Here is a 72089-nt window from a genome sequence, read left to right as displayed (position 1 = left end):
TTCGAAATGCCAATGTTTTCAGAAATGAGAGGGCTAGTTTTTATAAATGGCATTCTGCTTTTAGGCATGATATCTCTTTGTTGCAATATAGGATTAAATCTGCCTACAAGGATGACCTTCTCAAGTGGATCTCCTTCCTCCCTCCTTAAGGCTTAGTGTAGTAAGGCTTTCCTGCCTCCTTCTTTTAGTTTAGTTACTCTTTGTAGATTACCCCTTGTAATCGGCGTTTGTATCCTGTTTCTTTGCTTTAATAAAGGTTTTGATCTGCTGTGGGGGTTTGCCCCACAGTTTCCCAGTCAAAAAAAATTATGAACCAAGTAGAGATACTACTTGTGCATCCAAAAACCATTAAACCCAAATCTTATTTTCAAGAGTCCACCATACCTACCTAAGGATTGATCAAGATCCTTCAAGTAAGTTGTCATCGGTGCAGTAAGGCAGTGAAAATTGCTTCTAAAAGTGTAAGAGAAAATTGAGCGTTGTACGAACTTGTGTTGGTAAAGCAATAAAAGCGACAAACTGCATAATAAAGGTTGCTATCACAAGGGGCAATATAACGTGACGTTCTTTTGCACTAAGGGATTGAGCATACAAACAAATAAGCGCATGGCAACCTCTACTTCCCTCTGGGAAGGGCCTATCTTTTACTTTTCAGTATTTACTTTTATGCAAAGAGTTGAAGTTTTTCTCTCTATTCCTTTTTATTTTTGTCTTTTGGCAAGCATCATGTGGTGAGGAAAGATCTAGGCACATATATCCAGTTGGATATGGGTAGCATGAGTTATTGTTGTTGACATCACCCTTGAGGTGAATACGTTGGGAGGCGAAATTATAAGCCCCTATCTTTCTATGGGTCCGGTTGAAATGTTTTGCTCATGTGTACAATGTGAGTGTTAGCAATCATAGAAGACTATATGATGGTTGAGTATGTGGAGCTCTTACTTAAACTCTGTTGAATAAGTTGAATTGCAATTTCTTGGTGACTGAGAACATAGGTTGTTGGGTTTCAAGAGAATTCATTGTTTGAACCTTAACATGTGAATAGGTTGCCACTATAACATGAGAAGTTTTATAAGAAAGAATTGCTATTACGATGCTAGGAAAAGTGATTGAAATTATCATTGATAAAACTTGTGCACTTTGCTAGCATTCACACTTCATAAATTATTTCTTTTATCATTTACCTACTCGAGGACGAGTAGGAATTAAGCTTGGGGATGCTGATACGTCTCCGACGTATCTATAATTTATGAAGTATTCATGCCAATATATTATCATTCTTGGATGTTTTACAATCATTTTATAGAAACTTTATATCATTTTTTGGGACTAACCTATTGACCCAGTGCCCAGTGCCAGTAGTTGTTTTTTGCTTGTTTTTTACATCGCAGAAAATCAATATTAAATGGAGTCCAAACACCACGAAACTTTTTGTGGATTTTTTATGGGCCAGAAGACTCCCGATGGGCCAAAGCGGCACCTGGGGGGTGCCCCGAGGGGGGACAACCCACCAGGTGCGCCAGGCCCCCCTGGCGCTCCCAGGTGGGTTGTGCCCATCTCGGTGGCCTCCTGTACCCCCTCTTTGCACTATAAATTCCCAAATATTCCGAAACCCCTCGGGGTTAACCTAGATCAGAAGTTCTGCCGCCGTAGGGCTCTGTAGCCACCAAAAACCAATCTAGACCCATTTCGGCACCCTGCCAGAGGGGGGAATCATCTCTGATGGCCATCTTCATCATCCCGGCGGCCACCACGATGAGGAGGGAGTAGTCCACCCTCGGGGCTGAGGGTTTGTACCAGTAGCTATGTGTTTAATCTCTCTCTCTCTCGTGTTCTTAAGATGTCACAATCTTGATGTATCGCGGGCTTTGTTAATATAGTCGGATCATATGGTGTTTTCCCCTCTCTATCTTGTGATGAATTGAGTTTTCCTTTTGAGATTTCGTTGTTATCGGATTGAATACTTTTATGGATTGGAGAACACTTGATATATGTCTTGCAATTGAATACTCATGGTGACAATGGGGTATCATATTGATTCACTTGATATGTGTTTTGGCATTCAACTCGCGGATTCCCGCGGTGACATTGGGGTAATCTATGCATGGGGGTTGATGCATGATCTCGTCTTTTGTTTCTCCGGTAGAAATCTTGGGGCACTCTTTGAGGTTCTTGTTGGGGAACGTAGTAATTTCAAAAATTTCCTACGCACATGCAAGATCATGGTGATGCATAGCAACGAGAGGGGAGAGTGTTGTCGACGAACCCTCATTGACCGAAAGCGGAAGCGTTAGCACAACGCGGTTGATGTAGTCGTACGTCTTCACGATCCGACCGATCAAGTACCGAACGCACGGCACCTCTGAGTTCTGCACACATTCAACTCGATGACGTCCCTCGAACTCCGATCCATCTGAGTGTTGAGGGAGAATTTCATCAGCACGACGGCGTGGTGACTATGATGATGTTCTACCGACGCAGGGCTTCGCGTAAGCACCGCTACGATATGATCGAGGTGGATTATGGTGGAGGGGGGCACCGCACACGGCTAAGAGATCAAGAGATCAATTGTTGTGTCTATGGGGTGCCCCCTGGCCACGTATATAAAGGAGTGGAGGAGGGGAGGGGCCAGCCCTCTCTATGGCGCACCCTAGGGGAGTCCTACTCCCACCGGGAGTAGGATTCCCCCTTTCCTAGTAGAACTAGGAGCCCTTCCAAGTAGTAGGAGTAGGAGGGAAGGAACGGGAAGGGAAAAGGAGAAGGAAGGAAGGGGGCGCCCCCCCTCCCTAGTCCAATTCGGACCAGCCCATGGGGAGAGGTGCGGCCACCCTTTGAGGCCTTTCTCTCCTTTCCCGTATGGCCCATTAAGGCCCAATACGAATTCCCGTAACTCCCGGGTACTTCGAAAATACCCGAATCACTCGGAACCTTTCTGATGTCCGAATATAGTTGTCCAATATATCGATATTTACGTCTCGACCATTTCGAGACTCCTCGTCATGTCCCCGATCTCATCCGGGACTCCGAACTCCTTTGGTACATCAGAACACATACACTCATAATATAACCGTCATCGAACTTTAAGGGTGCGGACCCTACGGGTTCGAGAACTCTGTAGACATGACCGAGACACGTCTCCGGTCAATAACCAATAGCAGAACCTGGATGCTCATATTGGCTCCTACATATTCTACGAAGATGTTTTATCGGTCAAACCACATAACAACATACGTTGTTCCCTTTGTCATCGGTATGTTACTTGCCCGAGATTCGATCATCGATATCTCAATACCTAGTTCAATATCGTTACCGGCAAGTCTCTTTACTCGTTCCGTAATACATCATCCTGCAACTAACTCATTAGTTGCAATGCTTGCAAGGCTTATAGTGATGTGCATTACCGAGTGGGCCCAGAGATACCTCTCCGACAATCGGACTAACAAATCCTAATCTCGAAATATGCTAACCCAACAAGTACCTTCAGAGACACCTGTAGAGCACCTTTATAATCACCCAGTTACATTGTGACGTTTGGTGGCACACAAAGTGTTCCTCCGGTAAACGGGAGTTGCATAATCTCATAGTAATAGGAACATGTATAAGTCATGAAGAAAGCAATAGCGACAAACTAAACGATCAAGTGCTAAGCTAACGGAATGGGTCAACTCAATCACATCATTCTCCTAATGATGTGATCCCGTTAATCAAATGACAATTCATGTCTATGGTTAGGAAACATAACCATCTTTGATCAACGAGCTAGTCAAGTAGAGGCATACTAGTGACACTCTGTTTGCCTATGTATTCACACATGTATTATGTTTCCGGTTAATACAATTCTAGCATGAATAATAAACATTTATCATGATATAAGGAAATAAATAATAACTTTATTATTGCCTCTAGGGCATATTTCCTTCAGTTCTTTGTGTTGGATTGAGTATTATGAATCTGAAATTATTTGGTGTTATTTTAGTACGAACTCTAGGATAGATCGAACGGAAAGAATAGCTTGTGTTATTTTACTACGGACTCTTGAATAGATCGAACAGAAAGAATAGCTTTGAGGTGGTTTCGTACCCTACAAACAATTTATTCTTATGTTCTCTGCTAGATAGGAACTTTGGAGTGATTCTTCATCGCACTTCGAGGGGTGGTTATATGATCCAATTATATTAGCATTGTTGAGAGATTGCACTAGCGAAAGTATGGACCCTAGGCCTTGTTTTTAAGCATTGCAATACCGTTTTTGTGCCCATTTACTATTTGCTACCTTGCTATTTTTATTTATTCAGATTATAAAATATATATTTCTACCATCAATATTACACTTTTATCACCATCTCTTCGCCAAACTAGTGCACCTATACAATTTGCCATTGTATGGGGTGTGTTGGGGACACAAGAGATTTCTTGTATTTGGTTGCAGGGTCATTTGAGAGAGACCATCTTCATCCTACACCTCTCACGGATTGATAAACCTTAGGTCATCCACTTGAGGGAAAATTGCTACTGTCCTAAAAACTCTGGGCTTGGAGGCCCAACACGTGTCTACAAGAATAAAGTTGCGTAGTAGACATCATGGATCTTCTAACTTGCACTCCAAGTCTCCTGGGTGTCTTATGGTACAAGAAAAATCATCGCCCAAGTTTTATTCCGTTTGGTATTCCTTTTCTGCAATACTCTAAAACAAGGAAAAAACAGGATCTGGCACTGGGCTCTAGGTTAATAGGTTAGTCCCAAAAACCATATAAAATAGCATATTAATGCATATAAAACATCCAAAACAGATAATATAATAGCATGGAACAATCAAAAATTATAGATTCATTGGAGACATGTCAGGGGCTTGTCTAAGGAAGCGCAACACCCAAGCACAGGTCCACCCACATATCAAATTATCAAAGTAACGAACGCAAATCATATGAGCATGATGAAAACTATCTTGACAGTAATTCCCATGTGTCCTCGGGAGCGCTTTGCTTTATATAAGAGTTTGTCCAGGCTTTTACTTTGCTACAAAAAGTATTGGGCCACCTTGCTACACCTTAGTTACTTTATTTACTTGTTACTCGTTACGATTTATCTTCTCACAAAACTATTTGTTACCGATAATTTCAGTGCTTGCAGAGAATAACTTGCTGAAAACCACTTGTCATTTCCTTCTACTCCTCGTTGGGTTCGACACTCTTACTTATCAAAAGGACTACGATAGATCCCCTATACTTGTGGGTCATCAAGACTCTTTTCTGGTGCCGTTGCCAGGGAGTGAAGCGCCTTTGCTAAGGAAACATTTACGTAGTGTGCTGAAATTTACTGTCACTTGTTACTATGGAAAATAATCCTTTGAGGGGCTTGTTCGGGGTATTTAAGCTTGTAGGTATGCCCGAGGATGTTGTCAAGAAGAAGGTCTTCCCTTTATCTTTGAAGGGAAAGGAATTGACATGGTATAGGCTATTATATGATATTGGATCATGGAACTACAACCGATTGAAATTGGAATTTCATCAGAAGTTTTATCCTATGCATCTGGTTCGTCATGGTCGGAATTATATATATAATTTTTGGCCTCGTGAAGGAGAAAGTATCGCTCAATATCAGGAGAGGCTTAAGTCAATGTTATATTTATGCCCCAATAATGAGCTCTCAAGAGAAATTACTATTCAAAAATTTTGTGCTTGGCTTTCTCATAATAATCGATCCATGCTCGATACTTCTTGTATTAGTTCCTATATGAAGAAGGGTATTGAATTCAAATGGGATTTATTGGGAAGAATTAAATGCAACTCTGAAGATTGGGATCTCGACGAAGGTAAAGTGTTTGGTATAAAACCTTAAGTGTGATTGTGTTAAATATTTTATGGATACTGATGCTTTTCATGATTTTAGCACTAAATATGGACTTGACTCTGAGATAGTAGCTTCTTTCTGTGAATCTTTTGCTACTCATGTTGATCTCCCTAAGGATAAGTGGTTTAAATATCATCCTCCCATTGAAGTTAAAGTAGTTGAACCCATTAGAGTTGAAGAAGAAACTTTTACTTATAATGTTGATCCTATTGTTCCTACTGCTTATATTGAGAAACCACCATTCCATGTTAGAATAAAGGACCATGCTAAAGCTTCAACTGTGGTTCGTAAGAGTTATACTAAAAACACCTACACCCTCTAAGAAAATTAAAGTTGAACCTACTATTCCTATGGTTAAAGATCTCTTGGTTGATAATATTGATGGGCATGTTATTTATTTCTGTGATGAGGCTGCTAGGATTGCTAGACCTGATATTAAAGGTAAACATAGACCTACTATTGGCATGCCTGTTGTTTATGTTAAATTGGAGATCATTGTTATCATGGCTTATGTGATGTGGGTGCTAGCGTGAGTGCAATTCCTTATACCTTATATAAAGAAATTATGAATGATATTGCACCTGCTGAGATAGAAGATATTGATGTTACTATTAAGCTTGCTAATAGAGATACTATATCACCAATTGGGATTGTTAGAGATGTTGAAGTCTTGTGTGGGAAGATAAAATATCCTACAGATTTTCTTGTTCTTGCTTTCCCACAAGATAATTTTTGTCCCATTATATTTGGTAGACCCTTCTTGAATACTGTTAATGCTAAGATAGACTGCGAGAAAGATATTGTTACTGTTGGTTTAGGGGATATGTCTCATGATTTTAATTTCTCTAAATTTCATAGACAACCCCATGATAAAGAATTGCCTAGTAAGGATGAAATTATTGATCTTGCTTCTATTGTTGTGCCTCCTAATGATCTCCTTTAGAACAATATTTACTTGACCATGAAAATGATATGTTTATGAATGAAAGAAGGGAAATAGATGAAGTATTCTTTAAACAAGGACCTATTTTGAAACACAATTTGCCTATTAAAATCCTTTGGGATCCTCCTCCACCTAAGGGTGATCTCGTGTTTGAGGTTAAACAATTACATGATACTCTAAAATATGATTATCTTGATGAAAAGAAGATATATCATGTTATTATTAGTGTAACCTTTCAGAGCGGGAAGAAAATAAATTATAGAAAACTCTGAAGAAGCACCGTGCCGCTATTGGATATACTCTTGATGATCTTAAGGGCATTAGTCCCACTCTATGTCAGCATAAAATTAAACTGGAGAAAGATGCTAAACCAGTTGTTGATCATCAATGATGGTTAAATCCGAAGATGAATGAAGTGGTAAGAAATGAAATACTAAAGCTTCTGGAGGCAGATATAATTTATCCTATTACTTATAGTCAATGGGTAAGTCATGTTAATTGTGTCCCTAAGAAGGGAGGTATTACTGTTGTTCCTAATGATAAGAATGAATTTTTTCCTCAAATAATTGTTACAGGTTATAGAATGGTAATTGATTTTTGCAAATTAAATAAAGCTACTAGAAAATATCATTACCCTCTACCTTTTATTAACCAAATGCTAGAAAGACTATCCAAACATACTCATTTTTGCTTTCTAGATGGTTATTCTGGTTTCTCTCAAATACCTATGTCAAAAGAGGATCAAGAGAAAACTACTTTTACTTGCCCTTTCGGTACCTTTGCTTATAGACGTATGCCTTTTGGTCTATGCAATGCACCTGCTACCTTTCAAAAATGTATGACTGCTATATTCTCTAACTTCTGTGAAAAGATTGTTGAGGTTTTCATGGATGATTTCTCTGTTTACGGAACTTATTTTGATGATTGCTTAAGCAACCTGGACCGAGTTTTGTAGAGATGTGAAGAAACTAATTTTGTCCTGAATTGGGAGAAGTGCCACTTTATGGTTAATGAAGGTATTGTTTTGGGGCATAAAATTTCTGAAAGAGGTACTGAAGTTGATAAAGCTAAAGTTGATGCTAGTGAAAAGATGTCATGTCCTAAAGATATCAAAGGTATAAGAAGTTTCCTTGGTCATGCTGGTTTCTATAGGAGGTTTTGTAAGTGCATCTAGTGCCAACCCTAGTTGGTTTCGGAGTATTGACGACAAACTTGGTTGAGAGACTAATGTGTTTGTGAGAATTGCAGGATAACACAGGTAGTAGTCCCTTATTGATTCGGTTTACCTACCAGAGATGACCCATAAAAATGTGTGAAGACATTGAAGACAATGGTGGTACGTGAAGACATTCACGATGAAGATTATGACATGAGAACACATTCATATGAAGACTATGGAGTGCGAATACATAGTTGTTTAGTAGTTTCCTTTTCTTCTTTGTTGAGTCATAGGAACCACCGTACTGTTAAGTGTGGTCCAAGTGAACAAAGTCATAGTGACTGAAGTGATTCTCAACCAAATCCTATGTCTTCGAGCGAAGAAAATGAGAGCAAATCTTATCCAGAGATGGATGAGTCAGCTTTACGTGTAGCCCAAGTCAAGCTGCCGCATGTGTTTGAAATCCGACCGTTGGACACATGTCAGTCCCTTAGTGACCCAGGGTCATTTCGGACAAATCAGGTCAGGTTGCCTCCTGGCTATAAATAGCCCACACCCAACACCATAAATTGGTGGCTGCTCAGAGTTAGTGCATGGCTTTTGTCGTTTGAGAGCAACCCACCTCCAAAGCATTGGAGAGAGAGATCCTTGCGAGGACAAAGCCCAAAACACCCAGAGCCAAAGAGTGTTAGGCATCACTGAAGTCTTTCTTTCTGCGTGACCTGAAGACTTGTTACACTTGAGGACTGTGAATCCTCTAGCTGGTTAGGCGTCGCGTTCTGAGCATCCAAGAGCCATTGTGGATTGCAAGTGAACGAAGTCTGTGAAGGTTTGGAAGTCTACCTTGAAGACTTACCAGAGTGATTGGGCAAGGACTGGGTGTCCTTAGCTCAAGGTGAATAAGGTGAAGACACGGTCTTCTGAGTTAAATCTCAGCCTCCCTAACCAGACGTACAGTTGTCACAGCAAGTGGAACTAGTCTACCAAATCCTTGTCTTCACCAAGCAACTGGTTCTATCCTTCACTTCCCTTTACTTTACAGTTTGTCTTTGTGAAGTCATTGTCTACCAGTCTGTTTTGATTGACTTCACTGAGTAAAGACTATTAACTGTTTGGCTTCATACTGTCTTCCATCCTGGTCCATACTAACTAGTTGTTGATAGTCTTCATGCTTTCACTTCATTGCTTAATTGACTATGGCCTATCTAGTGATACGTCTCCAACGTATCTATAATTTTTTATTGTTCCATGCTATTATATTATCTGTTTTGGATGTTTAATGGGCTTTAATTTACCTTTTTATATTATTTTTGGGACTAACCTACTAACCAAAGGCCCAGTGCAAATTGTTGTTTTTTGCCTATTTCAGTGTTTCGCAGAAAAGGAATATCAAATGGAATCCAAACGGAATGAAACCTTCGGGAGAGTTATTTTTGGAACAAATGTGATCCATGATACTTGGAGTGGCCATAAAGAAAGAAGCAAGGAGGCCTCGAGGTAGGGGGCGCGCCCCCCACCCTCTTGGGCCCCTCACAGCTCCACCAACGTACTTCTTCCTCCTATATATACCCATATACCCCGAAAACATCCAGGAGCGCCACGAACACTATTTCCACTGCCGCAACCTTCTGTACCCGAGAGATCCCATCTTGGGGCCTTTTTCGGAGCTCCGCCAGAGGGGGAATCAATCACGGAGGGCTTCTACATCTCTCTTTGGATATCAATAAGTTCTCCTCGATCTTCTTGGAGATCTATTCGATGTAATTCTTTTTGCAGTGTGTTTGTCGAGATCCGATGAATTGTGGGTTTATGATCAAGATTACCTATGAACAATATTTGATTATTCTCTGAAATCTTTTATGTATGATTTGTTATCTTTGCAAGTCTCTTCGAATTATCAGTTTGGTTTGGTCTACTAGATTGTTCTTTCTTGCAATGGGAGAAGTGCTTAGCTTTGGGTTCCATCTTGCGGCGTCCTTTCCCAGTGACAGCAGGGGGAGCAAGGCACGTATTGTATTGTTGCCATCGAGGATAAAAAGATGGGGTTTATATCATATTCCTTGAGTTTATCACTCTACATCATGTCCTCTAGCCTAATGCGTTACTCTGTTCTCATGAACTTAATACTCTAGATGCATGCTGGATAGCGGTCGATGTGTGGAGTAATAGTAGTAGATGCAGAATCGTTTCGGTCTACTTGTCATGGACGTGATGCCTATATACATGATCATGCCTAGATATTCTCATAATTATGCACTTTTCTATCAATTGCTCGATAGTAATTTGTTTACCCACCGTAATACTTATGCTATCTTGAGAGAAGCCACTAGTGAAACCTATGGCCCCGGGGTCTATTTTCCATTATATAAGTTTCCAATCTATTTTATTTTGCAATCTATATAATAAAAATACCAAAAATATTTATCTTGTTATCTCTGTCAGATCTCACTCTCGTAAGTGACCGTGAAGGGATTGACAACCCCTTTATCGCGTTGGTTGTGAGGTTCTTATTTGTTTGTGTAGGTGCGAGGTAGGTGCGAGGTGACTTGCGTGTAGTCTCCTACTAGATTGATACCTTGGTTCTCAAAAACTGAGGGAAATACTTACGCTACTTTGCTGCATCACCCTTCCTCTTCAAGGGAAAACCAACGCAGTGCTCAAGAGGTAGCATCTAGTGTAGTCTACCTTCCATTGCATATCAATAGGTTCATTTCTACTGTTTGTCTTCAAAGACCTCGTGTTTTGAAGACTTTCATAAAAATCACCTATTCACCCCCCTCTAGTCGATAACTAGCACTTTCAATTGGTATCAGAGCGAGGTGCTCCCTTGTTCTGTGTGATTCGGTTTAACCACCTGGAGTTTTAGCTATGTCGACTGTAGGGATAATCAAGGTCTCCGTTGCATACCCAGTCTTTGATGGCACTGATTATCCCTATTGGAAGAACAAGATGCGTATGCATCTCGAAGCCATTGAGGTCGGCCTTTGGTATGTCGTCAAGAATGGCATTCCCAAGGTCGGTGAAGGTGTCACCGTTGCTGATGTCAAGAGGTTCATTCAACTGGATTCAGTTGCCAATAACATCATCTATGGTCATCTGACCAAAGGACAGTACGGCCGTGTGAGTGCACTGGAAACTGCAAAGCTAGTCTGCGACTAGCTCTCCAAGGTCAACGAAGGCGTCTCAACTCAGAGAGATTCACAGATTGATGTTCTTCACAACCTCTTCAACCGCTTCAAGAGAAACGACAATGAGAATGTCCAGCTCACGTTTGATCGCCTCACTCATATCACAAATGAGCTTCGCACACTTGGCGCCACTGAGATCACCAAGCACGAAATCATCAAAGAAGCTCCTGAGATCTCTTGACAGCTCATTCGACACCCTGGCCCTGATGATTCAAGAACGTCTTGACTTCAAGACTATCGATCCGTCTGACATACTTAAAGAGCCTCAACACACATGAGTTCCAGTTATCTGAGAAGAGAGATATCTATGGCCCCAACTATGGCCGAACCCGGGCTTTGAAGGCAAAGGTTGTGTCCTCATCTGAAGAAGAATCTGACTGCATTTCTGGGGATCCTGAAGACATTGGAAAGGAGCTATCTATGCTCGTTAAGAAGTTCTCCAAGAAGAAAGGTTTCAGAAAGTCTTCAAGATCCAGCTCAAGAAATGATGAAGCTTCCTCTCGTGACCACAAGAAGAGAACATGCCACAAAAGCAAGAAACCTGGTTACTACATCTCTAAGTGTCCTCAATGGGACAATGAGACCAAGAATAGAAAAAGAGCAAGGAATATGATTCTGATGACAAGAAGAAGAAGAAATCCTCAAAGTCTTCTTCAAGGTCTTCATCAAAGCCTTCATCATATAAGAAGAGCTCATCAAGCAAGGCTCGTGCGTTTGTTGGCAAGGAGATGGATTCAGAGGAGGAGTCTGCTTCTGAGGAGGCGGAGGTGGATTCGGAGGAGGAATCCGATTCAGGCGTGGCAAGCCTGGCTCTAGCTTCTGCCTATGTCGCCAAGTCCATCTTCAACACCGAAGATAATGACATTGTTGCCAACGCGAATTCTGATGATGAGGATGACTCTGCTCCTACCTACTGCTTCATGGCACGTGGTGCCAAGGTAAACTCACGCGATGCTTACTTTCAAACATCCAGTGAAGATGACTCTGAATGTGAATCTAAACCTAGCTACAAAACACTTGCTAAAATTGCAACGGAACAATAAAATGCTATGGAACACATTCAAAAGTTGCTAGACAAAAGCGATGACCTGTTGGACGCGGAAATGACTCGAACTCAGTCCTTAATTGAAGACATTAAAAATCTTCATGTTATGTATGAAGAACTTGAAAGTCGTCATGAAACTCTCTCAGCTACTCATGAGAAGCTTTCCAATGATTATCTTCAAAGGAAGCGAGAACTTGAGAACCTGAGAGCGTCTCATGAAGATCTTCAAAAGGAGAACGAGTCACTACGTGCTCAACAGATCAGTACCACTCAGGAAGACTTTGAGCCACCATGTTTAAAATGTCTTGAGCGTGATAATGCCATCTCTGTTGCTGAATGTTCTACTTCTGCTACTGTTGCTATATCTTCAACTGCTGATGTGGTAACTAACCCCTCTTATGAGGATACCACTACCATTAATGATGAGAATGCTAGGTTGAAGACATTGCTTGAAACAGGGATGTACAAAAGCCTCAAAGGGCATCAGACTCTATGCGATGCCCTCAAGAAACAGATTCTGAACCGAAACCCTAGGAAAGAGGGTGTTGGGTTTGAGAGGAAAATGAACGTTGATGATTCATACTGGAAGCCTGAGCAGTACCCCAAAACCACATGGGTTGCTGCAAAGGGTCCTTCAGTGGATCCATCTACCTTGTCTGGCTTCACTTGTGCTAACCTGATTATCATTGATGAATCCTTTGATGCAAACTTCAAACTGTTTAAGAATCAGAATGTTGAAGTGTTTGCTAGGTATATTGGTACTAACTGCAGGAATGGATCACCCGTGAACAAGATCTGGGTGCCCAAAAGTTGTCTTGAGAAGCTTCCTGTGAATGTCATCATGACACCACATGGGAATAAGACAAACCCTGGACCTAAGGCCTCACATGGTCCAAAGGCTTCATACAGAAAGAGGACTCATAAGAGTCACCCTAACGCCAATGTTTTGCAGGGAAACTATACTCAAACATATGAATATGAGCGTGTTTCATCAAACCGCTATGTTCATAAGACCAAGAACTTTTCCGCCTATTCTTATGAGTATTATTCACCTCCTGCAAGACTATTTGCTAGGGCTCCAAAGCCAAAGTTCTCAGATGTGGCACTTAGACTCATTGGTTCTAAGCCACCCCTGAAGGTGTGGGTGGTTAAGAAGAATTAACTCTATTTTGCAGGGAAAGGTCTCCAGCCGGAAATCAAAATCTTCTGATGCTTATGTTGGGGACCTAAAACATATTGTGGGACGCAAGATAAAATGCTAGCATGGTCTTACTATGTATTTCGTCCCAGGATTTCTAGACAAATATCCTATCTACCCTAACAAGGATCTAAACTTTGATAATATGCTTGTTCGTCAAATGTTTATGCTTCACATTTCCCTTGGTGAAGCCTATCCCCCAAACTGCACTGTAGGGTACGACACCAAAGGCTTCTAAGTGGATTATGGATAGTGGATGCACTAACCACATGACTGGTGATCAAAGTCTTCTTATGGATTCAACCCTACACCCATCTGACAAAAGTCACATCACATTTGCTGACATTGGTAAAAGCAAGTTATTGGGCCTAGGTAGAGTTGCAATCTCAAAGGATTAGCACATGGATAAAGTGATGCTTGTTGAATCCCTTGGTTTCAACTTAATGTCTGTCTCAATGCTTTGTGATCTGAACATGATTGTGATATTTGGAAAATACTGTTGCCTTGTGCTTATGGAATCTGAAAAATCTCTAGTCTTCGAAGGGTATCGAAAGGATGATCTGTACATGGTAGATTTCTCAGCAGGACCACAGTTGGCCGTATGTCTTCTAGCAAAAGCTTCAGAGTGCTAGCTCTGGCATCGGAGGCTAGGGCATGTGTGCATGAGGAACTTGCACACTCTCGCGAAGAAGAAGCATGTCATAGGCATCGAGGGCGTCAAGTTCAAGAAGGATCATCTATGCGGTGCCTGTGAAGCTGGAAAGATGACTTGGGCCAAGCATCCCTCGAAGACAATCATGACAATGACACGTCCCTTCGAGCTGCTTCACATGGACTTATTCGGCCATACTCACTATTCTACCCTTACTATCACTGCTTACCTCTATGGCTTCGTCATTGTTGATGATTACTCGAGATATACATGGGTGCACATAATTCTCTACAAGACTGAAGTGTGGGATGTCTTGAGACGATTTGCCAATCGTGCCATGACTAACTATGGCATCAAGTCAAGCACATCCGAAGTGACAACGGCACAAAATTCAAGAACACCGGCCTCGACACTTATCTTGATACATTGGGCATCACACATGAGTTCTCGGCTCCATACACACCTCAGCAGAATGGCATCATGGAGCGCAAGAACAGAACCCTCATTGAGATAGCATGGATGATGCTTGATGAGTACAAGACGCCAAGGAAGTTCTGGCCTGAAGCTATTGATACCGCATGCCATGTCATAAACCGTGTTTATCTTCACAAGTTCCTAAAGAAGCCATCATATGAGCTCCTGATTGGTAAGAAGCCAAACGTCAGCTATTTCAGAGTATTTGGTGCTAAGTGCTGGATCAAGGATCCGCATCACACTTCAAAATTTGCACCGAAAGCACATGAAGGATTTATTCTAGGCTACGGAAAGGATACACACTCCTACAGAGTCTTCAATCTCTTTCACTACAAAGTGGTTGAAACTGTGGATGTGCGGTTCGATGAGACTAACGGCTCACAAAGAGAGCACCTGGCAAATGTGCTAGATGAAGCTACACCAAGTGAATCAATCAAGCTTATGGGTACTGGAGAAATCATACCGTTAGAGGCACAGGCTGAAGAGGAAATTATCATTTCTGCACCTAATCAGCCCGACTACACTGCTCAGCTTGAAGCCAATGTTGAAGATGAAGACAATGATCAGCAAGGGCAGAATCTTCGTCCAGTTTATCCTCGTGTTGCAAATGAAATACATATTGAGAAGATAATTGATAACATCAATGCACCTGGTCCCCTCACTCATTCAAGAGCAACACAATGATGTCTACTATGCAACTTTATTCTTGTAGACACGTGTTGGGCCTCCAAGCGCAGAGTTTTGTAGGACAGTAGCAATTTTCCCTCAAGTGGATGACCTAAGGTTTATCTATCCATGAGAGGTGTAGGATGAAGATGGTCTCTCTCAAACAACCCTGCAACCAAATACAAGAAATCTCTTGTATCCCAACACACCCAATAAATAAAAGTGTAATATGGATGGTAGATATATATTTTTATAATCTGAATAAATAAAAACAGCAAGGTAGAAAATAGTAAACGGGCACAAAAAATGGTATTGCACTACTTGAAAATGACGCCTAGGGTCCGTACTTTGCTAGTGCAATCTCCCAACAGTGCTAACATAGTTGGATCATATGATTATCCCTCAAAGTGCAATAATGAATTACTCCCGAGTTCCTATTAGCAGAGAACAAAAGATAAAAAAAATTGTAGGGTACGAAACCACCTCAAAGCTATTCTTTCAGTTTGATCTATTCAAGAGTTCGTACTAAAATAACGCAAAGCTATTTTTACCGTTTGATCTATCCTAGAGTTCGTACTAGAATAACAGCAAAGCATATGAATATTCATAATACTCAATCCACACAAAGAACTACAAAGAGACCCCAAAGTTTCTATCAGAGAAAAGATAATAAAAACGTGCATCAACCCCTATGCATAGATTGCTCCAATATCACCGCGGGAATCCACAAGTTGAGTGCCATAACGTATATCAAGTGAATCAATAAGATACTCCATTGTCACCTCAAGTATTCATACCACAAGACATACATCATGTGTTCTCATATCTGAATATTCAATCCGACAAGACAAAACTTCAAGAATAGCTTTGAGGTGGTTTCGTACCCGCCGGGACGATGAAGATGGCCACCGGAGATGATTCCCCTCTCCGACAGGGTGCAGGAACGGGTCTAGATTGGTTTTCGGTGGCTACGGAGCCCTGCGGCGGTGGAACTTCTGATCTAGGTTAACCCCGAGGGGTTTCAGAATATTTGGGAATTTATAGTGCAAAGAAGGGGTGCCGGAGGCCACCGAGGTGGGCACAACCCACCTGGGCACACCAAGGGGCCCTGGCGCGCCCTAGTGGGTTGTGCCCCCCTCGGGGCACCCCCCCTAGGTGCAGCTCTGGCCCATTGGGTTCCTTCTGGTCCAAAAAAATCTCCGTAAAATTCCACGGTGTTTGGACTCCGTTTGATATTGATTTCCCGCGATGTAAAAAACAAGAAAAAAACAGCAACTGGCACTTGGCACTGGGTCAATAAGTTAGTCCCAAAATGATATAAAGTTGCTATAAAATGATTGTAAAACACCCATGAATGATAAAATAACAGCATGAATACTTCATAAATTATAGGTACGTTGGAGACGTATCACAGCTAGCAAATTTCTATGGGCACTTTGCATTTGTCTCAATATCAGAACCCAAGAAAGTTGACGAAGCCTTCATGGAACCTGAATGGATTCAAGCTATGCAAGAAGAGCTTCAACAGTTCGAGCTGAACAATGTGTGGGAGCTTGTAAAGCGTCCAGATCCTCACAAGCACAATATCATCAATACCAAATGGATTTATTGCAACAAACAAGATAAGCATGGTCAAGTTGTATGAAACAAGGCTCGTCTCGTTACTCAAGGTTACACACAAGTTGAAGGGATTGACTTCGATGAAACATTTGCTCCTGTGGCTAGGCTTGAAGCCATTCGCATACTACTTGCATATGCCAACCACAACAACATTCTTCTGTATCAAATGGATGTCAAAAGTGCCTTTCTCAATGGAAAAATTGAAGAAGAAGTGTATGTTGCACAACCACCTGGTTTTGAAGACCCAAAGCATCCTGACATGGTATACAAGCTCAACAAGGCACTGTATGGCCTCAAACAAGCACCTCGTGCTTGGTATGACACACTCAAAGACTTCCTGAAGAGCAAAGGCTTCAAACCTGGTTCACTAGATCCCAGTCTTTTTACGAAAACATATGATGGTGAACTGTTTGTATGCCAAATCTATGTGGATGACTTTATCTTCAGCTCCACCGACAAGAGATACAGTGATGAGTTTGGGCATATGATGTAAGAGCAATATTAGATGTCAATGATGGGTGAGCTGAAATTCTTCCTTAGTCTTCCAATCTGTCAGCAGAGAAATGACATCTTCATATCACGAGAAAAATACCTCAAAGATTGCCTGAAGAAGTTTGGAATGCAAGACTACAAAGGGTACACGATGCCAATGCCAACCAAAAGTCATCTGGGCCCCGACGATAATGGTAAAGAGTTCGACCAAAAGGTATACCGCAACATGATTGGTTCTTTACTCTACTTATGTGCATCTAGGCCAGATATAAGGCTTAGCATTTGCATCTATGCCTGATTCCAAGCGGCACCAAAGGAATCACATCACTTAGCTATGAAGCGAATTCTTCGATATTTGGCTTACACCCTAACACTAGGACTATGGTATCCCAAGGGCTCAGAGTTTGATCTAGTTGGATTCTTAGATGCTGATTATGCTAGTGACAAGGTTGATCACAAGTCCACATCAGGCACATGTCACTTTCTTGGACGATCTCTTGTCTGTTGATATTCAAAAATGCAGAACTGTGTATCTCTCTCTGCTATTGTATCCGAATACATTGTTGCTGGATCTTGCTGCGCTCAACTTCTATGGATGAAGCAAACTCTCAAGGACTATGGCATCCACCTGAAGCATGTGCCCCTCTACTGCGACAATGAAACCGCCATCAAGATTGCCAACAACCCAGTTCAGCACTCAAAGACAAAGCACATTCAGATTCGTCAGCACTTTCTCTGAGATCATGTCATGAAGGAAGATATTGATATCATTCACGTCAACACTGAAGAGCAATTGGAAGATATCTTCACAAAGGCCTTGGATGAGAAAAGGTTTTGCAAGTTGTGGTGTGAGCTAAATATCTTAGAATCCTCAAATGTCCTGTGATTGGACACACATCCTAACGCTTATGCATATTGATGACTTAGATGTGCAACACACGAAGTAACGTATATCTTCAATCAATGAAGACTTACCCTCTAAGTGTGAATACATTAACGTGGAATTTGACTTCGGAGCGCCACGATAATTGTGCGCCGTGTCTGGGTCTAATACTTCCTATACGGTGGGTAACACCACCACCAAGCTTTCTCGAAGATTCTCTTGTGGCGTCATGATTGTTTTATCTTCGTATTTGCTTTGTCTTCAACATTGTCTTGAACTGCCTGAGTAACGCGCCTGAACTTCCCTCTATACGAACCCGACCTTCGGGCTATCTTCGCAACCGTGGCTTCCCCCGTGAATTATTTTGGTTAGTTGTGTTCTATATGATGTTATTGTAATCTAGAAACGTTTTTAGCAATCAAATACCGGTTTAAATAGGAATCTCGCTCGTTGGCGGATTTTGTTCTCGGGTTGTGATGAAATTGCGTTTTTTTCGATTTTACTACCTGAGTTGTTCGAACTGAACTTCTCCCAGTGCTAGGTTGAACTTCCGCCAACATTGCCCAAATGAGGCTTGCAATATATCGTTGGAAAGCTATGGACACCAGTATCATGACCCAAGTTAAATTTTTGGAAAAATATAAGCGGTTTAAGAGCTGTTTTGAAAACCGTTTTTTCTTCATACAAAAAACGTGAACCGTATTTTCGATCGCATTTCAAAACCGTTTATCGGAACGAGGCAAATAATATGGCGTTGGAAAGCTGCTGTAAAACCGCTCCTTCCAGATGTTGAAAGTTTTCTCTAATTCCTTATGGTTAAAGAGTAATTTATAAAATCGTAAAATTTCACAACCGAACAGTCGAGTTTTTATTTTCGATGTCATTTCTAAACGGCTATTCCAATTGTGGCAAATGATACGGCGTTGGAAAGCTTATGAAAATGTGCTACTTTTTCTTGTTGAAAGTTTTTTATAATTTTGAACGGTTTAAAAGTAATTTAGAAAACATTACATGTTCCACCGAGTTTGTATTTTCGAGCTAATTTTTAACCTTGCGTCCGAATGCAACAAATGATATGGCGTTGGAAATCTTAAGGAAATGTGAAACTTTTTAGTATATATTATTTCTCCCAATTCATTACGGTTTTATGTCAATTTTGAAAATGGCTAAAAATGTATTTTCGCTATAAGTTTTACAAATTTTATCGGAATGGGGCAAATAATATACCTTTGAAAAACTACAGAAAATGCGAAACTTTTTCATGCTGATGGTTTTCTCTGATTCCTAGCCGTTTTCAAGTAATTATGAAAACGGCGAGATCATTCGTTCAGCCTTTATCGCGAAACAGATTCTTGAAAAATGCACCGCGTGAAGAACTTGAACTTCTCGGCATGTTTACTTGAACTTCACTCTGTTTTTCACGTGCTTTTTTGCTCGTAGCTCTCCATCCAATCACTGGAACACTCACTGGAATTGAGCAAGTGATATACTAGTGGAAAGCTGCTGTAAACATGCAATTTTTCATACTCGTGACGATTTTAAAAGTTTTTTCATCTGAAATTCATTCATTGTAGTTGGTGAACGTCCTGTTGTTTTCATGTTGAACTTTTGTGACGTATTTTCGTTTATAATTTTCTCATCCATTCGTTAGTGTTACACAAATGATATTCTTTTTGTGCAAACCTCTCTCATAATAATTTTTTTAACTTTATCCGGCCGAGGACTTGAACTTATAACAACAAAACTTTTAGTGTTTGCTTTTTTATTCCTTTTTACTACAAAATGCACACCGTGTAGTACGTGAACTACTAGCAGTTATCAATCTAAACTTCTCTCAGTTACATGAAAATATCGGAGTTTTTTATGAATATTAATTTGAACTTCTTAATCTTTTTTTACGAAATTTTGAAGCGCTCTATTATTAAAATTTAAACTTCTTGTTATTTAATTTTTGAACTTCTTGTTTCCATTCTTTAATAACGAGGAAAATCTGAGTTTTCTATAATCATCGAACTTCTCCATCTTTTTAATATGGACTTCCTGGTTTATTTCTTAATCTTTTTATGAAATATTGAAGCGCTCTATTATTAAAAGTTGAACTTCTTGTTATTTTATTTGTGAACTTCTTGTTTCCATTTTTTCATAATGAGGAAAATCTAAGATTTCTATAATCATCGAACTTCTCCATCTTTTTAATATGGACTTCCTGGTTTTATTTCTTAATCTTTTTATGAAATTTTTGAAGCGCTCTATTATTAAAAGTTGAACTTCTTGTTCCATCCTTTAATAACGAGGATAATATGAGTTTTATATAATCATCGAATTTCTCCATATTTTTAATATGGACTTCCTGGTTTTATTTCTTTAATCTTTTTATGAAATTTTGAAGCACTCTATTTTTAAAAGTTGAACTTCTTGTTATTTTATTTTTTATATTCTTGTTTCCATTCTTTAATAATGAGGAAAAACCTGAGTTTTCTATAATCATCAAACTTCTAGTTGTTTTCACTTTGAACTTCTACCATGTATTTTTGTTCGTAATTTCTCACCCGTTCATCGAGTTGCACTAATGATATATAGTGCCGATTACCTCTCTCACAAGAATTATCTGAACTTCCCCGTGCAAAGCACCTGAACTTCTAGTAGCGATATTTTTATACTTCAACTTTTTATTCTATTTTCTCATATGAAAACACACACCATGCAGCACGTGAACTTCTGGCCGTTTTCAACTTAAACTTCTCTGTAAAAAAAAGTTGTCCCTAACTCCCAAAGAAAATGATAGCATTGGAAAGCATTTTTAACAAATCATGACTAGTTAAGAGCATATTTTGAACATGCTAAGACTTGTTTTGAATGATATACACAAAACATTCAAATTATATTATGGGAATAATGCACATGATATACAGTTGGAAAGATTATGTTTCAGAAGCAAATTTTTTCATCAAATTTTTCCAAATTCCTCGCCATTTATGGGTAGTCTTCCAAATGCCAAAAATAGCATCGATTTTTTACCTTGTAAATTCTATGTTTTTATAAACTTCAGACTTCTCCCTAATTTTAATTTGAACTTCTTAGTTTTATTTCTAGAAAATAGAAAATTATTTTTTGTAAGTTAACATTGACCAAATTTTTTCTTGAATTGAATTAAATACATTTTTTCTATAAACGAGAAGAATTTGAGTTTTCTGCATACATCGAGTTGCTCCATTATCTTAGTTTGAACTTCTTGCTTTTATTCTTTTAATAACAAGAAATATCTGAGTGTTTTAACTTGTTTCTTATAAAAAATGAATTCCTTGGTTTTATTCTTTTAATGATGAGAAAAAACTAAATTTTTAATAGACATCGAACTTCAACATTTTTTAAATTTGAATTTCTTAGTTTTATTTGCCGTTGTTTATGAGCAACTTTAAGAATGCCAAAAATGACGTTTTTGTTCTTTTTTTGTTTTTTGCAGATGTAAATCCTAGGTTTTAATAACCTTCGAACATTTGTATTATTTTTATTTGAACTTCTTAGTTTTGATTCGTTGAAAAATATGATTTTTAAATGAACATCAAACAACTTTTAAGAAATTGGACTTCATGCTTTTATTCTTCCTAAAATTTGAGTTTTCTGTACATATCAAACTACCCTATTTTTTAATTTAAATTGCTTGATTTATTTTTTTAGTAACAACAAAAATCAGTTTTTTATAAATATCGAAGTGCTCTATTTTTGTAATTTGGACTTCCTTGTTTATTTCTTTCAAGTACATGAAAATCCTAATTTTGTAATAAATATTTGAACCAGCCCGTTATTTGAATTTGAACTTCTAGAGTTTTTTATTTAGAAAGAGTAAAAATCTTTTTTTAGGGATTTTGAACTGCTCATGTTTTAGAAGATTTTTTTCCAAAATCGTTGCTTTTATGGGTAAATTGCATCCATTCTTTTAACTTGTAAATTCTAGTTTCTTATAAACTTTGAAATTTCATGTTATTTTAATTTGAACTTCTTAGTTCATTTTTAGAAAAAATAAAAAAGCATTTTAAGTAAACATCAAACAACATTTTTTGAATTGAATTAAATACACTTTTTTTAACATGAAGAATCTGAGTTTTTTGTACATACTGAGCTGCTCCGTCATTTTAAATTGAACTTCTTAATTTTGTTCTTTAGTAACGTGTGAAACCTGAGTTTTTTTTATAAACATTGAACTACTTCATTAGTTAAACTTGAGCTTCTTGGTTTTACTTTTTAGTAGTGGGAAAAATCCTAGGTTCATAATAACATCAAAACGTTCCGTTATTTTTAATCTGAACTTCTATGTTTTACTTAAACTTCTATCTTTATTTTTTTTAAAGTGAATCACTTTTTGTAGAGACATTGGATTATTTTCCTTTTATTTAATTTGACCTTACTATTTTTTAGAAATGAGGAAAATTCATATTTAAAAAATGAAATTTCTATCTTTTGTAGTTAACTAGTTGGTTTTGTTGTTAGAAATGGGAAAATATTTTTTTATAAAAGTAAAACTGTTCTTTTTTAAAAAATATATTTGAAATTCTCTATTTCATTTTTAGAAACGGGGAAATACATGTTTTTTACAATTTGAACTTCAGTTTTTTGACAATTTGGACTTCGTGAAATTTTCTCGACGGGCATCAAGTCAAGTTTTTCATAAGCCAAATACAGAAACAATCAAACAAGACAAAGATATACTTTAATTTTTTTTCTCTCGAGGCATAAACCAGTGTATCTTGAATCTTGGACCAGGCTTCATCGGACCGAGCAGTTGGTTTTCCCTCGCACCTAAGCCAGTGATTTTTACCCTATGAACTTGGTTGGTTTTAGTCTCTGAACTTCCAAACACTGTAGATACAAAAGGTACGACTGTTTGCAATGGAAGGCTAAGCTGAATTGTTGTAAACAAATCGTACAAGGAGTGTTGTACGGGTAGCAATGTTCTATGTAGTTTGCTTGCGTAGCATCAGACCATCCATTGACTGCGGAACAAAGCATGTCATCTTGTGCAGCTCATCGAGGTAGAATCAACGGAGGGACAATGTATTCGTGCCACTGTACCTCGATCTGGAACTAAACAAATATATCTCCCCTTTTTTCAAACACCATGGTAATTTTCCTCAAGATAAATAAACGAGATGAGTACTCTTTTTGTTTGTGTCATTTCTTAACATGGCTTATAGATAACCCAGAGAAATACCGAAGTGGCAACACATAATTCCACATGCTTCCTCGTTCGCGAGCACATCCCCGGCGGCCCAACCAGGTGCAACCCCTATCACGATTCCAACCACTAAACACCACAGCCGCACACTCCACATCCCACTGTATAAACTGGGAGGTGGATGAGGTAGAGGATACATAGAACACACTATGACGAATTTCTCAAGCAATGTATCCACATTAGTTGACAAATCTCAAATTTTGATTTATACAAAGTAGATAGAAACACATATATTTGAATGGGTGTACTGGATAAACAATTCATCATCCACACGTGCATACAGAAGCACATGAGATCTACACCAACGTACTCATGAACAACACACTCATTTACAATCAATTCATCATCAAAGTACGATGATTCTGGTTGCACGGGTTCGAGAAAGAGGCAGGGTACGTGCTTGTAGCACTAGCAGGTAGCAACAACTCATGCTGGAGAGCACGAGATGTTCCTCGACGCAACCGGGTGGGCAACGACGAACGGCCGCGACAACCAGAGAAGAATGGGGATGCATGGATAGGCTGAACTTCCGTCGGGAGGCAGGTCGCTGCACGATGCAGGGAAGGTCGCGACGGCGAAGCAACAAGGACAAGTCACCGACTGGACAAGCTGTGGGCGGTGGCACCTCCGCGCTGACTGGCGCGCTGGGGGATTCCAGCTAGCGACGGGGAGGTGCTGGGCGGTGGAGTAGTGACCGGCGATAGAGAGGTGCTGGGTGGTGGGGTGGGGGCAGTGGTGGTAGGGGGCGCGTCGGGACGCAGGGACTGTCGGCAATCTAGGAACGGGGGTCCCTAGACTTGCCTGCCTGCTGCCCGCGGCGTGGCTGAGCCAGCAGGCCGTACGGCCCATCTTCACCAGCAAAGCACTCAAGACCCTCGCGAGGGGCCAAGCCTCGCGAGGCGGACGACGCAAGACCTCCTTCGGAGTGGCCTAGCTGGGCAGGCTCACGAGGAGCGGAGATATCAAGGCGGGGCGAACCTCACGAGGCTTTCGTGATGTGAGCCGTGACGATCGACACCAGGGGGGCGCCGGCACGCACAGCGTCCTTGTTTCCTCTTTGGTGCAAAGGGGGAAAGCGCAGCCGCGGAGTACCGAGGCATTAGGCAAAGGTTGTCATTTCGGTGCAACAAGACCAAGACTAAGGACTGCAAGACGGAGGTCATCGTGGGGCCTGGAACAATGTCACCGCCAGATCTTTGTGCAGGCGAAGACTACTTTTGTCAGGATAGCTTGTACTAGCTGTCCCCCTTCAAATTAGCCCGCCATTGTTGGCTCCCTTCCCGCTCGATATTTGGGAAGAGGACCAGGGCCTCTATAAATAGGACTAGCCACCACAGTCGAGGAGACAACTGGGCTCGAGAGAGAACAACTTAGCTCGAGGAGACGACTGAGCTCAAAAGAGACCACCTCACGCACAGGCTCACCGAGCCCAAGAACGCCTCAACCTCAGGAGGCCGTTCTTCCCTTGTATTGTTCATCATCTGCCCAAGAGGCAATCCACCACCACCACACTGGAGTAGGGTGTTACACTGTAATGGTGGCCCGAACCAGTATAAACCCTGTGTCCATCTGTGTTGTGAGTTCGTCGAGTTCGTCCGCGAGATCCTAGCAAGTTAGAGCGTAGATCGGTTGGAGGGTTAGACTTCATGCGCACCCCAGTGTTCGAACCTTAAGGGTTTGCCGGGACCCCGACATTTGGCGCGCCAGGTAGGGGTCCGCCGTAGCTTCCTCTCCATTCCTTCGTCGCCCCATCGTCTCCATGGCGGACGCACGCCGTGCTCGAACTGAGCATCGGGCCGTCCTCGCCGCCCGCGTCGCTCATATGGCACCCGTCGGTGGGCCGCCTCGTCGATCTCCGTCCCCCGCCGCCAACGCAGCCACCGGCCCAGTGGGAAACGAGCAGCAGGCATCCTTGCAACATCCTTCGGTGTGGCAGGACGGCTGCACCGCTACTCCATCACTCGCTCCTGCTGGCTCTTCCTCTCACGTGCACCGCACTCCCCTGGAGGCACGGGCCGCGCTCATCGCGGCAAACGAGATCCTGTGTTACTGCCCTGTCGACGATGTCTATGAAGAGTGGCTCGACCGCGTCGCCGAGCTCGTCTGTGCCGCGGGGGGCTCTCTGGCGCCGTCTCACTCTCTGCATCCCCCTCAGCAAGTTGCGGGCAACAGGGCCCGTGGCGCGCCTCCACCACCTCAACCCCAAGACGGTGCTTGGCGCCAAGGCGCGCGCCTCCACGACGCGATCCGCCACGCCCGGCGCCCGCGCATGAAGAAAGGAGCTGCCAAGAAGTCCCGCGACCGCGAGAAGCCGCACCAGCACTCCCCGCGCCACCTCGTCAAGACCGCGCGCCTCCTGGAGTGGCGCAGCGCGGACCTCGCCAAGACCAAGCTCCGCCCCCGTGGCGGGCCCCGGCAACCATGGCAGGCCGACGCGCCTTCACCCTTGAGCTTCATAGCGTTGCCTGTCTAGGCAAGTTCAAGCCACATCTGCCTCCACGGTACGACGGCACCGCCGACCCCACGGAGTTCCTGCAGCTCTATGAGTTGAGCATCGAAGCGGCCAACGGCGACGAGAAGGTCATGGCGAACTGGTTTCCCATGGCTCTCAAGGATGGGGCCCGCTCCTGGCTCCTGAACCTGCAGCACGGCTCGATCTCCTCCTGGGACGAGATGCGCGACCGCTTCATCGCCAACTTCCAGGGCACTTGTGACCACCCACCGGCCGCGGGCGACCTACGCCGCATCAAGCAACAGCCAGGAGAGACCCTCCAGAAGTACATCCAGCGCTTCAACAGCACCCGCCTCAAGATTCCCAAGATCTCGGACGAGGCCATCATCTCCGCGTTTTCCGATGGCGTCCGCGATGTCAAGATGAAGGAAGAGCTGGCCATCCATGAGGAGCTCTGCACATCTCAGGAGCTGTTCAACCTGGCGACCAGGTGCGCAAGAGCTGAGGAGGGGCGCCTCTCTCTCCAGGAGCTGCCAGTTGCAGGACTGGAGGAAAAGAAGGCCAAGGCCAAGGACGTGAAGCACAAAGAGGCAGTTGTGCTCGCAACGGAGCCCGACACCAAGCGAGGCGGAGATCAGCCCAAGTCATCCAAGAAGGGACGACCCTTCTGCGCCTTCCACAACCTGAACACCCACAACACCAGCGATTGTCAAGACCTCAGAGCTATTCGAGAAGGACGCTTCGGCCGACGCCCCGAGCGCAGCGACCGGGGCTACGGCCGCGGAGGAGGACGTGGAGGTGGACGCTGGGACGACCGTGGCCCGCACCAGGAGTGGTGCGACCGGCCTCGCGGGGACCGCTGGCAGGATCAACCTCGCGAGGGCACCTGGAGGGACCCTCCTCGCGAGGATCGCCCCTAGGGCAATGCCGGTCTTCCCCCGTTGCCGCCGCCAAGGAGGAACGACGACCATCACCAGGACGAGGGGCTGGGGGCTTCCAGGAGCCGCATGCCGTCGCTTGCATCCTGGGCAGCGCTCAGGCCCCAGCCTCTCAGCGCATCTTCAAACAGTTCGCTCGCGAAGTAAACACGGCGCTCCCCAAGCTCGAGGCCATGCGCCCGCTCCGGTGGTCCCAATGCGCCATCACCTTCAGCTCGGCCGACCAGCTCAAGTGCGCAGCCGCAGCTGGCACACTCCCTATGTTGTGCTCCCAGTCATCAGCAATGTGCAAGTCACCAAGACTCTCATCAACGGCGGTGCAGGGCTCAACGTCCTATCCGTCGACACATTCGACAGCCTCCAAGTGCCCTATGAGCAGCTCCAGCCAACCAAGCCTTCCTCAGGAGTGACTGACGGTTCCACCACACCAATAGGGCAGGTCCGCCTGCCTGTCACCTTCGGGGAGCGCAAGAATTACCGCGCCGAGCTCATCGACTTCGACGTCGCACACATCCGCCTGCCGTACAACGCCATCCTCAGGTACCCAGCCCTGGCCAAGTTCATGGCAGTCACTCACCACGGCTACAACATCCTGAAGATGCCAGGAAGCGGGGGGATCATCACGGTCCCATGTGAAGAAAGGGATGCGGTGTGCTCCCTTGAGCGCGCCTTCCAAGCGTGGCAATCGACAACCCTGACTGCAGAAGTGAGGGCCCTGCGGAGACCATCCCCAAGAAGAAGCTACCCTGTCGTGCAGGACCCCAAGAAGATGGTGTCGCATTAGGAGCCTCGTCAGGATCGGTGCCCGCTCCGGGGGTGCCTCCCTCCATTGCATAGGAAAGGGCGCCCGACGCCCTCCTCGGGCAAGGCTCGGGGGCTCTCTTTTGGTGGGCCTCAGACCTTGCCAATCTCACGAGGGAGGCGCTTGGGCACCACTTGGAAGCGTGCTTCGCGGCACGTGTTCCGCAGGAAAGCATGAGGCGAGGAATGCCCACCACCCAAGACTTCATCACCAAGACCACCCAAGAGCTACAAGACGCAAGAGCCATGCGTGGCGACAGCCGCTCATAGAGTGTGGCTCAGCACCCAGGCGAGGGTGCTGAGCTGCGTGCCTGCATCAACATCCCAGGGCTCAACAGGGCCGCATCTCAGGAACGCTTCTGGCAATCACGCGCGGGCCGCTGTGAGGGTCCACCGCACAGCTACGTTCGCATGCCCTTCGGCTTGCCGAGCACGGCGTCAGCCTATCAGCGCAACCTGCGACAAGTCCAGGCGGCTCAGGAGGCCAGGTTCCACGCCGTTTGGGAGGATATGGCGACGGCCTTCAGGGAACCTCCTGAGCTCCCAGATCCTCCTGAGGCTTAGGGTCCCGGTGGCTCATGAGGAGTCATTCCTTCGATGCGTGGCTTCAGCTGCACCAGCTCTACTTCGTCTACAGACCCAGGTGACATTTCCAAGTTCGTCTAAGCTGGGAGCGCCCCTCGGGCTGCACTATTCCCAGGCTGCGTGGGTCTGTCCCTGTGGCATGTATCCCTTTTACTTATGTCTTTAGCTTACCTTGCTGGGGGCGCCCCTCGGGCTGCATCATCCCCACGCCGCTCGGGCCAGACCTAGTGGCATGTATCTTCCTGCATTTATCCTAGTCGACCTACTCTTCATGCTTAACCTGCCAACTGCTATCACCTCCCGAACTGCTATCTCCTGTTTGATTACCGCCCACCTCGGGTCCGTTCGCCCCATGCAATTTGCTTGCACGTTAAAAGGGGGCCTCCTGAGCATCGCGACTCAGGAGCTCTTACTGGCTCTCCAGCCCTCACCCCCTGGCCTTGACCACGGCATCGCGACCTTGCATACTAGCGGCGGCTGAGCTCGCTTGAGGGCCGGGACCTGAGGACTTAGGGTGCTTGCATCTAACCACCGAGCGTGGACATACAACCACCAAGACTCAAGACCAGGCGCAGCCCGCCTTGAGGTAGGGCCTCGTGAGTCTCGCGCTGGCTCACTAGTTCCTAGATACACCTCGTAGCCCTGCCGTGCAAGCCACGTGTCAGGGCGGGGATGTACACGCCGCGGGGGATCCTCCCGGAGGGGCCCCCCATCCCACGCCCAAGTGGAAGCTCCATGCTCCGTGCTGGCTATCGACACTGCCGAGGAGCGGCTATGCCCGTGCACAAGCGGAAGCACTATGCTCCGCACTGGTGATAAACAACTAAGAGCGACCCCACAACCATACCAACCTCAGGGAGCCCAGAGCTCAACGCCCAGTCCCACCACGACACCTCCCGAGGCCTCGGCGAGGGCAGGTATGGAAATTGTTTGAACGTCAAGAGGGACTCCTGAGCATCGCGACTCAGGAGCCTAACTGGTCACGTAGCCCCTCACTCCTTGGTCCATCCTGGTCTCCGGCCGGCCCAACGGCGGTTGCGGTATGCGCGGGGCCGGGCTCTGTCGATGTAGAACATTAATCTATCTTCGTGAACTCTCCCTTTATGTTGTTCGCACGTCAAGGGGGACTCCTGAGCATCGCGACTCAGGAGCCTAACTGGTCACGTCGCCCCTCACTCCTTGGTCCGTCCTGGTCTCCGGTCGGCCCAACGGCGGTTGAGGTATGCGCGGGGCCGGGCTCTGCCGACGCAGAACAAAGCAAATAGGAAGGAAAACGCAAAATCTCGAAGCAAATATGACAAGCGCATTGTTCTCACAATATCAAATGAAAAGTCTAAACATCTCCACGAGGACTGATGTATATCGCAGGAAAGGAACAAGAAGAATAGCCGCAGGTCACCCCCGGATGTCGCTGTCGCCTGCGGAAGGTGCTTCCCCACGGGCGACGATGCGCTCGCCTTCACCACCAGCCGCAGGATCCGCGCCATCGCCAGACAAAGGATCGGAGACAAAGCTGCAGAACTTCCCCAGCAAAGCCTCCACATGACCTTGAACAGCTGTGGCGGCGGTGTCGTAGAGGTCTTCAGCTACAGGCTCGAGCATCTCATCAAGGCGGGCATTGGGGTCGCGAAGGTGCAGATGGCTCAGGACGCGAGTTAGTGCGGCCGCGGACAGAACCTGAGCTTCTGCCTCCGCCATGGGACCAAGGCCCTCAACGACCTCCTCAAGTGCCTTCACCATGAGAGGAATCAGTTGGGCAGGTCCGTCCTCGTTAGTGTCCAGCGGCTTCTCCAGGCCACGCTCGTACATCGTCTTCAGCACCTCGCGAGATCTCTTCTCGAGATCGGCGAAGGCCACACGGTCTTCAGCCAGGACTCGCGCCTTGGCGGCAAGGTCGGCCTCCCTCGCCTCTATCTTCTGCTCCAGCTCCTCCAACCGGTTGCGCTCGGCGGCCTGCTCCTTCCCCATCTCTGCCAGCTCAGCATCACGGTTCTTGACGGCTTCCTCCCGGGCCTTCATCTCCTTCTCCTCCGACTGGCGGCGGCGTGCCTCTTCGGCGTGCTTGTCGCGCAGGCTCTTCAACTCGCCCTCCAGCACTTGGCAGCGGTCGCGGGCGGCCTTGGCGTCTCTCAGCGCCGCCTCACGATCGTCTGCAGCGCTGGCGGCCCCTTGCTTCTCCCTCTCGGAAGCCGCAACAGCCTGGCCCAGCGCCGCGTGATGACCCACAAGTATAGGGGATCTATCGTAGTCCTTTCGATAAGTAAGAGTGTCGAACCCAACGAGGAGCAGAAGGAAATGATAAGCGGTTTCCAGCAAGGTATTCTCTGCAAGTACTGAAATAAGTGGTAACAGATAGTTTTGTGATAGGATAGTTTGTAACAAGCAACAAGTAACAAAAGTAAATTAAGTGCAGCAAGGTGGCCCAATCCTTTTTGTAGCAAAGGACAAGCCTGGACAAACTCTTATATAGAGAAAAGCGCTCCCGAGGACACATGGGAATATCGTCAAGCTAGTTTTCATCACGTTCATATGATTCGCGTTCGGTACTTTGATAATTTGGTATGTGGGTGGACCGGTGCTTGGGTACTGCCCTTACTTGGACAAGCATCCCACTTATGATTAACCTCTATTGCAAGCATCCGCAACTACAACAAAAGTATTAAGGTAAACCTAACCATAGCATGAAACATATGGATCCAAATCAGCCCCTTACGAAGCAACGCATAAACTAGGGTTTAAGCTTCTGTCACTCTAGCAACCCATCATCTACTTATTACTTCCCAATGCCTTCCTCTAGGCCCAAATAATGGTGAAGTGTCATGTAGTCGACGTTCACATAACACCACTAGAGGAGAGACAACATACATCTCATCAAAATATCGAACGAATACCAAATTCACATGACTACTAATAGCAAGACTTCTCCCATGTCCTCAGGAACAAAAGTAACTACTCACAAAGCATAAACATGCTCATGATCGGAGGGGTATTAATGTGCATATAGGATCTGAACATATGATCTTCCACCAATTAAACCAACTAGCATCAACTACAAGGAGTAATTAACACTACTAGCAACCTACTAGCACCAATCCCGGACTTGGAGACAAGAATTGGATACAAGAGATGAACTAGGGTTTTGAGAGGAGATGGTGCTGATGAAGATGTTGATGGAGATTGCCCTCTCCCGATGAGAGGAGCGTTGGTGATGACGATGGCGATGATTTCCCCCTTCGGGAGGGAAGTTTCCCCTGCAGAACAGCTCCGCTAGAGCCCTAGATTGGTTCCGCCAAGGTTCCGCCTCGTGATGGCAGAGTTTCGTCCGAGAAGATGCCTTATTATTTTTTCCTCATCGAAAGACTTCATATAGCAGAAGATGGCCACCGGAGGGCCACCAGGGGGCCCACGAGGTAGGGGGCGCACCCAGGGGGGTAGGGCGCGCCCCCAACCTCATGGGCAGGGCGTGGCCCCCCTGGTGAAGTTCTTTCTCTCAATATTTTTTATATATTTGGAAAACGTCTTCTGTGAAGTTTCAGGACATTTGGAGCTGTGCAGAATAGGTCTCTAATATTTGCTCCTTTTCCAGCCTAGAATCCCAGCTGCCGGCATTCTCCCTCTTTATGTAAACCTTGTAAAATAAGATAGAATAGGCATAAGTATTGTGACATAATGTGTAATAACAACCCATAATGCAATAAATATTGATATAAAAGCATGATGCAAAATGGACGTATCAACTCCCCCAAGCTTAGACCTCGCTTGTCCTCAAGCGAAAAGCCGAAATCGAAAAATATGTCCACATGTTTAGAGATAGAGGTGTCGATAAAATAAAATACGGACATGAGGGCATCATGATCATTCTTAGAACAACAACTTATATAATTCTTGTCATATGATTTCTTATGCTAGAGTAATAATTCAATCATAATCTCAAGTATGAATAGTAAACTTCATTGAAAACTAACAAGCTATAATCTCAGTCATTGGAGCAATTGCAATTTATCATAACATAGGAAAGAGTCAATTTATAAGAGCTTTTCAGCAAGTCCACATACTCAACTATCATATAGTCTTTCACAATTGCTGACACTCATGCAATACTTATGGGTATGGAGTTTTAATCGGACACAGAGAAAGATAGGGGCTTATAGCTTTGCCTCCCAACGTTTTAGCTCAAGGGTAATGTCAACAGTAATAGTTCATGAAAACTCACATCCAATTAGCCATATATACCAGGATCTTTCCAACATACCGTGCTTGCCAAAGGATAAAATGTAAAAAGGAAGGGTGAAGATCACCATGACTCTTATGCAATGTTGGAGATAAAAGTAAAAGATAAGCCCTTCGCAGAGGGAAGCAGAGGTTGTCATGCACTTTTGTGGTTGGATGCACAAAATCTTAATGCGAAATAACGTCACTTTATATTGCCACTTGTGATATGGACCTTTATTATGCAGTCTGTCGCTTTTATTTCTTCCAGATCACACGATCGTATAAAGCTTATTTTCTCCCACACTAATAAGTCATACATATTTAGAGAGCAATTTTCATTGCTTGCACCGATGACAACTTACTTGGGGGATCTTACTCAATCCATAGGTAGGTATAGTGGACTCTGATGGCAAAACTGGTTTAAGGGTATTTGGAAGCACAAGTAGCATCTCTACTTGGTGCGATGAATTTGGCTAGCATGAGGGGGGAAGGCAAGCTCAACATGTTGGAGGATCCAAGATAATATAATTTATCTCATATGTAAGAAAACATAACCCATTACGTTGTCTTCCTTGTCCAACGTCAACTCTTTTAGCATGTCATATTTTAATGAGTGCTCACATCATAAAAGATGTCCAAGATAGTATATCTATATGTGAAGACCTCTATTTCTTTATTACATCCTATTAATTGCAACGATGACTAAAACTATGTTTGTCAACCCTCAACAACTTTTATTCATCATACTTATTCTATGTGAGCTCATTACTCTCCATAAGACTCACATGATCTCTTTGTTTCTTTTTATTTCTTTCTCTTTTCTTTTATTTCTTTAGGATCATGGAAAAATAATCAAGCCCTTGACTCAACACTAATCTTTATTATATAGCTCACGGACTCGATTACAAAGAAGGATTATAAAGCAAAACTCACAACTAGATCATACTAAGAACTTTTATTCTACTGGATTAAGATATTACCAAAAGGATCGAACTAAGAAAAATGGTAAAGATAAAAGTGATGGTGATACGATACCGGGGCACTCCCCCAAGCTTGGCAGTTGCCAAGTGGAGTGCCCATACCAGATACTCAATTCTTCTTTGTTGGTGGATATGGTGATGATTTTGTTGATGGCGTAGGTTTCTTCTTTAATTTGCGCTTGAGGAAAGAATTTTGGTCCCTTAGGTCCTCGATCTCCTGCTCCAAGCTCAGTATCTTTTTGCATAGTTCCTGCTTGTTCTCCTATAAGAGGCGAAAAGGGATAAACTCGATCTTAGGTTTCTTTACCCTATCCGGGAGGCTTGACTTTTTGAACTCCACATGCATGTCCCCAGGTTGAGGTAGTGGGACTTCATCTTCATCTAAGCTCGTCTCCTTCTTTCCCTTGGGTTCATAGTCCTCTTCTTCTTCTTCCGTAGTCCAACCGCAATGCTCCACATCCCCATAGACCTTAGGATCTGCAAGGTAATCAGCCACATAGCTTTCTCCTTCCGAATCCTGGGACGACATGTTGCTCTGTCTGCAGCAGGATAGCTCAAAACAAAGACAAGAGATATTTGCGTGATACGGGAGTAAAAATCTCTGGGAGATTATATAATGATTTTTTACCAACCAAAATACGTAACGTGTACGAAAACGGAGTCCTGAGAGCACATGAGGTGCCCACGAGGTAGGGGGTGCGCCCAGTAGGGTAGGGCGCACCCTCCACCCTCGTGGAGCCCTCGTGTCCTTCTCGGACTGCTACTTATTTTTTCTATTTTTCAAAATATTCCAAAACGGAGAAATATTGCCTTAAAAACTGTTTTGGAGTCGGTTTACTTACCGTACCACATACATATTCCTTTTCAGAGTCTGAAACATTCCAGAAAGTGTCCCTTATGTATTCCTCCGGGTTTATGGTTTCAATACCATTGGTTTCAACATTTATGGGATTACCTGAGATATAGTGTTTGATTCTTTGACCGTTCACCACCTTCGGATTTGTGCCTTCGAAGTTGTTGATTTTTATGGCACCGGAACGATAGACCTCCTCGATAACGTAAGGACCTTCCCATTTAGAGAGAAGTTTTCCTGCAAAAAATCTTAAACGAGAGTTTTATAGCAATACATAATCACCTACATTAAACTCACGCTTTTGTATCCTGTTGTCATGCCATCTTTTAACTTTTTCTTTAAACAACTTGGCATTTTCATAGGCTTGGGTTCTCCATTCATCAAGTGAGCTAATATCAAATAACCTCTTCTCACCAACAAGTTTTAAATCATAATTGAATTCTTTAAAAGCCCAATATGCCTTGTGTTCTAGTTCGAGAGGTAAGTTACATGCTTTTCCATAAACCATTTTATACGGAGACATACCCATAGGATTCTTATATGCAGTTCTATAGGCCCATAATGCATCATCAAGTTTCTTGGACCAATTCTTTCTAGACCTATTGACAGGCTTTTACAAAATTAATTTGAGTTATCTATTACTCAATTCTACTTGACCACTAGACTGAGGATGATAAGGAGATGCAATTCTATGGTTAACATCATATTTAGCAAGAATTTTACGGAAAGCGCCATGAATAAAATGTGAACCACCATCAGTAATTAAATATCTAGGGACTCCAAATCTTGGAAAAATAACTTCTTTAAGAATTTTAATAGAAGTGTTATGATCAGCACTACTAGTTGGAATAGCTTCTACCCACTTAGTAACGTAATCAACAACAACTAAAATATGTGTATATCCATTAGAGGAAGGAAAGGGTCCCATATAGTCAAAGCCCCAAACATCAAATGGTTCAATAACGAGTGAAAAATTCATAGGTATTTCTTGACGTCTACTAATATTACCAATTCTTTGACATTCATCACAAGATAAGACAAACTTACGGGCATCCTTGAAGAGAGTAGGTCCATAAAAACCAGATTGCAATACCTTATGTGCAGTTCTATCTCCAGCATGGTGTCCTCCATAAGCTTTGGAGTGACACTTGCATAGGATCTGTTCCTGTTCATGCTCAGGTACACAACGTCTAATAACACCATCTACTCCTTCTTTATAAAGATGTGGATCATCCCAAAAGTAATGCCTCAAATCATAGAAGAAATTTTTCTTTTGCTGGTATGTGAAACTAGGTGGTATAAACTTAGCAACAATGTAATTAGCATAATCAGCATACCATGGAGCAGTATGAGAAGCATTTATGACATTTAACTGTTCATCAGGAAAGCTATCATCAATAGGAAGTGGGTCATCAAGCACATTTTCTAACCTAGACAAGTTGTCTGCAACGGGGTTCTCAGCTCCCTTTCTATCAATAATATGCAAATCAAATTCCTGTAGCAAGAGAACCCATCTAATAAGTCTAGGTTTAGCATCTTTCTTTTCCATAAGATATTGAATAGCTGCATGATCAGTGTGAATAGTTACTTTAGAATCAACAATATAAGGTCTGAACTTATCATAAGCAAATACAACCGCTAAGAATTCTTTTTCAGTAGTAGCATTATTTCTTTGAGCATTATCTAGGGTTTTACTAGCATATTGAATAACATTTAATTTCTTATCAACTCTTTGTCCTAGAACAACACCTACAGCATAATCACTAGCATCACACATAATTTCAAACGGTAAATTCCAATCAGGTGGCTGAACAATAGGTGCAGAGATCAATGCTTTCTTAAGTATTTCAAATGGTTCTACACAATCATCATCAAAAACAAATGGTATATCTTTTTGTAATAAATTAGTCAGAGGCCGAGAAATTTTGGAGAAGTCCTTAATGAACCTCCTATAAAATCCGGCATGGCCAAGGAAACTTCTTATACCTTTGATGTCCTTGGGACATGGCATCTTCTCAATAGCATCAACTTTGGCTTTATCAACCTCAATACCTCTTTTAGAAACTGTATGCCCCAAGACAATACCTTCATTAACCATAAAGTGGCACTTTTCCCAATTCAAGAAAAGATTAGTTTCTTCACATCTCTGCAAAACTCGATCAAGGTTGCTCAAGAAATCATCAAAAGAAGATCCATAGACGGAAAAGTCGTCCATGAAAACCTCACAAATGTTTTCACAAAAGTCAGAGAATATAGCCATCATGCATCTTTCAAAGGTAGCAGGTGCATTACATAAACCAAAAGGCATACGTCTATAAGCAAAAGTACCAAAAGGGCGTATAAAAGTAGTCTTTGATTGATCTTTGGCTGACATGGGTATTTGAGAGAAACCAGAATAACCATCTAGAAAGCAAAAATGTGTATATTTGGATAATCTTTCTAGCATTTGATCGATAAAAGGTAAGGGGTAATGATCCTTTTTAGTAGCCTTATTTAATTTGCAGAAATCAATTACCATCCTATAACCTGTAATAATTATTTGAGGGATCAATTCATCTATATCATTAGGAACAACAGTAATACCTCCCTTCTTAGGGACACAATGGACATGGCTTACCCACTGACTATCAGCAACGGGATAGATTATACCTGCCGCAAGGAGCTTTAGTATTTCCTTTCTTACCACTTCTTTCATTTTAGGATTCAGTCGGCGTTGATGATCACGAATTGGTTTAACATCTTCTTCCAAATTAATTTTATGTTGACATAGAGTGGGACTAATGCCCTTAAGATCATCCAGAGTATACCCAATAGCAGCACGGTGCTTCTTCAAAGTTTTCAATACTCTCTCTTCCTCATGCTCTGAAAGGTTAGCACTAATAATAACAGGATATATCTTTTTCTCATCAAGATAAGCATATTTAAGAGTATCAGGTAACGGTTTAAGCTCAAACACGGGATCACCCTTGGGTGGAGGAGGATCCCCTAGGATTTCAACAGGTAAATTGTGTTTCAGAATAGGTTCCTGTTTAAAGAATACTTCATCTAATTCCCTTCTTTCATTCATAAACATGTCATTTTCATGGTCTAGCAAGTATTGTTCTAAAGGATCACTAGGAGGTACGGCAATAGAAGAAAGACCAATAATTTCATCCTTACTAGGTAATTCTTCTTCACGGTGTTGTCTACTAAATTTAGAGAAATTAAATTCATGAGTCATATCATCTAAACCGATAGTAACAACATCCCTTTTGCAATCTATGGTAGCATTAACAGTGTTCGGGAAGGGTCTACCAAATATAATAGGACAAAAGCTATCTTGTGGGGAACCAAGAATAAGAAAATCAGCAGGATATTTAGTTTTCCCACACAAGACTTCAATATCTCTAACAATTCCCACTGGTGAAATAGTATCTCTATTAGCAAGTTTAATTGTGACATCAATATCTTCTATCTCAGCAGGTGCAATATCATGCGTAATTTCTTTGTATAAGGAATTAGGTATTGCGCTAGCACTAGCACCCATATCACATAAGCCATGATAACAATGATCTCCTATTTTAACAGAAATAACAGGCATGCCTACCACAGGTCTAGGTTTATCTTTAGCACGGGGTTTAGCAATTCTAGCCATTTCATCACAGAAATAAATAACATGCCCATCAATATTATCAGACAAGAGATCTTTAACAATAGCAATATTAGGTTCAACTTTAACTTGCTTAGGAGGTGTATATGTTTTAATATTGCTTTTACGAACTACAGTTGAAGCTGTAGCATGATCCTTTATCCTAATAGGGAAGGGTGGTTTCTCAACATAAGCAGTAGGAACAATAGGATCATTATAAGTGACAATCTTTTCTTCAACTTTAATAGGTGCAGCTACTTTTACTTCTATGGGAGGATGATATTTAAACCACTTCTCCTTGGGGAGATCAACATAAGTAGCAAAAGATTCACAGAAAGAAGCTACTATCTCAGAGTCAAGTCCATATTTAGTGCTAAATTTACGAAAAATATCGGTATCCATAAAATATTTAACACAATCAAAACTAGGAGTGATACCTGACTCCTTACCTTTGTCGAGGTCCCAATCTTCAGAGTTGCGTTTAATTCTTTCCAATAAATCCCATTCGAATTCAATAGTCTTCATCATAAAAGAGCCAGCACAAGAAGTATCAAGCATGGTGCGATTGTTATCAGAAAGTCAAGCATAAAATTTTTGAATAATCATTTCTCTTGAGAGCTCATGATTGGGGCATGAATATAACATTGATTTAAGCCTCCCCAAGCTTGAGCGATGCTTTCTCCTTCGCGAGGCCAAAAATTATATATGTAATTGCGATCACGATGAACAAGATGCATAGGATAAAACTTCTGATGAAATTCCAATTTCAATCGTTTGTAATTCCAAGACCCCATATCATCACATAGCCTATACCATGTCGATGCATCCCCCTTAAAAGATAAAGGGAAGACCTTCTTCTTAACAACATCTCCGGGTACACCTGCAAGCTTAAATAATCCACAAACTTCATCCACATATATTAGATGCTCATCAGGATGTTTTGTTCCATCTCCTAAAAAAGGATTAGCTAGCAGTTTTTCTATCATACCCGAGGGAATTTCAAAGAAGACATTTTCATTTTCAGTAGGTTCAATAGGTTGAGGAGCAACTCTTTGCTCTACTGGTCGGGGTGAAGATACCCCGAACAAGCCCCTCAGAGGATTACTTTCCATACTAACAAGTGACAGTAAATTTCAGCACACTATATAAATTTTTCCTTACCAAATTCCACCTACCAAAGGCGCTTCACTCCTTGGCAACGACGCCAGAAAAGAGTCTTGATTTCCCACAAGTATAGGGGATCTATCGTAGTCCTTTCGATAAGTAAGAGTGTCGAACCCAACGAGGAGCAGAAGGAAATGATAAGCGGTTTCCAGCAAGGTATTCTGTGCAAGTACTGAAATAAGTGGTAACAGATAGTTTTGTGATAGGATAGTTTGTAACGAGCAACAAGTAACAAAAGTAAATAAAGTGCAGCAAGGTGGCCCAATCATTTTTGTAGCAAAGGACAAGCCTGGACAAACTCTTATATAGAGAAAAGCGCTCCTGAGGACACATGGGAATATTGTCAAGCTAGTTTTCATCACGTTCATATGATTCGCGTTCGGTACTTTGATAATTTGGTATGTGGGTGGACCAGTGCTCGAGTACTGCCCTTACTTGGACAAGCATCCCACTTATGATTAACCTCTATTGCAAGCATCTGCAACTACAACAAAAGTATTAAGGTAAACCTAACCATAGAATAATACATATGGATCCAAATCAGCCCCTTACGAAGCAACACATAAACTAGGGTTTAAGCTTCTGTCACTCTAGCAACCCATCATCTACTTATTACTTCCCAATGCCTTCCTCTAGGCCCAAATAATGGTGAAGTGTCATGTAGTCGACGTTCACATAACACCACTAGAGGAGAGACAACATACATCTCATCACAATATCGAACGAATACCAAATTCACATGACTACTAATAGCAAGACTTCTCCCATGTCCTCAGGAACAAAAGTAACTACTCACAAAGCATAAACATGTTCATGATCGGAGGGGTATTAATGTGCATATAGGATCTGAACATATGATCTTCCACCAATTAAACCAACTAGCATCAACTACAAGGAGTAATTAACACTACTAGCAACCTACTAGCACCAATCCCGGACTTGGAGACAAGAATTGGATACAAGAGATGAACTAGGGTTTTGAGAGGAGATGGTGCTGATGAAGATGTTGATGGAGATTGCCCTCTCCCGATGAGATGGGCGTTGATGATGACGATGGCGATGATTTCCCCCTTCGGGAGGGAAGTTTCCCCGGCAGAACAGCTCCGCCAGAGCCCTAGATTGGTTCCGCCAAGGTTCCACCTTGTGGCGGCGGAGTTTCGTCCGAGAAGATGGCTTATCATTTGTTCCTCATCGAAAGACTTCATATAGCAGAAGATGGGCATCGAAGGGCCACTAGGGGGCCCACGAGGTAGGGGGCGCACCCAGGGGGGTAGGGCGCCCCCCCACCCTCGTGGGCAGGGTGTGGCCCCCTGGTGAAGTTCTTGCTCTCAGTATTTTTTATATATTTGGAAAACGTCTTTCGTGAAGTTTCAGGACTTTTGGAGCTGTGCAGAATAGGTCTCTAATATTTGCTCCTTTTCCAGCCCAAAATCCCAGCTGCCGACATTCTCCCTCTTTATGTAAACCTTTAAAATAAGAGAGAATAGGCATAAGTATTGTGACATAATGTGTAATAACAGCCCATAATGCAATAAATATCGATGTAAAAGCATGATGCAAAATGGACGTATCACCGCGCGTACCGCCGGGTCAGAGGGAAACCAGCCGGAGGCCAACTCCAGACGCCCGGCCACCAGGCGCGGTTCAGCGCTCAGGAGATCCGCCTGCAGTTGGGTCAAATCTGAAAAGGCACGCTCTAAGACGGCACCAGGAGCAGAGGAACCGAGGAGTGGAGGCGCAGCAGTAGGAGGGAGTGGCTTAGTCACCAGGTCTTGCGAGACCGCGGGCTCCGGAGCAGCTGGGACCTCATCAGCCGCGCCAAGCACCGGCACCTCCGGAGCCGTCGTGGCCGTGGGGGCTGACTCCACGCGGCGATGCTCCTCTTGGCCCCGTGAAGACAACCGGGCTGGGGAGACACGGGCGATGTTGCGCCCTGGCTCTGCGGAGGGAGGCAAAGCTACCTTCCCTTCATTACTCCTCTTCACCGAAGATGTCGGCCTGATCAACCAACGGCGAGCGTCAGGAAGAAACAAGCACCAGCGAGGACCAAGCGAAGTTCGAAGCACCTACCGGTCCACCGCAAGGTACTCCACCTTTCCCTTGAGGAGCTTGAGGCCCGACAACTTCGGGACCTGGGAGGCAGGCGCTCGGGCTCCGGTGGCGCCATGCGGTGTGGAGGCGGAACCGGATCCTGCCCCAGGAGGTGTTGGAGTGGGGGCGGCACCACGGTCCACCAGCGATGACCTACCCTTCGTCGGGACGAGAGGTTCCTCCTTCCCTCCTTGGTAGGTGTCGGCCTTAGCATCATCAGGAAGGGCATGAAGAATCTCGACCTTGCTCGGAGGGGAGGTCTCCTCTGCCTCTTCTAGGGTCTCCTCAGAGTCCTCCTCCTCCTCCCCCTCTCCGCGAGACTCGCTAGAAGACACCTCCACCGGCTTTGGTGCCGAAGGAGCTCCCAAAGCACCGACGGCACCAGCCCGCGCGCATCAAAAGTCAGCCTGGAGGCGAAGAATTCCTCCCGGTCCCTGTGTTGGACCAGGGGAATGAAGGCGCTAGGCGGGTACTCCTGGTTGTCTCCAACTATGAGGCGCAGGACGACATCCAGTTCGTCATCAGGCAGGTCCCCCGGGCTCAGGCGGGCCTTGTTCTCCCCTCCTTCAAGCTGCCAGAAGGGTCGCGCGCGCGCCTGGAGTGGGGCGACCTGTAGCATCAAGAACCGCTCCCGTTATTTTGGCCGCCCTCGCATTGCCCGGCTTCAGGTCGGCTATCATCTGCTCCAACACTGACGATACCCGCTCATCGACAAGCTCCACCCTAGGCCACTCCTTGCCTTGCCGGGGCTCCTCCGTCGGCAACGCCAGGCGCGGATGGGCGAGCTTCGCGTCCACCATGACCCATTTGGATCGAATGTTGTTGGCCCTCTTCTCGGTGCTCGAGATCGAGTTGGCCTTTCCGGACGCGATGAAGTTGGCGCATCCAGAAATGTGACCCTTGCTGACACGAAGGAAGAAGAAGTGGCGCAGGAGCGCCACGGAAGGCATCATGCCCAGGTACGCCTCACAGTAGTAGGCAAAGATGGACAGGAGAAGGACAGAGTTGGGGTGGAGATGCAACGCCTGCAGCCCATAGTGGTCGAGGACTTCATAGAAGAAATCAGAGAAGGGAGGAACCAACCCGACAGCAACGCTGCTCGAAAAGATGGACATGAGAAGGACAGAGTTGGGGTGGAGATGCAACGCCTGCAGCCCATAGTGGTCGAGGACTTCATAGAAGAAATCAGAGAAGGGAGGAACCAACCCGACAGCAACGCTGCTCGAAAAGAAGGGGAAGAAGGTGCTCCCCTCAGCTTCCGGCTCGTCGGAGGCAAGCCGGAGCTCCGTATTCCCCCACTCGTTGCTCTCTCCCGCCATCAGCAGGCGCACGGAGGCAAGGCTCTTCTCCAAGACAGTGGGCGCCTCAAGAGCGGGCTCATACCAAGCCAGGGACGAGCAACTCTTGACCTTGCGTGGCGCCATGGGCGGCAGATGCAGAGCAAGGCCGGAGCAGATCTGTAGGTAGCGGCGGCGAAGAGCAAGAAAGGGGATCTGGAGCGAGGCGAGGAAGAAGCAATGAAGGCAAGTGCTGCCCGCGCCAGCCTTTTGTCAGGTCAAGCAGTTGCCGAAGCAGCGTGGGGAAGCGGAGACGCCCACGTTCAATCAACCGCCACGCGTCAACCGAGGCCGTAGGTTTTGGGGCCCCGCGGCGCTTCGAGCTTGACCCTTGGCTTTGCCGCGAAGCCAAGCCCGCGCGCACCTTGGGTCCGGGGGCTACTGTCGGTGTTCTGGGAACGGGGGTCCCCAGACTTGCCTGCCTGCAGCCTGCGGCGTGGCTGAGCCAGCAGGCCGTACGACCCATCTTCACCAGCAAAGCACTCAAGACCCTCGTGAGGGGCCAAGCCTCGTGAGGCGGACGACGCAAGACCTCCTCCGGAGTGGCCTAGCTGGGCAGGCTCACGAGGAGCGGAGATATCAAGGCGGGGCGAACCTTACGAGGCTTTCGTGATGTGAGTCGTGACGATCGACACCAGGAGGGCGCCAGGCGGGCGCCGGCATGCACAGCGTCCTTGTTTCCACTTTGGTGCAAAGGGGGCAAGCGCAGCCGCAGAGTACCGAGGCATCAGGCAAAGGTTTCCATTTCGGTGCAACAAGACCAAGACCAAGGACTGCAAGACAAAGGTCATCGTGGGGCCCGGAACAGCGTCACCGCATGAACTTTGTGCAGGCAAAGACTACTTTTGTCAGGATAGCTTGTACTAGCTGCCCCCCTTCAAATTAGCCCGCCATTGTTGGCTCCCTTCCCGCTCGATATTTTGGAAGAGGACCGGGGCCTCTATAAATAGGACTAGCCACCACAGTCGAGGAGACAACTGGGCTCGAGAGAGAACAACTTAGCTCGAGGAGACGACTGAGCTCGAGAGAGACCACCTCACACACAAGCTCACCGAGCCCAAGAACGCCTCAACCTCAAGAGGCCATTCTTCCCTTGTATTGTTCATCATCTGGCCAAGAGGCAATCGACCACCACCACACTAGAGTAGGGTGTTACACCGCAACGGTGGCCCAAACCAGTATAAACCCTGTGTCCATCTGTGTTGTGAGTTCGTCGAGTTCGTCCGCGAGATCCTAGCAAGCTAGAGCGTAGATCGGTTGGAGGGTTAGACTTCGCGCGCACCCCAGTGTTCGAACCTTAAGGGTTTGCCGGTACCCCAACCCCGACAGGAACGGCGGCGCGCCTGGAGGAGGTGGGGGCGGCGGCCTCGCGCCAGAAGGTGTGGCGGCGGCAATGGTTGGGGGTGAGGCAGGGCGTCGCTATTTGGGGCCGGGATGGGGGCGGCGGCGCTGGCTGGGGGCGGGGCGGTGGAAGCCAATGGAGAGGGTGGTGGTAGGCTGGAAGCAGGTGGTGGGGAACCGACGTCGATGCACGGGAGGAGAGGAGTCGGGAGGTCAGGGAAGGGGAGAGATCGTGGGTGAGTGGGGGACCTGGTTTTTTGCCACCGATTCGTGAGTTCGGGAGGACCTTTGGGCATCCTATATAGGATGATCATGATCCAAATGACTATTCTAATCCTGCGATTAGAATAGTGTTGTCCTATATATATATATATAAACACTATTCTGATCACGGGATCAGAATAATATTCTGATCACAACCTGACTTGCCCCGCTAGTAGTACGTTGAACTTCCCTGTGAACTAGGTTGAACTTCCGCCAACATTGCCCAAATGGGGCTTGCCATATACCGTTGGAAACCTATGCACATCAGTATCATGACCCAACTTAAATTTTTGGCAAAATATAAGCGGTTTAAGAGCAGTTTTGAAAACCGTTTTTTCTTCGCACAAAAAACGTGAATCGTATTTTTGATCGCATTTCTAAACCGTTTATCGGAATGAGGCATATAATATGGCGTTGGAAATCTGCTGCAAAACCGCTCCTTCCACATGTTGAAAGTTTTCTCTAATTCCCTATGGTTAAAGAGTAATTTGAAAAAACGTAAAATTTCATAAACCGAACAGTTGAGTTAGTTTTTTCGATGTCATTTCTAAACGGCTAATCCAATGGAGGCATATGATATGGCGTTGGAAAGCTTATGAAAATGTGCTACTTTTTCATCTTGAAAGTTTTTTTTCTAATTTTGAATGGTTTAAGAGTAATTTAGAAAATGGTTCAAGTCCTATCGATTTCGTATTTTCGAGCTAATTTTTTAACCGTGCGTCCGAATGCAGCAAATGATATGGCGTTGGAAAGCTTGAACGAATGCGAAACTTTTTGGTATGTATTGTTTCTCCCAGTTCTTTACGGTTTTAAGTCAGTTTCGAAAATGGTGAAAAATGTATTTTCGTCGTAATTTCTACAAACTTTATCGGAATGGGGCAAATAATATACCGCTGAAAAGCTACGGAAAATGCGAAACATTTTCATGTTGATGGTTTTCTGTGATTCCTCGCCATTTTCAAGTAATTTCGAAAACGGCGGGATCATGCGTTCTGCCTATATCGCAAAACAGATTCTTCGAAAATGCACCGCGTGAAGAACCTGAACTTCTCGGCATGTGTACCTGAACTTCACTCTGTTTTTCACGTGATTTTTTTCCTCGTAGATCTTCATCCACTGCTCGTAGCTCTCCATCCCACTCACGGGAATTGAGCGGGTGATATACCGATGGAAATCTGCTGTAAACACACAATTTTCCCGTGTTGATCATTTTTCATACACGCGACGATTTTGAAAGTTTTTCATCTAAAATTCATTCAGTGTAGTAGGTGAACTTCCTGCTGTTTTCACGTTGAACTTCTGTGACGTATTTTCGTTTGTAATTTTCTCATCCATTTCGTTAGTGTTACACAAATGATATTCTTTTTGTACAAACCTCTCTCACAATATTTTTTTAACTTTCTCCGACCGAGGACTTGAATTTACAAAAATAATATTCCTGCCGTTTTAAGGTAAATTAGAAAATGGCGAGATCATGATTTCTGCGTTCATCGCGAACGGAAATGCACTGCGTGAAGTAGTAGAACTTCTGGGCATGTCTGTTTGAACTTCACTTTGTTTTTGACATGTTGTTTTTTGCATTGCATGAAGTAGTTGAACTTCTGGGGCATGTCTGTTTGAACTTCACTATGTTTCACTTTATTGTATTTTTTCTTATATAAAACACACACCATGTAGTACGTGAACTTCCTGTTGTTATCACATTGAACTTCTCTCTGCTTTGAGGGAGTTATTTTAAAACACAAAAAACAACATATTTTTATGTATTTTGGACATCTAAATACACTGTAGCGACCCGACCCAAATGGATCAAGTCTCTGTGCTTAAGTGTCATCCCTGGATCGGTATGCTGACACACACAGTACTCGAAGGATTTATAACAGAGGTAAATCACATGTATAAAGTAACGTAAATACTATTACCTCAATCCATATAGCGGAAGCAACAAGGTTGTGGATTCCCATCAACACCAACGGCAAAGTTGAGTGTAGAAATCGTAACCCTAACGTATCACTTACTCGACGTAAGAAACCTGCAACATGAGACGTTGCAGCCCGAAACGGGTCAGTACATTGAATGTACTGGCAAAGTCACACCATAGAGAAAATGATGAACAATGGCTATCACTATATGCATATATGGCTGGTGGAAAAGCTCTATGGTTATAAGGTTATTGCGTAAAGCCAATTTTTCCCTACTGCAAAGGAATAAATTTATTTAACTATCAAGGTGGTTGTTGAACATTGAGAATGGTTGACAGCATTCTCAATCCCAATTAAGTAACATCATTAAACCCAACAATATTCATTTAAAGTAACGTGATGAGATCAACAGGATAATCCAAGAACTAGATACTCAAGATGTCCATAACCGGGGACACGGCTAATCATGATTAGTTTGTTACACTCTGCAGAGCTTTGCACACTTTTCCCACAAGACTCGATCGCCTCCGTTGGATTTCTCGCACTACATGGTGTTTGAGAAACGGATGACCGAGACATAGTCTTTTAGAAGCGCTAGCACCTTACGATCGGGTAGACCGTACCACCTACATCCCCTACATCTGCTAGTCTACCACTGTAAGAGTTCGCACAACTTAGTCAACTATGCCAGAGCCCATAATGGCATGTGGCTGCACACGGAAGTTTCTAGTATGAATAATCTCATGATCCCTTTGAGCCTGGGTGGCGGTCCGAAGAAATACAGGCAAGTCCTGATAGAAACCAGGTGCCTCAATCCACCCAGATGTGTGTTTAAGTTGCCACCTTAAATAAACCATTAATTAACAATCTCACATCTGTCATGGATACACTCACCCAATCCACGTCTACTAGCATAGCATGGCATAATAAGCAAGCGTAGAGTAATCTCCTAAGGGTTTGAAAATAAACAGGTAATAGGTACTATCTCATCTACATCCCATCCCACAATTTAATTAGATCCTAATCATGCAACGTGTGAGGATTGATCTAATGCAATAAAACTGGGTTGTAGAAAAGGTATGATCAAAGTGTGAACTTGCCTGCAATGTTGATGAAGATGATTCGCACTCAAAAATCTTGATAGCTCTACTCGTCACACTCCGGTCAATCTATCGTAAGCAAGCAATAGTAACCACACATAAGCAATCACTCAAAAGATCGGGAAGAACGAAGAAGACGATTCGGAAACATCAAAACCAAGAAAATAACTCTTGCAACATAAAACAATTTCTAACAGTACCAAAATTATGTGAATTTGGCCTTATTAGAATGTTTAGGTCAAGAGCTTCGATTTGCAAAAAGAATCAACTCAAACGGAGTTACGGATAAAAAGATATGATCAAAAGAAGTTTGAATTCAAATCTGATCTAATTCAAATTTTAAAATTTTCAAAAACATGTTTGGGTTGGATTACTGGATAGAGGAGATCATAACGAAGACGTGGGCGTTGGTTTCGTTGGATTTGGGCAAACGAGTAAAAAGTTATGGCTATTTGAAAAATCAGGGTCAAGCTGTTTTACGGAAGAGAGAAAAAAAATAGCTACGGGCTAGGGTCTAACGTATAAATACGTAGACTAATTGATAATCTAATTATTCTATCGTATTAGTCTAAAAATAATAAACTACGGAATTATAAGAAGAAAAAAAAATAAAGAAAGATACCTTTATAAGGCAGAGAAGATACAACTTTGGAGAGTGGAGACAACTTCCAGAAGTCGCGCCGGAGAGAAAAAAATATATTTTTCTTAAATAAATCTAGTCAAACCAAAATATTGATTTAACCCGAATTGGATGATTTTTGGAGGCTCTATAGGTCTATATTTATTGGTGGAAAAGAGACTTAGGGGTAAAAGGCTAGGCAATGTGGGACTAAACGTAGACGAAAATATACGAAACAGAGAAGAAAAGAGGCGATGGGCCTAAAGGCCTTCGGCCGGCCGCAGCGTGCGCGGTGCAGTTTTTTTTTTCGGCCGGCCGCGCGGTGCAGTTTTTTTTTTACAGAATGCGATAAACTGAAAAACGAAAATAAAATAAAACTTTATATAGGCATATTATATATCAAAATTTTCAGAAAAAGATTTTCTACGACATGAACATTTTTCTATCATTAAATAAAATACACACAAATTCTAATAATTCAAAGAGTGCTACTGGTCTATTAAAATTCAACAAAAAACATTTTAAAAATACCAAAATGATTTCCAATAAATTTTTCTCCAATTTTCTGTTGTAGGGAATCATGTTACCCTAATTTCCATATATTTTATTTTTGGAGAAAAATAATTTCAATAAAACTCAAATAAATCCAAATTGAAAATTAATTCCAAAAGGACTTGAAATTGATCCTTTAAAACTCCCAACTCATATTTCATAATTTGAAGAAGTCATTTTATCTTCTCTCGTGAAAATCATTGAGTTGCATAAAGTTTCTGAAGTGGAAAATATTTCCCAATGGAATTCAAATATTTTTCAAACACCCTTTTCATTTTAAATGGAAGAAGTCATGTCATCTTCTCTCTAGGGTTTTGTGTTGAAAAGAATTTGAATTCATGGAGATCATAAAAGCAAATATGAAAGTTTGGGAAAGTCCTTTTATTCCCTCTCATTTAACTTTCAAAAGTTTCGAATTCACTCACTTTCAGACAATCAATCAAACAATCAATCAAATCTATCTGTTTATTATAACATTCCAAAATTTAGAATTTTGGGATGTTACAAACCTACCACCCTTAAAAGGAATCTCGTCCTCGAGATTCAGAGAGGCTAGCATGAAAAAGGTTAGGGTTTGGGGGTCTCCTCAAAATCCATCGATCGTCTCCGGGGTCTGGGGTGCTACCACCCTTAGAAGGATGGTTATGGTTCTATCAAAACTCATATACTCCATCCTTATTCTTGACAGTGTCGGTCTTCTTAGATCTTCAGGATAATTCCTTATCCGGGCTCTTCCGGTAGTGTCATAACCTTACCACAATTTTCTATCCTTTCATCTTGGTAAGGTTTTTCCGAGATTGGGTCTTCTTAGCTGACGGGTCTGGCGCCAAAACTAAACGACTATCGAGATCTCATGGTGGTCAACAATTTATGGTTTCTCCTGTAGGAAATGGGTCTGGGTGATCCTCACCGTATAACCTACGGTTGGCAAAGCTGCCGTGTACAAGGGAAAAATTCTTATACCATTCTAAGGTTTAACAAGGTTTAATATCGTCGTCTCTCTTCTATAGGCAAGTCACTCAGATTTACCATCCCACATAGCAAGGCGAATAATAAGAGTAAGTCGGTATGGTGATCAATCCATCCCGCACCCAAATCATTACCTTGTATACGGTTTAGCGAATCTCGCATTCTAACACTCGGTCATCCTCACAAGCATTGCAGAATTTCTCTTGTCGACGAACCAAGTTCGGATATATCCATAGATTCTGCAAGCCAAACAAATATCTATCGTTCCTTCACAACTCTCAGGTTTTGCGTTATTCCTATAAGATCGTCTGTCGATAAATGTCGTATCTTCCTCCAGGGTTTTTCCTTCAGCAAGAATGTGCTTGCTTCTTGGCAGGTCCTAGGGCCTATGGGTTATGGCACATCTCATCACTTGTAGTCCTTGAACTTATCATCGGGCAACTGATCATTGTTCCAACTTCCTTAAATCCATCCAATTGTACTGTCTTCCTTCCTTCTATTGGCACCAAACTAAAACGTGATTACTCAAACTTGTCATGGGGTTGCCATTGCTCCATATTACCAACATCATACCTCCTTTATATCCAATAGTACTTCATCTCTTCATCCTCGTGGGATTTCCCACATACCGAGGTAAAAACTTATACTTATGAAGTCCATACTCTACTTCGTGGAACATCATTATCCTTTCCAGGGTCAAGCGTCCTTACAGGGGAATATTGGCCATCTCTGCATGGCACTTCTTCAACTGGAAAATGTGAAACACATCTTGAACTCCTGACAGTCCTTCGGGTAACTCCAACTTGTAGGCCACTTCTCCCATACGCTCCAAAACTCGGTATGGTCCTACAAATCATGGCGCTAACTTCCCCTTAACTCCAAAACGCTTAATCCCTCGAAGTGGGGATACTCGAAGATAAGCTCTGTCTCCGACTTCGTAAACTGTCTCCTTGCGTTTAGAATCTGCGTAGCTCTTCTGTCTGGACTAGGCTACCTTGAGCCTATCGCGAATCAACTTCACCTTCTGTTCAGACTCCTTAATCAAATCTGGTCCAAACAACTGGCGATCTCCAACTTCATCCCACATACTCTTGGGGCATCACACATATCGAGACAAAACTCGTATTCATTTTGTCCGAAATCCACTCAGTGGAGTATCCTTATCTTTTCCAGGGGTCAACGGTTCTTTACAAGGTACTACCACCCTTAAAATGCACAAATCTTCCATAGAACATATTTCTCATATCCTCAGAATGGCCAAAATCCTTCTTCATAGAGTAACAACTCATAAAATCCATATCAGTACCAACGATGCTAACTTTATTCATTCTCAAGTGATTACCATCCCTCACTTTTCCATTACATGTCTCAACTCAACACCTCAATATAAAAGAAAAATGTTCTCATTTCTACTACTCCATTTCTTTTGTTGCAAGCTCAACTATTTATCACAAGTCTCCTTCTCCTTCGGACAATCTCTGGCAAAGTGCCCTGCTTCATTACAACGGAAACATATTACTTCTGACAAGTTTCGAGGTTTCCTTGTGATTATATAGCCTCCTGGGGTCCTCATCTTCCCTTTTGGGCAATCATTGAAGTAGTGTCCTGAATTTTTGCACCTGAAACATGTGATATGACTCAGGTCTTTCCTGGAATCCAATCTACTTCTCTTTCTGGACTTTTCCATTCCAATCAGAGCTTCTATTTCCTGTGGGTCATATTCTACTTCCTCCGTCGGGAATTCTACTAGATCCCCATTCATACAATTCTGGGAGATGTGTCCTTCTTCTCCACATGAATAGCAAGACTTAGTGCAGGGTTTAATTGGTTCTTCTTTGGGCGTGTCCTCCACCTCTTCCTTCATCACAGGTTCTTCTAAACTTTCCATAAGGGCTCCTTTCAGTGCTTCTTCCTTCTGCTGGATGGTTCTTTGTACCAAGGGGTAAATGTGACACTGAGCAGGGTAGTGGGTAGTCCCTTCACACAAGAAACAAGTGACCTGCCTAGTTGGGCATGATTCAGCTGGGTGACTTCCTTCACAATTAGGGCATTCATCTTTGTGTTCTTTATGGGTGTGTCCGATTTCTCCACAAATCTTGCATGCACAAGGTTTCTTCATGTCCTTTCCATAAGGCTTCAACTTCTGGGACACAAACTGAGACTTTAGCAAAGTCAACTTAAATTCTTTCCAAGTGGTTACTCCTTGCCATCCATTGATGGTTTGGTACATCCTCCACCAAGTAGCAGCACCTCTTTCAAAGCATTGAAGAGCATGCTGGGTCATATCATTTCCAACTATAGGGTTATCCTCCATGTGATCCTCCATGTTCTGAATCCATCGGTCCGTCTCCAATTGACTCATCGGTCTAGAAAATACAAGCTCATCTTCATTCATCCTCTATTGGGTTCATGGGTTTGGGGTGAGATAAGAGAGATAGAGAGGGACACACAATACAAACAAAAGTTTTGAAAAGACAGATTTTTGTTGTGGCTGTCGAAAAAACAACAAACAAATGACAGCTCACAATCGTCGCATCTAACGTAGGTGTATAACAGGGGTTTGGTCTTCTAAGGTCAACGTCGCCAAACTCTTCAAGTCTTGTTCATGCCTCCAATGGCTTCTTCCGATCGTGTTTGTCCTTCTCAATTTCTTCTGCCAGATCCTCTCTGTTGACAAAAAGTTTCTTGTGACGTCCTTTAATATTTCTGGAGTGGCATTCCAAACTTCTGGGTTTCAACATTGGCATGAACCATGGTACTACTGCCCTTCAGTTCCTGATGAATCTCCTATATCTCGAGGTTGTAGCTCCTCGAGCTTGGCTACTTTCAGCTCCTGGGTCCTGAGTTCTTCACGAAACGCTTCCTCATAAAATATTGCTTCCTACAGATCCCTCTTAACTTCTTGATGTAATTCTCCAAATCATGGCAATACACCGGCTAAGGTTAGAACTTCATCTTGCTGATAGGTGCTCCATCAGCCTTCTACCATTTAATCCTTCCATGCATATGCATGCTTAGCTCAGCTCGGTGACCGCAGTATCAATGGTGATGACACCACGGATAACCGTGTTTCTGCCCTTGTCATTGCCATGAGCTATCTTGCCAGTTGATATCTCCTGCCTTAGGGTTTTCTTGACAAAACTTTGAGTTCTCAACTCTCCATGTTTTGGTCTTTCTCCAATACACCTTGATCTCGGGTATTGACAACTTCCATAGTCTGCCAAGTTCCATAAGGGTAGCCTTCCTAGGTCATACAAATCTGGGAATTCTTCAGAGCCTTCCAATTCTACTTGTCTTCGGCCTTCAACCGTTGTAGTTTCCATTATTCAGATGCACGGAAAATACTCTTCATTCCGAAGTGGCCTTAGTTGTCCGATATCTCATACTTCTTGGAGTGGTCTCATCAGTCGAATCTTCATGTGGTCAAAAGGGGAAAGGGGTATGGTCTCACTAAAGGGAATTTTTGAATAAGTTCAGAAGAGAAGAGAGGTAAAATCTTTTTGAAAGGGAAAGTTGTAGAGAAAAATCTTTGCTATGGGCTTGCCAGTTTCTAGGGTCACGTCCTACAGTCAACATGTGCTCTGATACCATCTTATAGCGACCCGACCCGAATGGATCAAGTCTCTGTGCTTAAGTGTCATCCCTGGATCGGTATGCTGACACACACAGTACTCGAAGGATTTATAACAGAGGTAAATCACATGTATAAAATAACGTAAATACTATTACCTCAATCCATATAGCGGAAGCAACAAGGTTGTGGATTCCCATCAACACCAACGGCAAAGTTGAGTGTAGAAATCGTAACCCTAACGTATCACTTACTCGACGTAAGAAACCTGCAACATGAGACGTTGCAGCCCGAAACGGGTCAGTACATTGAATGTACTGGCAAATTCACACCATAGAGAAAATGATGAACAATGGCTATCACTATATGCATATATGGCTGGTGGAAAAGCTCTATGGTTATAACGTTTTTGCGTAAAGCCAATTTTTCCCTACTACAAAGGAATAAATTTATTTAACTATCAAGGTGGTTGTTGAACATTGAGAATGGTTGACAGCATTCTCAATCCCAATTAAGTAACATCATTAAACCCAACAATATTCATTTAAAGTAACGTGATGAGATCAACAGGATAATCCAAGAACTAGATACTCAAGATGTCCATAACCGGGGACACGGCTAATCATGATTAGTTTGTTACACTCTGCAGAGGTTTGCGCACTTTTCCCACAAGACTCGATTGCCTCCGTTGGATTTCTCGCACTACATGGTGTTTGAGAAACGGATGACCGAGACATAGTCTTTCAGAAGCGCTAGCACCTTACGATCGGGTAGACCGTACCACCTACATCCCCTACATCTGCTAGTCTACCACTGTAAGAGTTCGCACAACTTAGTCAACTATGCCAGAGCCCATAATGGCATGTGGCTGCACACGGAAGTTTCTAGTATGAATAATCTCATGATCCCTTTGAGCCTGGGTGGCGGTCCGAAATACAGGCAAGTCCTGATAGAAACCAGGTGCCTCAATCCACCCAGATGTGTGTTTAAGTTGCCACCTTAAATAAACCATTAATTAACAATCTCACATCTGTCATGGATACACTCACCCAATCCACGTCTACTAGCGTAGCATGGCATAATATGCAAACATAGAGTAATCTCCTAAGGGTTTGAAAATAAACAGGTAATAGGTACTACCTCATCTACATCCCATCCCACAATTTAATTAGATCCTAATCATGCAACGTGTGAGGATTGATCTAATGCAATAAAACTGGGTTGTAGAAAAGGTATGATCAAAGTGTGAACTTTCCTGCAATGTTGATGAAGATGATTCGCACTCAAAAATCTTGATAACTCTACTCGTCACACTCCGGTCAATCTATCGTAAGCAAGCAATAATAATCACACATAAGCAATCACTCAAAAGATCGGGAAGAACGAAGAAGACGATTCAGAAACATCAAAACCAAGCAAATAACCCTTGCAACATAAAACAATTTCTAAGAGTACCAAAATTATGTGAATTTGGCCTTATTAGAATGTTTAGGTCAAGAGCTTCGATTTGCAAAAAGAATCAACTCAAACGGAGTTACGGATAAAAAGATATGATCAAAATAAGTTTGAATTCAAATCTGATCTAATTCAAATTTTAAAATTTTCAAAAACATGTTTGGGTTGGATTACTGGATAGAGGAGATCATAACGAAGACGTGGGCGTTGGTTTCGTTGGATTTGGGCAAACGAGTAAAAAGTTATGGCTATTTGAAAAATCAGGGCCAAGCTGTTTTACGGAAGAGAGAGAAAAAATAGCTACGGGCTAGGGTCTAACGTATAAATATGTAGACTAATTGATAATCTAATTATTCTATCGTATTAGTCTAAAAATAATAAACTACGGAAGGATAAGAAGAAAAGAAAAAAAATAAAGAAAGATACCTTTATATGGCAGAGAAGATACAACTTTGGAGAGTGGAGACAACTTCCAGAAGTCGCGCCGGAGAGAAAAAATATATTTTTCTTAAATAAATCTAGTCAAACCAAAATATTGATTTAACCCGAATTGGATGATTTTTGGAGGCTCTATAGGTCTATATTTATTGGTGGAAAAGAGGCTTAGAGGTCAAAGGCTAGGCAATGTGGGACTAAACGTAGACGAAAATATACGAAACAGAGAAGAAAAGAGGCGATGGGCCTAAAGGCCTTCGGCCGGCCGCAGCGTGTGCGGTGCAATTTTTTTTTCGGCCGGCCGCGCGGTGCAGTTTTTTTTTGCAGAATGCGATAAACTGAAAAACGAAAATAAAATAAAACTTTATATAGGCATATTATATATCAAAATTTTCAGAAAAAGATTTTCTACGACATGAACATTTTTCTAGAATTAAATAAAATACACACAAATTCTAATAATTCAAAGAGTGCTACTGGTCTATTAAAATTCAACAAAAAACATTTTAAAAATACCAAAATGATTTCAAATAAATTTTTCTCGAATTTTCTGTTGTAGGGAATCATGTTACCCTAATTTCCATATATTTTATTTTTGGAGAAAAATAATTTGAATAAAACTCAAATAAATCCAAATTGAAAATTAATTCCAAAAGGACTTGAAATTGATCCTTTAAAACTCCCAACTCATATTTCATAATTTGAAGAAGTCATTTTATCTTCTCTCGTGAAAATCATTGAGTTGCATAAAGTTTCTGAAGTGGAAAATATTTCCCAATGGAATTCAAATATTTTTCAAACACCCTTTTCATTTTAAATGGAAGAAGTCATGTCATCTTCTCTCTAGGGTTTTGTGTTGAAAAGAATTTGAATTCATGGAGATCATAAAAGCAAATATGAAAGTTTGGGAAAGTCCTTTTATTCCCTCTCATTTAACTTTCAAAAGTTTCGAATTCACTCACTTTCAGACAATCAATCAAACAATCAATCAAATCTATCTGTTTATTATAACATTCCAAAATTTAGAATTTTGGGATGTTACATACACGGTGAACCTCTCTCACAAGAATTTTTTGAACTTTTCCTCGTCGAGCACTTGAACTTCTAGCAACCATTTTTTCGTTTATGAGCTTGTTTTTAAAAGTGCAAAAAATGGCGTTGTGTTTTTTATTTTTTGAACGGGTAAATCCTAGGTTTTAATAAACTGCAAACTTCTATGTTATTTCAATTTGAACTTCACCTTTTTATATTTTGATTAAATAATTGTATTCGATTTTTATACAACAAAAATCGAACATGGAAATACAAGATGAACCTCTCTCGTAAGAATTTTTTAACTTCCCCGGAAAGCACTTGAACTTATTTTAACAGACCTTTTAAGCTTTTAATTTTCTATACTTTTGTTCTCATTCGAAATGCATTTGTTGCAGTAGTTGAACTTCTCGTTGTTTTCACCTTGAACTTCATAAAAAATAAAATAAAATAAAATTCCTCGGTCTGTTAACTTTATCCTTTTGACCATATATGTGAACTTGTATTGAGTGCCAAGAGAGCTCTAAAAGAGTCATATTTATTTCTTTTTTATTTTACAAACGTGATGTACAGTACAAACTATGTAGGTGCCTAGCAAAAATTTCTCACCTTTTGTCCTTCTGTCCTCGGTGAAATGGCCTAGGCGGCCCCTTCTTTCTTCCGATGTAATTATCCTTTTAACATACTTGTATACATCTTTAGGTCGTAATTCTGAACTTAGAAACTTCTAAAACATGAAACTTCAGGTATAAACATGCAGCGTACACCAAACTATTACACACAATAATACATAGTACAGAAACACAAAAATACGTAGTACAGAACACTAGTACACAATATAGGCATCTAAAAAATATAGAGTACATGCCCCAAGCACCACTGCAAACACTCCAGCCAGCATATGCACGGCTTGTACATGTATAGTATAGCTAGCAGCTTGTTCAACTAAAGAACATCACATACCTGATGCTTCTCCGTGCTTGTTTCAAAGAAACAAAAGAGGTCAGATTGGACCTTGCGTCCTTGCATCCGACCCAGCTGGACATGGAGCTCGGGTGGACGTGCAATCCGACGGGGTTTGGCGACACTGCCTCAAGTCTGTGCGGAGCATCAAAGGCGACCCGCAGTCCTCTGTGAGGCTGACCCTCACCTCTTCGGCTCTCCTCTTCATAGTCGAACTTTAGCTGCGCACACGCATACTTGGATAGGATTAAATATGAAGTTGAAGAGAGGAGCAGGAGGTCAGAGTTGGCTGACGGTTTGCGCACACATGCGACAGGTGGAGTGGTAGACACATTTGGACCCCTAAAAATCAACACATTGGGCTCAACCATACTAACTACTACAGAAAATGGTGGTTTGCAGAGTCTACAAGGCAAGTCAACCTTTTGTGAAGAAGAATAGTAACAGAAAGAGCACGCCTCCTGCCGGGCTTCATAGAGGAATATCAGGCTGGCGAGGTGGAGGTTGGAGAAGAAGTTCAAGCAGAGGAGGGGAAGCCGTCCAGGTGAGTGGGAGGTGTGCCGATGAGGGGCAGCGTGCTGGCCAGACGCGGGGCAATGTGAGATCATGGGATCAGGGGCATGCGGCCTTGCCGACGACGGGGGCCTGGGGACGTGGGCCCTTTGCGGCAGCGCACGGGACTGCTCGCATCGACGACTGGTGCCTATTTGTTGAGAAGTTGGTTGGCAGCGGCTGCTCGGGGTTGTTGAGGGAGATGGCGAGTGGGGAGGATGGCGGCGTGGCGACTAGTGTGGTGGATGGTGGCGGCGGCTGACGGGGTTGATGGCAGCGGCGACTGTTGGGGTTGATGGTGGCGGCACTGGATCGGGTGGATCCAGCGGGACGCGCATCGGTGTGGTGGGCGGCGGGGATGTGGTAGGAGGTAGGTGGAGGGGACGCGGGAGGACGCCTGCGGTGGCGGAGGGTCAGCGGGAGGAGGCCTGCGGCGGTCGAGATCCGGTGACGAAAGGATTACGGTGCAGGTTGAAGACGGAGAAGGCAGTTTGTGGGTTGGTTATAGGGCCGGTCGGGAAAGTGGTAATGGGCCGGTCCGTTGCTCTTCTTTTTTTGGATCGGGATCTCAGGAACATCTCATCGGGCCCTATATAGGGCTGCTGTGATCCAAATAACTATTCTGATCCCAGGATCAGAATAGTGTTCGAATTGTCAGCCGCCGCCACCATCCATATATATAGGGCTGCTGTGATCCAAATAACTATTCTGATCCCAGGATTAGAATAGTGTTCGAATGCATATAACTATTCTGATCCATATATATATGGTGTTCTGTCCTCTACAGCATTCACTGTTAGCTATGTCTTCGAATTGTCATTTTCTAAACTAAGTGAATGTGATCGGACCCTAACCCCTTCTGTGCTTCTTCGTCAAACTCTCTCTATCTAGTCATATGCATTCTGTTGAAACCTGCCGAATGTCTTCACTGCATCCTTGTCAGCCGAAGATACAGGGACACACATTTAAAACCACTTTCAATGCTATACTCTTCTGCCTGAATGCCGAAGAAGCCGGAACGACCACCCGAGAAACCAGGCGTGTGTGGGAACATGGAACAACTTTCAATGAGTTGCATGCATGCCATGTGTCCATCAGATGTGAAACGCCAGGGGCACCTGCGTAATTGCGTTGTGCCGCCCCCTACCTTATAAATACCCACCCCGTGTGGTCATTATCTCTTCTTCCACCTCACCACCTCGCTCAAACCCTAGCGCCACCACTAGCTCGCATCGACGCCGAGGACAAAGCGCTTAGCTGCCGCAACCTCTTCGACGCCGTCCTCACGCCGGTCGTGGACCTCGTCTTCTCCACCACCGTCGTAGGTGTCATCCGCCGTCGAGTTAGGGTGCGGGAGATTGGAACTGCTCGGCCTCCGTTCTGCCTCGTCTAGCAGTTCGTGTGGGGTAAATAACTTTCACTTTTTACAGTCTTTTTGATCTGTCAAATCCATCCACTTCAACCAAAAGTGGTTTATCTCTTCCAAATCTAGATCTGTCTCTATCTCTTTCTGAATCTCGTATCTTGCAAAGTATATTCACTTATGCTTCATAACTAGTTAGATTCCTCACTTGTACTTATTCCTCGATTCGTACAAATCTGGAACCGACTCTTTTCAAATAAGTGAATGTCTTTGCTCTATGAGGTCAATGTCTTCAAACTGATTTATCTTCAAAATCTTCTGAGGATGCATATGACCTCTTCCCTTCCCTCGCATCTCTAATGTTGTCACAGGTACATGTCCGTGGGAGAATCCCTTGGTTCTCATAGTCTGCATTCCTTTCCAGAGTTCTTACAGCATCACATTCACTCCCCTGAAGCCAGTTCTTGTCTGACCAGTAGATGGAAGCATTTCATAGTTCTGAAGCCTATCTGTCTGAATATCATGGCCACTAAGAAATCTGCTAGGAAGGGTGGCAGACAGCGCCATGGAAATACTGCTCTAGATCTACCTCTAGATCTTTATGAAGTATACAAGACAGATCCTGAGGAGAACTACAATCAGCGAAAGACCCGGATTCAATGGATCCGAAGATATTGGGCAGAATAGTGGTTCAAGTACAACTTTATCACTACTGAATACGCTAAGAAGAACGCTATAAAGCGCCCATGGGGTGATATTCTTTACAAGAACCTGCAACCCAAGTCGAAGCCTAAAGCTATTGCTCACGGTTTCTATCATTGCATGGTCAGAGGACCACAGCCTGACAATGCCGACCCATCATCTTTGCTATGGTGTCGTCATGACAATCTCTTCAAGTGCAACTACCAGTTTGCAAAGGAGTCAGCTGCAAAGAACAGAAAGGCGCTGGGACTCAACTTCAACCCCGGTCCTTCTGCTCCAAGACAGGATGGCTCTCGTGAAGCCAATCCCAATGTCACCAGCCCCTTCACCAGCTTCGATGGGCTCCTCTCCCACATTGCTGCTCAGAGGGCCATGGTGGATCAATCTGCTGATGACGCAGACTCTGAAGATGCGCCAGCACCACCGAAGCAGAAGAAGGCAAAAGCTTCAAAGCCATCTGCTGCACCAACTGCTTCGCCGATGAAGCCCTTAAGGGCTGCACCTCCTGAACCTAGTGTGCAGTCCGAAGACTTTTCTCGTGTCTCCAAGAAGACCAAGCAGCCCAAGAAGATTTCTGGGCATGACTTGACTCCTGCTGCCGTTCTGCGCAACGAGGAAGACACCATTGATCTGTCCAGCAATGACGATCTCGGTGATGAATCTCTAGAGATGCTGATCAAGAGCAAACAAGAGGCGGAGATTGTAACACCCTCGATGCGGCTATATCTCCTACGTGTCGAAGCACGACTTAGAGGCATAACCGCATTGAAAGCAATGTCGCAAGTAAGGTAATCTTCACAACAACCCATGTAAATAGATAATAAGGGGAAAGGTACATAGTTGGCTTACACTCGCCACGTCACACATAGTACATAAATAGCATTACATCATCCAATCACTCATGGTCCGACTATGGTACCAAAATAAAAGATGAACTCAACATGCGACACGGTCCGGATCGCCCCAACTGGGCACCACTACTGATCATCAGGGAAAGACACATAGTAATGGCGTGAGTCTTCGTCCAACTCCCATTGAGCTCAAGCGCATCATCTAGAACGGAGTCATCGGGACCTGCATCTGGTTTGGAAGTAATCTGTGAGCCACGGGGACTCAGCAATCTTGCACCCTCGCGATCAAGACTATTTAAGCTTATAGGTAAGGCAAGGTAATATGTGGAGCTGCAGCAAGCGACTAGCCTATATGGTGGCTAACCTGTTCGCAAAATAGAGCGAGAAGAGAAGGCAAAGCACGAACGAAGAACTAGAGAAAAACCTGTAGCAAACATTACTCCAACACCATGTTCACTTCCGGGACTCCGCCGAGAAGAGACCATCACGGTAACACACACAGTTGAATCATTTTAATTAAGTTAAGGTTCAAGTTATCTACAACCGGACATTAACAAATTCCCATCTGCCCGTAACCACGGGCACGGCTTTCGAAAGTTCAAATCCCTGCAGGGGAGTCCCAACTTAGCCCATGACAAGCTCTCACGGTCAATGAAGGATATACCTTCTAGCGGGAAGACCCGATCAGACTCGGAATCCCGGTTACAAGACATTTCGACAAGGTAAAACTAATCCAGCAACACCGCCCAAATGTGCCGACATATCCCGATAGGAGCTACACATATCTCGTTCTCAGGGCACACTCAGATTGTCCAAACTTCCGGTAGGCCAGCCCAGAGTTGCCCCTGGTGGCCACCGGCGGCTGACGAGGTGGACCAACACTCAGAGGAGCACTGGCCCGGGGGGTTTAAATAAGATGACCCTCGGGCTCCGGAAACCCAAGGGAAAAAGAGGCTAGGTGGCGAATGGTAAAACCAAGGTTGGGCATTGCTGGAAGATTTTTATTCAAGGCGAACCGTCAAGGGGTTCCCATTATTACCCAACTGCATAAGGAACGCAAAATCCGGGAACATAACACCGATATGACGGAAACTAGGGCGGCAAGAGTGAAACAAAACACTAGGCAAAAGGCCGAGCCTTCCACCCTTTACCAAGTATATAGATGCATTAAGATAACAAGATAATATAATGATATCCCAACAAGAAAATAATGTTCCAACAAGGAACGGTCTCCAATCTTCACCTGCAACTAGCAACGCTATAAGAGGGGCTGAGCAAAGCGGTAACATAGCCAATCAACGGTTTGCTAGGACATGGTGGGTTAGAGGTTTGACATGGCAATTTAGGAGGCATGATAAGCAAGTGGTAGGCATCGTAGCATAGGCATAGCAAAAGAGCGAGCATCTAGCAAAGCAAAGATAGAAGTGATTTCGAGGGTATGATCATCTTGCCTGCAAAGTTGTCAGAGTTGACTAGATCCTCGAAAGCAAACTCAACGGGCTCCTCATTAGCGAACTCATCTCCCAGCTCTACCCAAACAAGACAAACAAGCAAAAGGAATACAATCAACCACGTGCAAATGCTCGGACAACATGATGCAAACATGGTATGCTATGCGGGATGCGATATGTGATGCATATGCAAGATTTGACAAGGAATGAAAGAACCTGGCCTCAACTTGGAAATCCAAGTGTGCCACTGGAAAGGTGAGGTGATTTCTCTTGAAATCGATATAAAGAACACCGGAATCAGATGCACGGTTTGGAAATGGCAAGCAAAACAAATATGGCACCGGTCTGCGATAAACAGCAAGTAGCCATCTAAATGCATCAAGATAATTATGCTACAGCACTCAAATATGGAAACAAAATACATGGCAGGGATCCATTCATGATGCTTGACAAAAGATGAACACTGAGCTATGGCCAATTCATCCATTAACAGGTTCAAACAAGCATGGAAAAAGTGCAAACGGTAAACAGATTTCAGACTTAGTGAAATTAACACAAGCCTGGAATTTCAGATCAGGTAGCACACTTTGGAGCGTGAAAACTATATGCTACAGGAATTTAACATGGCAAATCAAGGCATGGAATGAAGCTACTCAAAGAGCTTAACAAAAGTCCCTTAGTGACCTTGAGCCAAAAGGGATCAGAAAATACAATTGCAAGCATGTGAACATGGCAAAAACATAATCAGGTTACAGGCTTAGTGAAAAACTGGAGAATGCAAATCTATTAAAAAGTAGGCATGTTTACGAGCTCGATGCACTCACTACAGAGCATGGCATGACAAACTAAGCACACACCCATCAAGAATACACGTTATATAAGCTAGACATGGCAAGAACAACAACATAGCATGCACGGATCAACTACAACATCCTCGGCAAAATCACTAACAAGTAGACAATCTGCCCAGATTCACGAAATAGCAAAAGTAGAGCTCGATTGACTCGAGCTAGGGTGCTCCATAATTGCAAAGAAAGACATGGATGGATAGAGAACCACAATATTAACAAAACATCCTTACTGATCATCCTCAAAAGAGGCACGGATCACTAGGAAACAACATGAACATATGACATGTTGATAAAAACAGATCAAGGACTTAGTGGAATTGCTAAGTCCCTGAAATCAGCATTAACGAATGCACCACTTTGCAAGCTTGTGCTAGTCACCACACATATCACAAAAATACATGGATAGCACCTCTGTAAAGATGACAAAGCATATAACAAAACTCATGTAGAGCTCAGGGGCATATCATGCACACAATAATCATGGCAAAAATGACAAATAGCTATTTGGTGCAGCAGATCTGACAATTAACTCAAATAGCACTCTTCCAACAGCATTTCGGGCATCAAGATGAGCTCAAATGAAAATGATGCAATGAGATGAAATGATTTACTCTCTGAGACGAACATTTTGGTATGCTACACGCCCAAAACGGAGCTACGGATGTGGATATATAGCATGATGAAAAATGCAATTTGTTTAGGGTTTTAGGAGAAAGTCAACTGAATCAGATCTCAGATCTGAGATCACTGTAGCAGTTACTGTAGCGGTGCACGGTCTTCGAGGTTCGTCGGCCGGACTTGACGAGCTCGCCGGAGAGGGAGGTCGCCGGCTTGCCGGAGAGGGAGGAGGAGGCGCGGGGTGGCGCCGGAGTTGGTGCAGATCTGGCCGGAGTCGGGTGGTGGCCGGTCACCGGAGAAGAATGGCGTGCGGCGGCGCGACGGGTGGAGCGTCGCCGAGGCGGAGGAAGAAGCAGTCGCGGGCGGCGGCGCTCCTCTAGGCCATGGGGGCTCGCAGTGGGCCGCGCGGGCCGGCATGGCTGCGGGTGGCGGCGCGCCACGTGGCGGCCCCCGGTTGGCTGCGAGCGGCGGCGGAGACGTGTCCGTTTAGGCGGCGGACATGTCCGGCGGCGGCGGGGTGATTTTTAGGGTTTAGGGGGGAGAAGAACCGTGAATTTCGGAGGGGGGCCTATATATAGGCATAGGAGGAGCTAGGAGAGTCCAAATGAGGTGCGGTTTTTGGCAGCGCGATCGTGATCGAACACTCTAGATGATGGAGAGGGTTTTGGTGGGTTTTGGGCCAAATTGGAGGGGTGTTGGGCTGCAACACACACGAGGCCTTCTCGGTCCCTCGGTTAACCGTTGGAGCATCAAACGAAGTCCAAATGGTACGAAACTTGACAGGCGGTCTACCGGTAGTAAACCAAGGCCGCTTGGCAAGTCTCGGTCCAATCCGGAAATGTTTAATCCCCACACACGAAAAGAAGGTAGAAATGACCACCGGAGGAGATAGAAGCGCCGGAATGCAAAGCGGACAACGGGGAAAATGCTCGGATGCGTGAGACGAACACGTATGCAAATGCAATGCACATGATGACATGATATGAGATGCATTACAATGACAACAACACACGGAGACAAAAAACCGAACCCGAGAAAATAAAATAACTTAGCGCCAGAAACGGCAAGAGTTGTAGTACATATTAGCTAAATTACATCCGGGGTGTTACAGAGATCTTCAATGATTTGCCCTCTTTGATGTTGACATTTTGAACAACTTTATCGATGAGTGGTTTGATGACCAAAGCATCAGTATTGATGACTTGCAACCGCCAGTGGACATCAGCGTCACTTTTCATGGAGCTATTGCAAATGAATTGGCCTTAGCTCAGAAAATCGTCGAGCTCAAGAACAAGATTGATCATGAGAAGGCGCATTTCAAGAAGCACATGGCCAAGCTTAGTGTGGCTGATGTGAAAATCTTCAAGAGGATGTTGCATGATCTCAAGGATGAATTCCACAAGAAGCGCGAAGAAGCCAAAGGCTCACGCGAGCGCATGAAGTATTATGCGCAGAAATGTGTTCAAGTGCATAACAAAGTTGTGAAGCGAAAGGCTCTTGGGCGTCCTGGCATCGACCCCAGGATGGCTACCAAGCAAAAGAAGAAGTCTGCTGAAGCCCAACCTGAAGCTCAACGACAGGATTGATCAAGCATTGTCTTCCCTGCCAGCATGACTGGCTCGAAGCCAAAGGTCCCTTCAGCAACTTCAAAAATGAAGAAAGCACGGTAAGCCGAGGCTGAAGCCAGGAAGAGGAAGCTCAAGAACACCTCTGATGATGCTCCCTCCAAGAAGAGACTGAAGACAAAGGATTCAAAGTATTCAAAGAAAGAGCATGCTGCTACCCCAGAGCCCCTCATAGTTGAACCTATCTCTATTGCTCTTCTTGCTTCAACCAACCGAGAATTTTGCCTTGTGATCCATGAGCCTGCTTCCACAGAGGCTCCAGAGTGTGAAGAAGTTCCAGATGTTGACCCCACCGCAATTGAAGACATTAGTCATGAAGACAATGTACATGATGATGAAGTCCTTCCTCAGCTCGAGCCCCAGTCGGTATCATCACTTGCTCCAACGAGCAGTGAACTTATTAGCATTTTTCGTCCATTGATGCCAATTGCTCAAGATGACTCATGGGCCGAGTGCCACCAATAAGACACCCAAGTTCAAGACGAGACACCACGAACTCCTCCTGCTCAAGTTACCTCTTCAGCACTTGATGATGAAGACTACTTGGAACAGACCACCCCTTCTCCAAAGGCGTCGCTAGCGTTCCGCAGGCTTCGCAAGGGCCTCAGGCCATAGGTCTCCATGTCGAGCATCCCATAAGAAGAAGAAGCGCAACACACTAGCTCAGTAACGCGTCAAGTGTTTCCTGAAGCCACTCCTTCTACGACTGCCTCTGAGTCTGAAGCCAAGACTACTGAAGACATTCCTATTGTATCAGCCAAAGAAGAAAAAGGAGAAGAAAGAGAAGAAGAGAGAGAGAAGCCACCCCCAGCAAGTGATCCAGTCATTCTTGAGGAAAATGTGATCGTGCCCGACCCTCTAGTCATTGAACAGATGGAGGTTGAAAACAATGAGGCTGCCACCAAGAACGCCACTGAAGCCAATGACTCTAACATGGCTGAAGATAATATGGAGCCTGAAGCTAATGTGAATGCTGAAGCCACCGTGATGCCTATCACCTCTGATGGCGTTGTTCCTCCACCAAGGACACATACCATGGAGCGTGCACTCAATCATGAAGGTGATCTTGTCACAGTCAAATGGCCTATTGTGGCTCCACCCACTGCTCCCGGGCCAAAGTATGATTATCATGTGGAGCATAGGCCTCAAGTTCAGAAGCCCAAGCCACGTCTGCCAAGGCTTCCAAGTGCTGTCACCACTCAGGGCTCATTCAATGTGCTCAGCTTTAGAGAGCACAATACTTTCTTTGACAGCGCCAAGAACCCATACATGAAGCCCAAGATATCCTCTGCCAGATTTTGGAGCCATCAGCAGCGAAGCTATTACTCATGCATCTTGTACAACCAAGACCGGATCTTTCCACACAAGCGTCTGGATTGTGATGCTATGGCTGGGCTTCCATGTCTTGAAGAGGCTCTTGACTGCTTTAGGGATGTTGGTCCTCTGCCCTTCGTGACTGATAAGGAACACTGGAATGAAGAGCTTCTGCTGCAGTTCTATGCCACTTTACACATTCGAGGCTACAACAGGGATCTGAGTGGATGACAGGTGATGTTCATCATGAAGCCAAAGCTCAAGACATCATCGAGCTGACTTTCCTGCCAACTCCAGGTGAGTTATATGAACCTGCTTGTCAGCTTCATAGGAATGAGCTGCAGAGCATCTTTCAGAAGCCCGGGCCAAATATGAGCCAAATGCTTAGCATGATGAAGCCATTGCCACAAGACGTTGAATACCCAAAGGAGTTCTTTGTGGAGGACCTTGAGTACTTGCCACGCACAGTGTATCATATTCTGAGGCGTACTCTATGGCCCATCAAGGGACATTCTTCTGAAGCTAAACTTGAAGGCGCCATGAAGACTTTGGTATTCTCTATCATCCATGGCATCAAGTTCAACACCCAGGATTTCTTCATGAGACAACTTGCTGCTTCTGGGATTGATCTGTTTGGCTTGAATTTCTATGCACCATGGGTGATGCGCTTGATTAAGCTTCATTCCACCATTGACTATCAGCCTTCAGCGCACAACCATATTGTTTTTCTACCTGAAGTTGATCTGTCCATTGAAGTCATCTACCCCGAGCCTGCAAAGAAGCCACTCCACCTTCAGAATGCTGAATTTCAAAGCTCCTCGCAGCCAATCGAAGGAATTCTTGTGCCCAATGCTACAACTCCTGCATATCCTATGGCTGGCAGCATGTGCTTTCTGCACCGAGCCAACATTGAAGCCACTGGAAGCACAATTGCTCAAAGGCCTCGGAAGCGTCCTCATATACTCAATGACCGAGAGCTTCTGGTGGCTTTACATCAAAAGTAGGATAGGCATCATGACCGGCTGAAGCGTCAGATGCAGAGTCTCTTGGTGGATGTCAATCGCATCCGCAACTTGGCCAACAAGAACTCGTTCATTGCACAAGAAGCCTGTAGGCGGTCCTAGAAGATCCTCACACTGCTATGTTTTGAAGATGATATGCATGTAGATGGATTCATCGAGCAATTCAAGTTTGACTCCAGGCCTCCTCAAAATGCAAGCTGGCATCACACTCCCTCCATTGAAGATTCTGAGCATTCATCTCCGGCTGCAACTGTTGTTGCGAGAGTCATCGATGAAGAAGACGACGCCACTTCACCAACCTTGGCTGCACTGCATCAAGATATTGCGTCAGGCCCGTCTGCACCACCAAACTCCAACGACGACCCTGCTCCATCTTCTACTCCAGCTGGGAACGAGTAGATCCTCTATGTCTTCAAACCTTTTTGGTCATTACTGACAAAAGGGGGAGAAGCATATGAGGTTGATAGTCTCCAAAGCGGGTCCATATGGGTGGTTGCATTATTTTTGCTAAGTTCTTACAACTCTCATTTTGAAACAATTTGGCTTTTGAGGTGTAACACTTAAACCTAATGGTCGTCTGCCACATGTTGCTGCTACTTTGTGATGCGATGATAAATTCCGCATGAAGTCTTTCTGCAGACGCCCATTTTTCATTGTGCATGTCATTTATCTTCATTATACTTATATATGCATGATGAATTGTCTTCATGAGTTGAAGAGGATCTCCACAAAGTAAAACCTGCCATGTCCATTTGCATTCAAAGGAAAACTACTTATATGCACATCTTCGGGGGGGGGGGCTTTTGCAACTTATGAAGATAATGCTTTTATCCTTAACTATCACATACTTTTATCCCCGTTGAAAACTTCAATAGTTTGTCATCAATCACCAAAAAGGGGGAGATTGTAAGTGCATCTAGTGCCACCCCTAGTTGGTTTCAGAGTATTGACGACAAACTTGGTTGAGGGACTAATGTGTTTGTGAGAATTGCAGGATAACACAGGTAGTAGTCCCTTATTGATCCGATTTACCTACCAGAGATGACCCCTAAAAATGTGTGAAGACATTGAAGACAATGGTGGTACGTGAAGACATTCACGATGAAGATTATGACATGAGAAGACATTCATATGAAGACTGTGGAGTACGAAGACATAGTTGTTTCATAGTTTCCTTTTCTTCTTTGTTGAGTCATAGGAACCACCATATTGTTAAGTGGGGTGCAAGTGAACAAAGTCAAAGTGACTGAAGTGATGCTCAACCAAATCCTATGTCTTCGAGCGAAGACAATGAGAGCAAATCTTATCCAGAAACGGATGAGTCGGCTTTACTTGTAGCCCAAGTCAAGCTGCCGCGTGTGTTTGAAATCCGACCGTTGGGCAAGTGTCGGTTCCTTAGTGACCTAGGGTCATTTCGGACAAATCAGGTCGGGTTGCCTCCTGGCTATAAATAGCCCACCCCTACACCATAAATTGGTGGCTACTCAAAATTAGTGCACGACTTTTGTCGTTTGAGAGCAACCCACCTCCGAAGCATTTGAGAGAGAGATCCTTGCGAGGACAAACCCCAAAACACTCAGAGCCAAAGAGTGTTAGGCATCACTGAAGTCTTTCTATCTGCGTGACCTAAAGACTTGTTACACTTGAGGACTGTGAATCCTCCATCCGGTTAGGCGTCATGTTCTAAGCATCCAAGAGCCATTGTAGATTGCGAGTGAACAAAGTCTGTGAAGGTTTGGAAGTCTACCTTGAAGACTTACCAAAGTGATTGGGCGAGGACTGGGTGTCCTTAGCTCAAGGGGAATAAGGTGAAGACATGGTCTTCTGAGTTAAACCTCAGCCTCCCTAACCAGACGTATAGTTGTCACGGCAACTGGAACTGGTCTACCAAATCCTTGTCTTCACCGAGCAACTGGTTCTATCCTTCACTTCCCTTTACTTTACAGTTTGTCTTCGTGAAGTCAATGCCTGCCTGTCTATTTTGATTGACTTCACTGAGTAAAGACTATTAACTTTTTGGCTTCATACTATCTTCCATCCCGATCCATACTACCTAGCTGCTGATAGTCTTCGTGCTTTCACTTCATTGCTTAATTGACTATGGCATGTCTAGTGTAGTGTACCTTCCACTGCACATCAATAGGTTCATTTCTACTGTTTGTCTTCAAAGACCTCGTGTTTTGAAGGCTTTCGTAAAAATCGCCTATTCGCCCCCCTCCCCTCTAGTCGATAACTAGCACTTTCAGGTTTATTAAAGACCTCTCTAGAATTTCTAGGCCTCTCACTATTCTCTTGCAAAAAGATGCTCCTTTTGTTTTTAATGGTGATTGTGTAGAACCATTTGAAATACTTAAGAAAGCCTTGATATATGCACATTTCAGCCACCTGATTGGAATTTACCCTTTGAAATTATGTGTGATGCTAGTGATTATGATGTTAGTGCTGTTCTAGGACAGAGAGTTGATAAGAAATTAAATGTTATTCAATATGCTAGTAAGACTCTAGACAATGCCCAGAGAAATTATGCTACTACTGAAAAAGAATTTTTAGCACTTGTATTTGCTTGTGATAAGTTCAGACCTTATATTGTTGATTCCAAAGTAACTGTTCACACTGATCATGCTGCTATTAAATATCTTATGGAAAAGAAAGATGCTAAACCTAGACTTATTAGATGGGTTCTCTTGCTACAAGAATTTGATTTGCATATTATTGATAGAAAGAGAGCTGAGAACTCCGTTGCAGACAACTTGTCTAGGTTAGAAAATGTTCTTGATGACCCACTGCCTATTGATGATAGTTTTCCTGATGAACAATTAAATGTCATAAATGCTTCTCATAGTACTCCATGGTATGTTGATTATGCTAATTATATTGTTGCTAAATTTATACCACCTAGTTTCACATACCAGCAAAAGAAAAAGTTTTTCTATGATTTAAGACATTACTTCTGGGATGACCCACACCTTTATAAAGGAGTAGATGGTGCTATTAGACATTGTGTACCTTAGCATGAACAGGAACAAATCCTACGCAAGTGCCACTCCGAGTCTTACGGGGGACATCACACTGGAGATAGAACTGCACATAAGGTATTGCAATCCGGGTTCTATTGGCCCACTCTCTTCAAGGATGCCCGTAAGTTTGTCTTGTCTTGTGATCAATGTCAAACAATTGGTAATATTAGTAGACGTTAGGAAATGCCTATGAATTATTCACTTGTTATTGAACCATTTGATGTTTGGGGCTTTGATTATATGGGACTTTTTCCTTCCTCTAATGGGTATACACATATTTTAGTTGTTGTTGATTACGTTACTAAGTGGGTAGAAGCTATTCCAACTAGTAGTGCTGATCATAACACTTCTATCAAGATGCTTAAAGAAGTTATTTTTACGAGGTTTGGAGTCCCTAGATATTTGATGACTGATGGTGGTTCACATTTTATTCATGGCGCTTTCCGTAAAATGCTTGCTAAATATGATGTTAATCATAGGATTGCATCTCCATATCATCCTCAGACTAGTGGTCAAGTAGAATTGAGTAATAGAGGGCTAAATTATTTTTGCAAAAGACTGTTAATATATCTAGAAAGAATTGGTCTAAGAAACTTGATGATGCATTATGGGCTTATAGAATTTCTTATAAAAATACTATGGGTGTGTCTCCGTATAAAATGGTTTATGGAAAAGCATGTTACTTACCTATTGAGCTAGAACATAAGGCATATTGGGCCATTAAAGAGCTCAATTATGATTTCAAACTTGCCGGTAAGAAGAGGTTATTTGACATTAGCTCACTTGATGAATGGAGAACCCAAGCCTATGAGAATGCCAAGTTGTTTAAAGAAAAAGTTAAAAGATGGCATGATAAAAGGATACAAAAGTGCGAGTTTAATTTAGGTGATTATGTTTTGCTATACAACTCTCGTTTAAGATTTTTTGCAGTAAAGCTTCTCTCTAAATGGGAAGGCCATTACATTATCGAGGAGGTATATCATTCCGGTGCCATAAAAATCAACAATGCCGAAGGCACAAATTCGAAGGTGGTAAACGGTCAAAGAATCAAACATTATATCTCAAGCACTCCCATAAATGTTGAGACCAATATTATTAATACCGTAACATTGGAGGAGTACATAAGGCACTTTCCAGAATGTTTCAGACTCCGAAAAGGAATAGGTATGTGGTACAGTAAGTAAACCGACTCCAAAACGTTTCCCATGATAACTTTTCTCCGTTTTGGAATATTTAAAAAATTAGGAAAACTAAAAGTAGTCTGAAAGAGACACGAGGCCATCACAAGGGTGGAGGGCGGGCCCTACCCCCTGGGTGCGCCCTCGTCCTTGTGGCCACCTCATGTGCCTTCCGAACTCTGTTTTCTTGCACTATACTTCTTATGGTCGGTAAAAATTCTTTATATAATCTCCCAAAGGTTTTGACCACTATACCACGACAATATCTCCTGTTTTCATTTCGAGCTGTTTTCTGCCAGATTTTGCAAGGCCAGGCATCATGTCGTCCCCCTCCTCCAACAACGCGGGCGACGATGCTTGGCTAATGAAGATAGCGATGAAGAGAGAAGAACTCAGGGAAATCAAAGAGGGTGATAAGGTCAAGAAGGCCTTGGAAGATCAAGTTTCGGCAGCAGAAGAAGAAGACATCCTTCAACCTTACTATAATCACCTTACTCCTACTAAAATTGAAGCTTTCAAGATCATTGAAATAGTTCGTGTGCAAAACAAGTATCTCACTCATGAAAATATTCTATTGCAAGAGTACATCACCGCACTCAAGGGCATTATTCTCAAATTGGGGAATTCCTACGCTCAATGTGTGACACGACTTCATCAACAACTCCATCATCCTCACCTCCGAAGAAAGAGATCTAAATACATGGGTATGGGCACTCCCCTTGGCAACTGCCAACCTTGGGGGAGTGCCCCGGTATCGTATCACCATCGCATCTTTATCTTTATCATTTTTCTTAGTTCGATCCTTTTGGTTATATCTTGATCTAGTAGAATAAAGTTTAGTATGATCTAGCTTTGAGTTTTGCTTCGATCCCAATCTA

This window comes from Triticum urartu, chromosome 7A, assembly GCF_056163025.1.
Source record: "Triticum urartu cultivar PI428250 chromosome 7A, HENAU_Tu73, whole genome shotgun sequence".
Classification (NCBI taxonomy): Eukaryota; Viridiplantae; Streptophyta; class Magnoliopsida; order Poales; family Poaceae; genus Triticum; species Triticum urartu.
The sequence above is the reverse complement of the archived record's forward strand: the minus strand, read 5'-3'. Positions refer to the sequence as shown.